Genomic DNA, 72,089 nt, shown 5'->3' on the forward strand with positions numbered 1-72,089 from the left:
TGCAGTGCACTAATTGAAGTGAGAATTTCTACGCAAGCTCATTAGCATCCAAAGTGCCCCCCCCCCAACTTTTTTGAAAAAATGAGACCGAATTGCCCTTTTTTGTGTGTGTGTAAATATAGCCGAGGACCAACTCCCTTGTTTTTGGGCTTCCATCTGAGAGCAGATCTGATGAAAATTACGGTTGAAAAATGGGTCCTACGTCATGAGAAAGTGGAGGGATGCCAATTGTAAAATGGCTGCATGCAGGCTTGGGAAGTATAACTTTTCGGGAGGTGAGTTTGTTTTGGTGTGAATGATTTAAAAATGTAATTGGCTAAATCACTAACAATTTTGAAGAAATAGACAGATGAAGGACAAGACAATAATTACATTTTTGTTTGAGAAACCCCATATGTCGGCTTGCGTGTTAAAAAAAAACAGCCCTGTTTAGGCTGAACTGTGTTGAGTTTATACGTTTTTAATTTAGAGCACTTTTCTAAAGAAAGTTTTCACCACGCCCCATCCTGTCATGAGAATTACAACAGGTGATCAATGATGATCATGTGACCGGTCACCCGTCCTTGACCTAGTTGAAGTAGCGCGCACTGCATGTGTGCTCAGTCATCACGCTATCGACCGTTGTGCAGCGATGTGGAACAAGAATTATCTCCACATGCCGTACCATTGAATCATAGGCATGGTAGAGTTCTTTGATGACGAACCACTGTACTGTCACTGTCATAAACTTACTGTGTTCATTGTAGTTGAGAGTTCGGAACGAAGGGAAGTCAAACTTTTACCAATACCATCCTTAAATAAAAAGTGATCGAAAAGGCAGTCTAGGAATGAAGCGACTTCGAGTCTTCGTGATGTTAATACTAGCGGTGATACTGTGGATGTTTGCCGGCGTTGTGAACTCACAAACCACTGGTGGAACCGCCACACCGATTACCACCACCACACCGTACCCCGGTAAGTTGTGCAGTTTGGTCGACCTTTTCACCGTCAGTAAATTTGGGCCACTCGGACCATGGAGGAATAAGAATTCCTCCATGCTCGGACAAGCCGTGCCTAGTGGGGAAGAGGGCCCTATACTCACCCAATTCAGGAACATTGACATCACTAATTTTTTTCCCGTTAGTGACCTATCACAAGTCATCAGAAAGAAGCGAAAACACGTCCTAAAAACGTCAAATTTAGCAGGGAAAATATTGAAGTATTTACTGAGCAAACACTTGGAATTGTTCAGACCAGTCTCTGCAGGGTGTCAAGTGATGTCAATGGCCTGGTCGGCCCATACACTTCGTGTGGTGCACATCATGCACAGGTGGTTCAAACCAGCAGGAGACAACAACAATTTGTAACTCCCTTCAGAGAATTTTCTTTAATGTTTTGCACCTGGGAGTGAAGGCAAGTGATTGTCCAGCTGTTTGAATAGATTGACCCTTCAATAATCTGGTGGCAAAGTATGGGGAGATGTGTAGAAATAGACCATTATTACCAGATGTTTCTTTTGACACAGTTGACTTAAATGCAGTTCTAAATGGGTGTTGGACTGGTTGTTCCATGTCCTAGTTTATTTTCTTACGTTGCATTTTGCAGCAGCAGTAGGCCCTATAGGTCACAGGTTTGGGACTCACATAAATTGAGAGTCTCAAATTTTCGAAGGACATGTTTAATAAATATCTATTAAATGTTCTAAGTGGCGTCGTAGAACTAGCTCCTTATACAAGTTATAGTTGACACATTCTAAGAAAAAAATCTTGCAACCTCATGCCACTTCCGCAATTGTGTATGGAGAGTCAAGAAAATTTTCTAAGTATTTCCTAACAAAATTGGGAACGTTTCTCAGTCGGTCCCAGATTCATGTCTTATCATCATTTTTGCAATGAATGACCTTCATTGAGATGATATATGAAAAAAAAAGTGGCGTCAGGTTGGAAAATTTTCCTCATTCTAGAATTTTGATTTCCTGAGGCAGATTTTGGAATCCCTATTAAAGGGAGGCCATGCAGTTTTAATGTACCCTGCGTTGAAGTATATTTTCGTAACACCTCAACCACAAATTTTCTTTCTTTTTCAGAGATACCTGATTAACTAAACCGAAATGAAATATGAAGGCCTAGGAGGCCTACTACTTTTTTTTTCAGTTCGAAATAACTACCCCTTCATGAAATGTTTACTCCAAACTCTACGCCCATCTGATCAAATAATCAAAAGGGACTGTGTACACACCCATACTGTACGTGTAAACAAGCATCCACTGGCTAGAACCATTGGTTTCTATGTGTATTCAGAATAAGGCAGATATTTTAGGCCTAAGTACATAGGCCTATATGACATGGTAAGATAGTCAAAATATATGCATATATGCACTCTCAGTAAATCAATAAACAAATCAAAAAATTAATGTGGCCTGACGTTGCGAACTTAGCAAGTTCTTCTTCAGAGGCTAAAAAAGAAATGACAGAGGTACATACATTAACATGGGGGTGCACACAAACATGCAGGGCTGAAGGGGGAAGGATCAAAGGTCACAGGGAGTGGGAACGGACAAAAGAGTGTGAGAGTGAAGGGGGATGATGGGGGGGGGGGAACAGTATGGAGGTGGAAAGGGATGAAAGATGGGGGAAGATGGGTAAACACAAACAAGGAAGACCAGATGGATTATCTGTAACAGAAGACAATGGAGGAAGAAAAGGATTAGGCCCTAATCATTTCCAAGTTGGATGTTGAGACCATGTGGTTGAATAGTTCGACGACGATTCATCCACACTTTCTCTCTGCTGAGGCGAACTGAGTCCTTGCGATGGCCAAGAGATTCAATGCCCTGCAAAATCATATCAGAAATGGAGTGGTTAGGCAGGTTGAAGTGATGACCAACAGGGGTGTCTAGTTTCTTGGTGTTGACCGTTGTTTAAATCAATAAACAGAATTATTGGGTGGGATGTTACATTATAGGCCCTAACAGGTAAATAAAGGAACACCTTTTATGCCTGTTATAAAGAGCCATATAGAATCGAAGTGTCAGGCCCCCTTTTATGCAGCTTTTTTTATTTGCCCATATTATAGGTCAATCCACTAAGGGTGCAACCCAGTAAATAGGCTAAAATTCTGTACGATGAGCTCATGAATAATATAATTTACATTCAAACAATGCTGAAAATTATTAGAGAGTTCGGAGTGCCATGGAATTGGGGAATTGAAAACATAATGGCACTGCACCCCGGCCTGGACTTGGGGCTTCCAATTCTGAGCATTTCAGATGCAGTTGGGTCCGAAAGTGGCGCTATTTAGCCATGTTGTGGAGGGATCCTTTTCCAAAATGGCTACTTTTCCAGTTTAGGAAATATCCATCAGTTTAGAGTGGCCTTCTTTTGGGTGGGAATTTCTCCAGAAAGTCATGGTCAACCCACCAAAAAGTGAAAGGGAAATGAAAGATGACATGTTAAGTTGATCGTCATTTTTCTGTGCAGCGTCAACACCTGTGACAACTTTCTGAGTATTTTAAAAAGAATTTCGAAGTACATGTATGGGGATTTATCACTGGTGTCTACTGGAATTCATTTTGGTTGAACCTCTATAAAGTCAGTTTAACTCTAACCGCCCTGAATCCTTCAAAATCCTCTTTGCCAAAGTGGAGGAATTTGGAGGATTGGGGTTACATGGCAAAAGTGCGTTAATTCCGTAGGATGCACTTTGTCAAGGTCTTGGGCCAGACCTTGTGTTGTTTTTGCATGGCCATGTATAAATATAGGCCTGGAATATGCTTGAAAATCCTTCATACTGCTCCAGGATGTCACGTCACGGTCCAATTAAGGCTCAACATGTTGACAGTCACTGCCACAGGATGTTGCAGGATTCAGGCAGTGGTAACCCCTCCATTGACCATCAAGAAATAATAGAGGAATTTGCAGGATTGAGACTATGCTATTTTTTCATGGGGCCAATTGGAGGATTTTGCAGGATTGAGGCTACATCCTAGCAAAAAGGCCTAAGGAGTTTTATTGTACGGTAGTTTTCTGCAGTTTCATCCACGCATGCTCAGTTGTTTCAGCGATACAATGTAGCCGTTAAGAAAATTGTGGGCTTGTAAAAACAGGACTACTGCAACAATAGACCGATCGGTTAAGCCTCGCCCCTTTGATGTTTGGACCAATCACAACCAAAGGTCTTGACAAAAGTCTGACATGTGAGCAGGCACTTTACAACGTTTTGAGGCCGGAACTTACATGTGTTGTTGCCCATTCATACATGTGCACAATGGGTGGGACTCAAGGGATCCGTCTACAGCACATTTCTGAGAACTTTTTGAAATCCATGAAACTTTCTTTCACTAAAATTTAATAAAGAAAAACATCTTTTAAACAACTAAAACAGGATGCTGATAAGGCATTTCTGAGGTACTTGCTGAACCAAACAACAATCAAATAAATAATTTATTTGTATTCAATTTCTATTAAACCTGCAAACTAACCTAAAGAAAATGTATAATTAAATCAAAAATGTTGCCCCCCCCCCAAAAAAAAATTTGAAATACTGTAGGATCCGGTCGCTAGTGTGCATAATGGTACTGTTACGTACCTTTTATGCACTGGTGAACTCAATTTTCGTGAGGACAAAAGAGTACTTTGTTTACGCAGCAACTGTATTCTGGTTACAAAAAAAGTAGCTTGCTAAATTTCAAAGACTGGGTGAATTTTATCGTGGGTCAGGGTCAATCATACACTCTACATGTAGGCTACATTGTGGATGAAATGAAAGTGAATTTGTGAAAGTGTTAGATGTAGGCCTATGTACCGTACTTAACATGGCTTCTTTTTAAGACCATTTGTATTGGGAGAAAGTTATCCGCCTAAATTCTAATTGATAACACAATAATGGGAAAGTACAAGTTTACAAAAACCAAAACTTTAATGTTGAATTCATGTGTACATATTTAGGCCTGCATGATATATAAAAAAATGAACAAATTGGTATTGTTTGAACTTTAATTAAACACTGTAGGCCTAATTAGCTGTAACTTTCCTTGTGATCTGAAGGTTCCTCCACTGTTGTGTGTATATAATCTCACGGTATCGGTACCCGCACATGTAGTGATTTTTCTTCCGTACATATGGCTTTATATGAAATGGACAAGAGTTTCATATAGGCCTATAAGACAAGTTTCGTGAAATCAGCCTGGGCTCTTTAAAGCGAAAACTGTAGGCCCTACAAAATGTACAAATGTATAGTATAGAAGATCTGTATTTTTTTCAATACCTGTGCAAATTTTTCCCTCATCCCTGAATGGACATATAGTTTCGAAACAAATTCTTACATGTATGTACATGTACCGTTATCTTCAAGTAAACTTGAACCCTCGATCCTGATTGGTCGATCCATGGCAACAAGCCGTGCTCCGTATAACCATGTAGCACGGCCGCGGTCCATACCGCACTTCCCGGCATTGCGCTACTCCAAGATGCGCACGCCATTACACGCACGTGTAATAGGATAACCGCTGAAAATCTTTTGAGTGCGTCAAGTTTGCTTGAAGATAAATTCGTTATCATGCTCGGGCTCGTGGAACACGGAAAATGTTGTGCGTCTGTGTCCCACATAGGGACAAACACAGACGCACTACATTATTCTGTATTCAACTCGCGCTCGCGGGATAACTAATAGTATGGTACATTCGAGGTTTTTTATTTGTGAAACAACGAGGTCTACTTTTATGCATCCCTATAGAACAAAAGCAAAGTGGCTTCATCAGTGCAACAGTTCTCACATAGGGATTTTTTTAGCATTTATGTTATCATTACCGTTTTACATTTATCTTTCTTCGCCAGAAATCATAATTGATGGTTGTCCACCAGTGATTGAGCCTGCGTATACCAGATATACCTGGCAACCAGTTGATGTTTATTGGAATGCGCCCTCTGCAGGACAGCTCACGCCAGTCACCGACACACCCCAAGGGAACCGTTTTAGTTTAGGAGTTACAGAAGTCACTTACATCTTCACCGATCCTGGTGGAAATTCAGCTGAGTGTGTGTTCAATGTGACTGTGCTTCTTCGTGAGTACTGTATGAATTGCTTCTCCCAATCAACAACCACGTTAAAGCCAGAGTCCATCATTTGCAGCTATCCCAAAAAGTAACCGGCGTAATTATTGTTGAAAAAAACTGGTTGAAAGATAGTAAGGGGACTAAACTCCCTGTGAAATTATCCTTTCTGGCAAGCTCTAATTTTGAAGAAATCAATGAAAGAAGGCATTTTCAACGGTGCTTCTTAAGAAGCACCGTAGGAAAATTTAAATCAGCTGTTCGTTTTGTTATTCGGCGCAGCGCGCACAAGCATTGGAACGACGCACAGGCGCGCGCGGTTGCTATAATTCGTTGGATCAGTGCGCAACATCGCGTAAAGCTGCAATTCAAAACAATTCGAAACATGATTTAGCAACTTTTGATTTGAAATTGAGATCCTAGAATGCTGTGTTTCTCGGAATATGAAGCTGAAGCTGAGCTGAAACTTCATCAGGTTAGTTGTTCAGTATCCTTCATTAGATTTTGAACACTTTTTGTTGCTTCAAACGAACAAAATGCACTAATTACAAATGATGGACTATAGCTTTAAAGAGAATGTACGATATTTGCTTTTGCTGCAATTTTCAGAAATAATTCGATTTGGATGATTAGTTTATTATAGCAAATATTGTAAAACTGACTTGCTTCACGTTTTGAGTTCAGAGATACTGGAAAATTTAAGAAAATCAACTATGTTTTAAAACTTTTTGTAGTCTGGTTTCCTGACCCCATGTAAGATGAAACGGAGCAATTTATAGACTTTGGGGAATTGTAAGGTCAGAGAATCAGTCTAGTTGGCTTGCACCCCTTCACAGGTGTGTAATCAATGGCAAAGAAATTGCGGAATAACTCAATATGAAAATTTAGGGGCACTTTAAAAAAAAAAGGTCAGTGTTCTCCAACGCTGGTCGGTCAACCAGCGTTGGAAAAATATAAGTTTTCTTGAAAATGTTAGCACACCAGGAGCCACGATTTACAGGATGCTTTGGACTGTCAGTCCCTAGCAATCCAGTAAGATATTTTGTGATAATTTCATCATTTCGTTTTTTTGATGTTTGCAAATGTTGTATCGTCCCTTTAAAGGCAATGTACATGTACATAGCATCACCAAGATATGAGACAAGAAATTATTTTATTCCCCGGTGTTTCCACATGCTATTATATCCTAGGTGGAATAGTATAGATATTTGTTGTATTCTTGAATGCATGTACCGGTATATAGCTACAGGTAGCTGAGATGAAGCTGTAATTGCCAAAAACATTTTTTTTGTTTTTTGGTCTAACGTTCTTTTATAGCAGTAATTTTAGCCCCCCCCCCCCCAAAAGTACTTGGTCTCTGGTCAGCGCACGCGTCGATTTTAATCATGTGCGTCAACCTTTTTTTTCCCTTCAAATTAACACGGAAGCTACAACAGTGCCCTCTATTGCCGCACCTCCTAAAATTTTTGTACCACAGAGCACCAAGGAATTGGGAAATTGCACCAAGGCAAAGGATTAAGGGCACCAAGGCAAATTATGGAGGACACCAATGTATAAGAGGACACAAAAAGCAAAATAGTACCCACCTTGTCTGTACAATTCAAGCTTGAAAAAAAAAAAGGCAAATAAAAAAATAAATAACCGCGTCGCCGCATCAATTCCAGAACTTCGGGCTGACCAGCTAGAGACTGATTTTTATTTTCTTTTGGCCTTATCACTATATTTCTTCACAAAATATGCTTTTAATGAGATTGTTTTTCCCTCAAAACTTTGGTATGTTTTGCTTTCACAGAAGTGTGTCTGCAGAGTTTTTCTTTTACTCTCAAAAACTGAACATTATGAACTAATGAGTCATAATCACACAAACTTTTTAACTTGCTTTTCATGTCCATACAGAGTGTCCGTCATCCACCGATCATCCTTGTGAGAATGGTGTGTGTGTGCCCACCTCAACTATGTGTGATGGTTTTAATGACTGCGGAGATGGTCGGTTTGGATCAGATGAACAGAATGGAGAATGTGAACTTAGTGAGTGTCTCTTTCATGTCTTTCGTACTTGAGAAAGGGCAAGTTGTCTAAATTAACCCTAACCGAACTCAAGCCGTCAAAGTTCAACAGCAGGTTTTGTTTTAATCTGTTGGGATAGGTACAGTACCCCTAAACTGCTGGTCTTTTACTCTGGGGTTGGCATATACCTGCAGAAACTAAGTCTTACAGTGTGTGTGTACAATTTCCCATGTGCAGTGGCGTAGCCACCGGGGGGGCGTGGGGGGGCGACCGCCCCCCCACGACACCTTGTCGCCCCCCCAGTCGCCCCCCCCCCCCCCCCCCCCCCCCACTGAGATTTTGAGTTTCTAAAAAAATTATCATTGATCTACACGACGCCATGAGCCCTATTATGTACTACAATGTATCTTTTGCTTAGAAAATATTGGTTAAAGTGGTCAGAAATTGCCTCAGATAGCACCACAGAGCATTTAGAATCCAAAATTTTTTGGGGCCCTTAAGCGGACCCCGAACCCTATGCCTATAGCTCAGAATTCTGCTAGCTGATTCAATGACTCCAACCTCGAAAACAATGTTCACAAAATTTTCTTATGCCTTTAGCTGAGAAAACCTCAAAAATTATGTTTGAATTATTATCTTTTGTGCTAAGAAATTATTGGTTAAAGTGGTAAGAAATTGCCTCAGATCACACCACAGAGCATCGAAAATCCAATTTTTTCGGGGCCCTTAAGCGGGCCCCGAACCCCACGCCAATAGCTCAGAATACCGATAGCTGATTCAATGTCTCCAACCTCAAAAACGATGTTCAAATAATTATCATTTGCCAAGAAAATATTAGTTAAAGCATGGAGGAAAGTCGTAAGAAATTGCTTCAAATCACACCACAGAACATCTAGAATCCAATTTTTTCGGGGCCCTTAAGCGGGCCCCGAACCCCACGCCGTAAGGGCTTCGCGCTTGCATCAGTTATGATCAAGGTATGTTCCCCCCCCCCCCACTTTTGAGAAGCGATTGACGCCCCTGCTTGACACCCCCCCATGAAATGTTCCAGCCCCCCCAGCGCCCCCCCACTGAAAAATTCCTGGCTACGCCACTGCCCATGTGGGTGTTGGAATTTGCCAGAATGGGTTTGGTTTCTAGTAAATTAGGCTGGGGAGTTAGGGTTAAGCTACGTATAATGTAGGAAAGGCTTGGGCAATTTTACAACAGAATTAATTGCAATCAATTAGGAACACCTCCATATGATCGTACACAAAAAAATATGCAAAAAAAAAAAGTCCCTAGCTACCTACCCTATTTTCAAATGGCATGTATTCAGAAGCAGAAATATATTTTTGGGGGGCCATAGGCCACAGAAGAACTGAACTGTTGACATGTTTGAAGTCAAAACCTCCTTCTTTTTTTTGGTCTTCAAAGATATTACGAACTTCTCTTACACCTAGATCAAGCATGTAGATCTGCAGAACAGTTGCTTTATGGAGCCTGCGTTCAGCAATCACAGTGGATAAATGCAAGAGAAGCTGTCAGGCAAGTTGTGAAGGGGCAAGAAAATACTGTCTTCAAATTCACGGCTCCGTCCAGCGCAACAGAATTAACACGTCTTCACACGGTGAGTATTTGTGCTCCTCATCACTGATAGTTTATGGGAGGTTGGGGGATATAGGGTTGAGCCAATATGCCATCACAGGTTTCTCATTGGTCATCAGAAAACCCTCATCTGTATGCCTGCATACTGATTGGCAAAACCCAATACATGTCATACGGTACAAATTATGTTAGATTTAGCCTTTACTTCAGGCATGTCACATGGTAAGATCCATTTAAATATCTTACATGTTACCTTAACCCTTTCGCTACGGAATTTAATTTACCTTTTTTGTCCCAACTGGACGTAATTAATCGCTGGAAATTCCGCCGAGCGTCGATGTGGGCGCCGCCATCTTTAAATGTATCTCCGTAAACAAACTGCTCACAATAACCTGCAGCGCACCCCGGCCAGACGGAGAGCAACTTGCAGCGGCTCAAACTAGGGTCAGAGGTTATACGATATAAATTATGTAGATATGGCCCACGTCATGGGGGATACCCTGTTTATTCACAGCGACGCAACCGAACAATTTGTGTGTGCCGCTGTTAGCGGCTCGCTGTAGCGAAAGAGTTAAAGAGCCCTTTGGGCTTCGATTTGAGACAAATAAAAGAAATGAAATGAAATGAGGAATAGGTAACCAGTCTGGATTATATGTGACAGCCAGTCAGTGAGATAAGTAACCAGTCTAATTTATCGGTGTCATTCAGTGAGTTAAAAGGGTACATGTACTAGGTCCTGAAATTCCCTGAAAATTTCATGTTTTGGATTCTTTACTTAAATCCAATTTCAAACACCAGTGAAAAGAAACCAACATAATAATGTCTTACCGTTCCCGGGAAAAGATGAAAAAAAAGTTGGTTGTTTACATCGGACACAGCGGAGTACAAATACTTTTATCCTGTCGTTCTCAGTCAATGTACGAGATACACGTTGTGTGTCAATACAGCACCATGCTTGTGAACAGCAGGGCCCAATCACCAATGTGGAAAATGTGGTTTCTTACCCGTCTGCAAAAGAAGAACACTTTACGGATGAAATCACAACTAGCACCCAAACAGCTCGACTTTTTGGAGTCGCAAAAATTGACCCCGAAAGACGTTCTCGCATGCATAATACAGGAATAACACAAAAAATTCCAAGTTTTGAAAGGATAGTTGTGTGGATGTTTCTATCGTACTTTTAAATGGTCTTTCTGATTAACATTTCATTCAAGGCGCGTTTTGTAGCCCAATTGGGCGTTTTCCAGGACGCAGTGTCCCTTTAACCGACCCAACCTGACTCGAAAATCGCAAAAACCAAAACCGACCCGACCTGACAGAAATGATGGACAAACCTACCCGACTCGACCCGAAGTTGGTTTCAGTTTCGGATTGGATTTCAGTAATTCCAACATTTTGACGGTAATTTTGTTTTTAGGTCCGCATCAATGTGACCGACATTATTGATCTAGAACGGAAGGAAATACCGTCACCCACCGTCTTTCTCAATATTTCATCCTCGTCCTATTCTACAACAGCGAGAGCCCAGGTATGTACAAGGAATTGTATCCTAGCAAATGTGATTAGTACCGTAGGATGCAACTGAAAGAAACTTCCAACCCAAGGAAAATACTTTCCCATCTGTTTTTACTAAAGGGCTGTATTAACACAATTTTGTTGCTGTTTTGTACCCATACAGTGTAGGTTCATGTAATATACAGCATATTAAAACATTTAAAAAACAAAACTACATGTACTCAAAATCATGGAAGACCTTATTGGCTGTATTTATGAATTAGGGTCTCAAGTGTCCTGTAAAATCCTGGCATGTATTTTGGGAAAGAATGTTGCATCCGGACGCCAATTCGGTGATTTTGTAAAAAGTCTGTGGAGTGTCAAGAAAATTTTGCAAGTATTTCCTAACCAAATTGGAAATGTTTCTCAGTCCCAGATTCATGTTTTATCATCATTTTTGCAATGGATGACCTTCATTGAGATGATACGAAGAAAAAAAGCAGCGTCAGGTTGCAACATTCTTTCTGTGTTTTGTGTGAATGCTAATTAATTAGGGTGAGAGCGAAGAGTTGATTGAAAACATTTGTAATATTTTGTTCCATAATGTTACATCAGGTTTCAGGACAACTTGGCACCGGTCTCTTGGAGATTGAGATACGCCTGGCGTTGCCTGTCCAACCCAACGAAGAGATCCTAGTCTCCATGGAATTTGACGACAATATTTTGGCGGGCAGACCCCCCTTCCCTGCAGAGAGCACTAACATAACCAGTGTTTCGGTCAGGTATGCCACCTTCAAGCCTGGATGTGACAACAGCGACTGTCTGGATGCGTTTGTCGCTTGGAAGGCTGTTGTCCAGTCAGCTACCAGCGGACCGGGACCGAGGGTGTGTGTCATTCCTGAAAGTGCTGCGTTCATACAGAGCATCTACGATTCTTGCTTGGGTATGTTGGTGTCCAAAAACGTTACCTTATGTTTAGAGGCAAGTTTTGTCAGTCATCTTTACATGCTTTGACACAGGATGTTTACTGTTCCCCCCATTGTGCATGACTAGAATTTTAAGGTGGAACAATTACATATAATTATACGAACGTCCTTTTTTGTCGTGCTCAAAAACACTATTCAAGTTTAAGCTGATGTTGATTACAACATTTTTACTGTGCTTTAGATGTTGTATTGCCCAAAACCACCATGCCATATTTCTTCAAACAGAGAAGGCATTGCATTATCGAAGTCAAGATGCTTTGTCAGAATGGGAATAACAGAGCATATACAGGGTGGAATTGGAGTCCGGGAGATGTCAATTCAATATTGAGTTTGGTATGTCACCGTATTTTTAGTGTCATGCGCGGGCTTGCATGACAAATTTCACAAGCTTACTCGGGTGGGACTCGAACCCACCACCTGCTTTCTAATGCATAACTAGACTAGTGCATAAGTTAGCACCCGAAAGAAAAACCCAGAAACTGTTCATTTGTACTGGTTTGTTCTTACAGACCTGCCAGAGTTTGAATTTGTCAGTCCGAGTGTGTCAGCACCAGTAGAATCTCAGGTGATTCTTAAGTGCATCGGGCGGGGTGTTGTTCCACCGCTGGTTGAGTGGTATGAAGATGGCAATGCGGTGGCATCTGGATATGGTGCTGCAGCTTTTGAAGTGTCTGTTGGAGAAACGCGAAGGTTAGTCTATGACAGTTTTTTTCTGTTAGATGGTTAGATAGTTACATGTAAATGTTTGTGTAGCCAAAAGAACATTGGGGTTACAAATTGTGAGAGAATTTCTCAAGATTTAAGACTGCTTTGATCTAGGGTGTATCCCACTCGTTTCAACATAGCTAGACCCTGCCAACCCCAAGTGAAACCAAAATGTGATTGGAAAACTGTTGTAAAAGTGGTGGCACCTTATGTATGCTGAAAGTGTCACACGACTAGATTGCAGTAGTAAAGTATAGCCCTTTAACCGTGCATGATGAAAAAACTTAGTAAAAATCGCAAGAATAATGATATGCTAATGAGAATACAAGTCACCAAAATCAGTCTTGTCCACATGTTGTTGTTTTTTAAATTGGAATTTTTGTAGTTCACAAACGTTTGAAACCTTGCCAACAAAATGTTTTGACCTGGTAACTTCGATTGAGGCTGTCGGATTATTAACGTCAGTTTTGCTGTAGGCTTACATGTACATGTAAGTTCATTATGGCATAACATTACATAACAATCAAACGTCACGGTTGTTACCCTTTCCAATGTTAAAATGGGCTTAATTGTTTGTGCAGTCTTTTCAAATGGTTGTGCTCAGTCAAGCGGATGGAAGGTATACCTCACTGGACAAACATAGCTCGGAGACCAAATATGCAATTGCAACAATTTTTTTTTTCACTTACGCTTAATGGCTAGTACTTTAATGGCTGCTGATAAAAAGTTTAAAATAATTGTTTACCCTAACCGCCCTGAATCTTTCAAAATCCTCTTTTCCCAAATTGGAGGATTGAGGTTACAAGGCAAAAGTGTGTTACTGATTTTGTAGGATACACTTTGTCAAGGTTTTGGGCCGGACCTTGTGTTGTTTTTGCTCAGCCATGCACAAATATGGGCCAGGATTATGCTTGAAATCCTCCGTACTGCTCCAGGATGTCACTGGCCAAGCCTCAACATATTGACAGTCACTGCCGCAGGATTTTGCAGGATTCAGGCAGTGGTCACCCCTGCACGGACCGTGTTCAAGAAGTAATGGAGGAATTTGCAGGATTGAGGCTATACGCTATTTTTCCATGATGCCAATTGGACGATTTTGCAGGATTGAGGCTACATCCTAGCAAAAAGGCCTAGGAAATTAGGCTTAAAAATAGGTGAAAATTGCTGTCAAAAGTGAATTTCCTTTACTTTGAACCACCCTGTAGAAATCTCACAATGTTAATGGGTGAATTCCCTAACAGTAACTCCCCTCCATGACTCCCCTTTGCCATTTCAGTTTCCAGTGTGTCCTTGACAACAGTATCTGGTATGGAGAGACTGTGACCGTGTCGGTATGGAGTAAGTACTGTATTAAACTCCTGCCGTTATTTATGTATTTTATTTTTTTGCTGGACGTGGCTGGGGATTTTGTTACAGTTTGTGATCAGTCTTTTGGGACTGAGAAACATTTCCAGTTTTGTTAAAAAATGCTTTAAGAATGCACGGGGGGGGGGGGGGGGGGGGGGGGGGGGGGGGGGGGGGGGGGGGGTGGTAACGTTCACACACCCCTGGATCGCCCACTGCATACTATACCAGTAGGCATTCACTCTGGGACTAGCGAAAATAATATCATGTGTAATTTAAAATCAATAAAGTAAACAATTTGACATATCTTTCAGGTGAGGAATGCCAGAGCCTCGATCAGGATGTCCAAGACGTATTCCAGCTTAGCAATCCCTGTTTCAACGATCAGATGCTGACGTTGCTTAACGATGGCCAGTCCCGAGAAGTTAGCTTTAGTTATTTTACAACGGAGCCTATAGTGGCATACAGACTCTTTGTACCTGTACTGGCCTTTGTGGGTTACGTTGAACCTGATTACGGCAGTGATGCGCCAAACTCCGGCCAGACACCTGTTTTGCTGCCAGTTCGGCTGACCATGACACTACTTAATCTCTCGCGAAAGCGTAGAGACGTTAACAGTGACGAGATATATACCAGAGAGTACAGGAACCTTTATGTACCGGTGTTAGCATCTGAGAAAGTAAGGTTTGTCTTGGACCCGCCGGTTTCCATCAGTGCCTCCAGAACACTTTTCGTCAGCGTGACGGTTTTAGAGGGCCAGGGTGGGTTTGTTGAGAGACCACCTGTTGGACCAGCTCAATTGGCTGCGTTGAGTTGCACACAGAGCAACGACTCTACCTGCGACAACTTACTGGATGACTGGTCTCAGAAACAGCAGAATCTCGAAGCAGCGGGATGCAGAACTGAGCGGAGTCTAGAGTTGATGGCGTATCAGATTTGCCAAGGGGCATCCGCAGCTGGTGAGTACAGCATGTATGGCCATAGACTTGAGGACAAGTCGTTAGACAGTTTTGTCTCTCGGAAAACTGGCACTAATGTTTACAATTGTCCTAGCCTCGACATGTCTAACGACTTGACCAATGTGTATTTGGATGGTTATTCATTTATGCGCCCAGCAAAACTGATATGCATTACGTTTTTATAGGGAGGGCCAATCGACAGCCAACCTGTGTTGTTGGGGGAAGCATCCATTATTTCAGTGGGATATATTTCACTTGCTAGATCAATACACACTTTTTTCTTTATTTAGGTTTGCAACGACTTTCAATAAAATGTTACACTCAATTGTAGATTAGAAAATCAAATGTCAAAATCTTGTTTTTCAAATAAGAGCATGATATGCATGGATGCCAAACGACCCAGGAATTAGCTTTTGATCCTACAAGCTACATGTATCAAGCTCCAGGCTATACATTACACGCATTCACGTGTACAGACACGTGAACCGTACCGAGCGCGACACGTATCACATAACTGCCAGGTGTGAATATTTGTATCCTACTGATTCAATCAGAGTGCTCCGTCCAATTTTGATAGCGATTCTCATACGTTGTGCATAAAGCTGAGAACAAATCACGTTGCTAATTGGAATTGAAGCACATGCATCTTGAAGTCCAGGATGTGGCGGCGCGTGCGTGGTGGGTGAATTACACATCCAAGTCCTGACTTGATTTTCACAGCATGGCCGAGAGCGAGTCACATGTTACTTTCCAATTTTGCTATCATTCTGTGCACGGCCAAAAGTACTATACCCGTAGCAACCAAAGTACTATACCATATATACCATTAGCAACCAAAGTACTATTTCCACGGCGCGGTACTTGTGTGCAAATGGATGCTGGTGTGCGCGTAGCGCGTATTGTTCCAACGAGAGCGCGCCGCAGACTTGGGTTCAAACATTTCGTGAAGGGGTAGTATGGAAGAGAGAAATACATTTTCCACCAATTTTGTATTGCAGTTGAAGTTTATTTCAACTGTGTTCAGATTTAAATAATTTAAAATGTTAAAATCAAGCAGAATCTGTGGGTGAATTGTCATAAAACAAATATTGAATGCTTTATCTCGTGGTGAAGTAAAACTAGCCTCCCTCGGTGATCCATAGAGCATTCTATTTTCCCTGGGCTTCGCCTCGGGAAAATAGAATGTCCATGGATCACCTCGGGAGGCTAGTTTCACTACACCACTCGAAGTATTCAATATTTGTATACTATGATATTAAAGTAAATAAATTAATCCATTGCATATATCTCACTCACAAGCCTTCAGTTACACATACATTTATATTAGTTTTACAATGTGCAAATAGCACACGATACTACATACTTCATGCCCTTCCCTTTAAAACAAGTATAATAATTTAGCCCTCTTGGAAACCCCCCCCCCAAAAAAAAATCTTACTAACACAATCAAGTAGGATACATTGTACATGTATGCCATAATAATTCGGCAACTTAGCATTTGTAATGTTTGCAAAGGTAGTGCATTAGTACATGTAGTTTTTTGTTTCTTTGTTTCATTTTCTGCTTGCTACAGAGCCAGTGGTAATTACTCATCCAAAGTCTGTAGACGTCACATTGTTGCGAGTCATCGACAGTCCACCAGTAGGAACGGCCGTTATGACCTGTTACATAGAGAACGCCGTGGAATACGAATGGTACAAGGTTGCCCCCGTTCCGGCTCGGAAACTCGTCAAGAGTGGGAGCACGCTTTCCTTCACGATTGGACAGTCTAATCCTGGTGACCAAGGCTCATACGTGTGTGTCGGGAAAGGCGGTGCCCCGTACAACAGCACGGTAGAAACTCGGCCTGCTACTCTCACTGTTGATGGTATGTACATGTATGTACATGTATGTGTAGTAAACATCGACAACCACAAAAATCAGAATAGCATCAGATTGTTAGGCCAAACAAATTAATAGTTCTGCTTCCGGTAACCCTACCTACCCTATTTTGACAGCCCCTGCCCTAATTTTGTTTGGGAAAAATGAGGGGGAAAAAATCAGAAAACCATCCATTACTACTTTTTACCGTTAACAACATGAAGACATCTCCATATGGTCGTACACAAAAAAATACCCCCAAAAAAACCCTCTACCTACCTATTCTATTTTGAAATACCATGTAATCGGAGCAGAACTCTATCGATCAAGATTTCAAGTCGCATGTTTTCACAGTGTTAGAATGTGTCAAACCCTTACATCAAGACTGCAGCTAACAGAAATGTTTCTGTACAACACTGTTCAATAAAATCTTTGTACTAAACTTCAAGAGATCAGTAAATGTCTGAGAGCTACTTTAGCTAAAATGTCTTTGTCACTGTACGCTTATGTGACTGAGCAGTGATGTACGACATACAATATCCTGAAGAGTTCTGTCTCAAGCCAGGTTCTCATAGTGCAAAAGCGAATGCTAAATGTTGAAATCATGGCAAGTATTCGGGCTGCGAATTTGCAAGAGCTACAATTCAACTTGAGTGAATTTCTAACGCCTGGTTCGTACATGTATAGTGCGAAAGCAAATGAAAAATTTCGATGACGCAACAAGAATTCGGGACACGATTTTGCAAGAGTGGAAAACCTTACATTTCACCTTGAGTGAATATCGCTGCCAATATTTTGGTGACGTCAGCAGGCTTCACATGAAGTATGGACTGGCCTTTACTGTTCAGGCCAATAATGAACATTTCTGTTTCATTCCAAAGGTTTTTCAGTGTTCAAAGTGACTGCCAGGTTCGTGGGTTTGACGTACACAGGAAATCTGAGTGATTCAAACAGCCAGGAATACATGAGCCTTAGTGGGGATGTCCGAAATCGGGTAAGAACAAAAACCCAATACAAATGTCAAATTTGTCAATTATATAACACTTGGACCCACATTCACGGCGCTGCTTAGCAGTTAGCAGAAAAGTTGTGCTGAGCATAGAAGAAAAATTTGTTAACCTTAAGCACTACACTGTATTTCAAGGCATGGATGTGCTAACGGTCGCACATGCACAGAGATTTCTATTGTTACGTCACTAAGTTAAGCTAATTTTCCAAGCAGTTATTAGCATGCCTTTTGCTGTGCTTATGCTTACGGTCTCCATGAAATAGACGGAGGCTCTGGTAGCAGAAAATCACTTGCTTAGCAGCGCCGTGAAATTTACTTAAAGCCCGAGTCCATCATTTGCAGCTATCCAAAAAAGTAACTGGCGTAATTATTGTTGAAAAACATACTGGTTGAAAGATAGTAAGGGGACTAAACTCCCTGTGAAATTATCCTTTCTGGCAAGCTCTCATTTGAAGAAATCAACGAAAGAAGGCATTTCCAACGGTGCGTCTTAAGAAGCACCGTAGGAAAATTTAAATTAGTAGTTCGTTTTGTTATTCGGCGCAGCGCGCACAAGCATTGGAACGACGCACAGGCGCGCGCGGTTGCTATAATTCGTCGGATCAGTGCGCGACATCGCGTAAAGCTGCAATTCAAAACAATTCGAAACATGATTTAGCAACTTTTGATTTGAAATTGAGATCCTAGAATGCTGTTTTTCTCGGAATATAAAGCTGAAGCTGAGCTGAAACTTCATCAAGTAAGTTGTTCAGTATCCTTCATTAGATTTTGAACACTTTTGTTGCTTCAAACGAACAAAATGCACTAATTACAAATGATGGACTATAGCTTTAACCTACTCCATGTGCTCTGACCAAAGCCTGAATGAACGCATGACGTGCATACGCATTGAGGCATTGGATATAGGTGCATATTATGCACATGTTATTTCCCAGCCTTCAATGGGCTCCGTGCGCCAACAAAAGAGGGCGCTTTTGAGAGCTCCGTGGACGGGACGCGCGATCAGGCTATTGCGTAAGCAAATCAACAGAGGGCGCCCATTATACACTTATGTCCGTGGTGCTGAGCACAAATATGCGTAAGACGGTTGCGGGCACCAACTCAGGCAAATTGAAGACATCATGAACGTGCATGCATGCAGTGCAAACGTCCCTCATGTGCGTGTGTTTATGCTGTTGTATGGAGCTATAAACATGATAAATGCTGGACAGAGCAAATTTCTCACTGGCGACCGATTGTTTGCGTAGATTAAGAGGTAGTTTGGGTAAAAATACAACTTACTCGCTTCGTTTTTATTTAATTTGTTTCCAAACAAAACCCACCCATCATTTTTATGTCCATTTGCCAAATTCTACCCGTCATGTTTTATTGTCCATTTCGCAAAGTGCTCGTCCAAAATCACAAACTGCCCGTCCAAAAGACTGGAGGACGGGTCGCAGAATTTAGAGACGAGACGCTGAATTTAGGTGCATTGATATTTGCTCAAACATGGCGCTGTTTATGAATAGTGATATTTCTCTGTGTCTCTTCAGTTCGCCATACTGACCGATTCTGTCCCAGCAAGTGGGTATGGCTTCGACATTGTCGGCTTCAGTCCTGGTAGCGTCATCGCTGATGTCATCGTATACGTCGGTCAGCCTTTCAGCCCTGGCATGCTGGACAGTGAACTAGCAGAGGAAATTGCAACAGCTCTCAATACTCCTCTGCCAGAGTCACTAGAAGTTGAAGTCGTTGAAGTCGTGAGCTTAGGTAGGAAGGGGAAAAAAAAGAAAAAGTGATAGGATGATTTTTCACTTTCATCTTTATTCTGCTTCAAATTCTAAACCTTTTAGAATCTTGCTCTGTCTGCGTGCCAAAAGTCAGTCTCGCTGTTATATAATTGGACACATTTTGAGAATACAATAAAACAAAAATGTGAAGTTTACATACTGTTTTTGTTTTTGTACAGTTTCATATCTAAGCAAGTTTGTCTCTTTTAAATGGATATATCACATTTTGGATATATATGGTAACTTCTTAAAGCTATAGTCCATCATTTGTAATTAGTGCATTTTGTTCGTTTGAAGCAACAAAAGTGTTCAAAATCCAATGAAGGATACTGAGCAACTAACCTGATGAAGTTTCAGCTAAGCTTCAGCTGTACATTCCGAGAAAAACAGCATTCTAAGATCTCAATTTCAAATCAAAAGTTACTGAATCATGTTTTGAATTGTTTTGAATTGCAGCTATACGCGACGTCGCGCACTGATCCGACGAATTACAACAACCGCGCGCGCGTGTGCGTCGTTCCAATACTTGTGCGCGCTGCGCTGAATAACAAAACGAACTACTAATTTAAATTTTCCTACGGTGCTTCTTAAGAATCACCGTTGGAAATGCCTTCTTTCGTTAATTACTTCAAAATGACAGCTTCCCAGAAAGAATCATTTCACAGGGAGTTTAGTTCCCTTACTATCTTTCAACCAAGTTTGTTTTTCAACAATAATTACGCCAGTTACTTTTCGGATGGCTGCAAATGATGGCCTATAGCTTTAACAGCTACATGTATGTACGTACAAGAGAGGAGGAATGTAGAACGGAGTGCTGTATATAAGCAGTGATAGTAATAATGAAATCTATATATATAAGAGAGAAGTTTACTCGCCCCCGAGACGATGTTTGCTCCTGAAAGGATCCGAGACCGCGGGCTCCTGCGGCGCCAAAATCGCTCCACGTCCGTGGAAAAATGCGGAGGGTGTCTTCCGCCGGGTCGGACGCATCGGGTCGTCCTAATTTTCCCGTACGGACCGGCGATCCGTTTCGTCGATTTTTCGTGACTGAATTTTGCACAGGAATTTGCCGTCGTGTGCGCTTTCACGTTGACTGCCTGGCCGCCCCCCGTGCTGGCTTTTCTGCGTGTCTAGACTGTGCGAGGTCAGCGAGGTCAACATAGGAGTTTCGTTTACGTGTTCTACTCGGCCCTTCTGCAAAAGCGTTCACCAAACGTTAGTATGTGGTGACCTTGGTAAAATATTTTTTCTCCATGGTGCGTGGCCACCAAGTGTCCCTATTCTTTCATATGCTTCGCTTGCCGCCCCTGCGCCGAGTGCAACGAATACTCAGAAGGACTACACATTAAGTATGCCTTGCCGCGGTCTGACCAATCGAAAGTCTACACTGCGTAGTATTTCCGGGCTATGCAAAACTGTCGATGGCAACGCGTACTGCAGCCTGCTCCACACCCTGGAAACGAGGTTGGGTCTACGGTGCTCGCTATTTGAAGCGCAAGCATGTGACGTGATAGAGTGCTGTTGCTTCCATAATGTGTTTACAGCTCCATGCTTCCACCACCAAGGCTTAGCGTTGTGAGTTCGCTGCCCGCAGTGTCGTGTTATAATTTCGGGGGCCTGTTTTGGGTCAACGAAGGATCGCCGCGGTCTCGGATCCTTTCAGAAGCAAACATTTCTAGGAGTAGGAGGCCGAGTAAAACTTGCTCTTATATATAGATGGTTGAACCAACTTGAATAAAAGTTGAATCGCAGACGGTCTCGCAAATTGTAAGAAGTTCAAGTTTACGTTTGTTGAAGAGTCCAATGCTGTAACTTAATTATGACCTTCCTCCATGATTCAGACCGTTTGTAATTTTTTGGTAACACTCAACATTTTTATTTTAAATGACACCTTCACGTTTTATTGCATTATCATTTATTGTCAAACTGTACAACCAGCCTTCGACTGTGTACTACAGAAACCTTCTCACTACGTTTTCCAAATGCGACTGCCTCACAAAAAGCCAATTTAACAGACCAACGGCAACATTTACGACAGTTGCCATGGTACATAATTATCATGTGCGTAAATCGACGGGGGACAGGGGACCCCCCCCCCCCCCCACACACACACACATTTTGAGGGGGGACATTGTTTGGTCTCCCCCCCCCCCCCCCACACACACACTTTTTCTTCCCCGAGTAAAAATACTGTAGCCTACAATAATGATTCTATTGCTCAGAATACATGTAGCTGATTCAATTACTCAAAACTCAAAACTTTCACAGATGATCTTTTGCTCAAATTGGTTTTAGTGATCAGAAACTGCCTCAGATCACACCACAGAAATTGCTATTCTTTAACTGCATGTCTCCCCAACTATATCCCCCATTTACATTTAACTCCCCACATTTTCATCCCCAACACTACGCCCTACCCGATCTATGATCGGGTAAACCAGCTTGTCCCTTAATGAACTCAAAATTCCTAACATTGTGGACTCGCAAGTAAATTATCCAAGCAACGTGACAAATGTACACAGAAAATCCACCCTTGCCAAAATGTGTACGAGATCCTTAAATGCTAGTTCGATGCTTCTGAAAATGTTGCCAAGATGGTGTTAAACTGTTTATTTTATTTTAGGTTCAACTTCTTTTTTTTTACTGCAGTCACCTGTTTTGGTGAGGAAGTTGACGGTCTGAGGTTCCCCCAGGCTAAAGTTGGACAGACTGTCCACTCAGTGGAACGTTGCCCAGAGATAACAGCCAAGGGTAAGGTTTTAAAGTTAAAAAAGTATCTTAATTTTCAAATTATAGGTTTTGCCCTTCACCGACGTTTAAACACAGTACACTCAGTGTGTTACCTCCCCAGTGAAAGTTGGAAAAAAAATCACTCGGGTGGGACTCGAACCCACGACCTCCTGCTTTCTAGTACAGATGTCTTACCACTCGACCACCAAGCTAAGGGATCGTTTGGCTGGTTCGAATCTGATGTACATAGCAGCAGGTACCGCATAAACTATTCTTTTGCGTCGGGGTGATATAAATCAAATTATAGATTTTGCCCTTCACCGACGTTTAAACACTGTGTACTCAGTGTGATTTTTTCCAACTTTCACTCGGGAGGTAACACACTGAGTATACAGTGTTGAAATGTCGGTGAAGGGCAAAACCTATATTTTGATTTAAATCACCCCGAGGCAAAATTTCATCTTATACGTAATATCTTATTCTTGGCACAATTTTAAGAAAACTTTACAGTCGTGTTCATCCTGTGTCAAATCACAAACCATAACATGTTGAGTCACAAGCCCAACCCAAGTCAAACCAAGAATGAAATTTGAAAAAAAGGAATGTCTTTTGTTACTGGTCGTTGAAATAGCCTGTCACTTTTGATTTAATACTTGTGATGACGGGATAATAACTCTATTCTAACTTCCCGCTCAAGAGATACCAATTGCAAACCCGACCCGAAACGGACTCAACCCGACTCGAAACCGACTTCAGGTCGGGTCGGTTTTTCCATCATTTCAGTCGGGTCGGGTCATTTTTACGTTTGCGTTTTTCGGGTTGGGTCAGGTCGGGTCGGTTAAGCCATTTAGAAAAAACCCGAAATTAACCAAAATAAACTGAAAAAAAAAACCAAAACAGTTTCAAAATTCACACGGTGAAATATTTATTGCCGAGTCAAGGTGCCCGGTACGCCCAAATGTGGTTTTCGGTCTATGAACATGCATGGTCTATAACATGTAGGCCAGCCAGTAGGTCACGTTGTGAGTACTGTACGGTATGAGTCAGTTACTGAGCTGCAGCAGAGAAGAGGCCAAATTGATGGTCACTGATGAAAATTTATAATTTTCTCGGTTAAAAAAAAAACGCCTAAGTTTGCATTCTAGCAATAATGCCCGTAGTTATGGTTAGAGTAATGTATTTAATGCAGTTTGCATAGTCATGATGTTTACAATGACATGATATTTATGTGCAATTCTGGTGGTTTTTTTTGTGTGTAGCCGGTATGCCACGGGGTACCAGGGATTGTGCCGGTAACATACTGTCTGAAGCAATATGGCTAGGCCCTGTTCTACTGGATTGCTTGGATGGTGAAAATGCCAATGCTCTACTTGAGGAATTGTCCCAAGTAAGTACCAACATTTTGATTGTGTTTAAAGGGAATATACATCATTTGCTTTTGCTGTAATTTTCAGAAATGGATGGAATTGGGGGGTTGGAAATATATAGCAAATATAGTTACACTGACTTTTTGAGGTATTGGGTTCAAAAATGCTATAAAAACCAAGAAAAACAATCATTTTCCTGTAGTCTGGTTCCCTGACTCCATTTAAGAAGAAACAGAGCAGTTTACATACATTGGGGAATTGTAAGGTCAGGGAACCAGTCTAGCTGGCTTGTACCCTTTCATAGGTGTGTAATCGATTGCAAACAAGTGCGATGGTCAACTGGGGCCAGTATTTGAAAAAAGCCATCGGCCGATCAGCGTTGGAAATTGATACAAAAATACCACTTTTCTTGAATATGACAGTATACCAGGTGCCATGATTTTACAGGATGCTTTACACTGTCATTCACTAACAGTCCAGCAAGGTATTTCAAAATGATTTGGAAGTTTTATTCTTTGATGTTTGCAAATGTTGTATTTTCCCTTTAACTTGATCGGAGTGTGATACAAGCGTAGTGGGACTTTGCCCAGTTTGAACCCTGGCAGGGCCAACATGTGGTCTGGGTTTTTGCAGTCCCTACCTGATTTTGTCAGTGCGCTACACTAACCTTAACAAAATGTTGTATTTACTTCCATGTCTACTACCCAGGGAGCTTAAAAGAATTAGAAGATTTTTGTATGCCTTTGAATGATAAGTCAAATGATAATGAACTTGGTTGGAGCTTCAGTGGTAAGGGATAAAATAATCCCTTAAAACTGGGGGGGGGGGAGGATTTGAAGAAAAGTTAAACAAAACATTTGTTTTGGTCCAAACTTGATGTTGAGTAAAAGAAGCTTTAAAATAAATACAATGTAATACTAATTGGTTTATCTCTGCATGTGTAGATAGGTAGTTTATGCGATACGGACAGTGCTAGGCTAAGTCTTGGATTCTGCCTCAACCAAAATATAATGTAGATTTCACAAGTTCTGGTTCTGGTGTGTAGTCTCATATAACCAGGGGTGTGAGTGGAGTCCAAAAAAAATAGCTGAAAATAGCTGAACCTGTAAATAACCGAACCTGCAAGCGCAAAGCGCGAAGCCCTTACGGCGTGGGGTCCGGGGCCCGCCCAAGGGCCCCGAAAATATTTTGAAATGTAGATGCTCTGTGGTGCATTTTAAAGCCTCCTCGCATGCCTGCATGGGCCAACTATTGGTCGAAAATGTTTTGCAATTTATGCATGTTTTTAAGTTAACTTTTCCTTCATGTTGGCTTGAAGCTGCCTAAATGGCCATGAAAACTGGGAAATTCGACCACGTTTTCCATATTTTAACTCCTTACTGCAGATGATACACATCGTCATCGCGTGTCCCGGCTTCTGATCGAGTCGCCTAATTTCTGCTGATTAACCATGTGTTCCATCCAAATCCATTTCCACGGATTCGTAACCTGAGGATCGGCTTGTCAATGTCCATATCAAACTCCGAACCTCTTTGGATAATAACACATTTGTGTTGCACTGACATCTTGCGGAATTAATAATGTCAAAATACGTTCGAAACATTTGAAACGACACACGAACGTACGTATCAGCATGCAGCGGAATACGCAGCAGGATGCGTGCATGCAATGAAATGCACACATGAACTTTGCCCTGCATGATGCCCTCTACCGTCGCGGCACGGCGACAATTTACTAGTCTTATTTCAAGGCTTTATATTTGCAACAAGACGATGTTTACAGCGAGTTATTGTGGAGATCATCGCGTGTCACTACATGCATAGACACAGGAACGGCCGCAAAGAGTCCCAACGCGCTTCATGGCGCATGTGTGAATATTCATATTTATCTGCAGCCAATCACAGCGCAATGACTGTTGGTTCCCCGGATGCTGTTTACACGTTGTGTACACACGCGGCTTCGAGCTGAAAAATGCACGCACATGGCATCGTATAGTACACACGTACATGTACAGTACGTACGTATGTACAATGTACATGTACATTGAATACTTGCTTGCACGCACCCCAGAGCTATGTGTATGTTGTAGAGAGCGGATGGCGTGCGTTCGGTGGCGGCGGAAAATAAAATAAACGGAAATAAAATCAATGCTTACGCGCGGGGGAAAAAAGCGGGGGGAAATCTGGACCATCGGAAGAAAAAAAGCGGAAAACAAAATGTGGCACGCTGAACAAAAAAGCGGAAATCCGCTAAATAGCGGAGATTTCACACCCCTGTATAACATTGGTTCACGTTCAATTGCTCATGCAGGTTAACGTAACGAGTGAGAATGTTCCAGAGATTGCTGATCAGACAGTCGTACTGACGTCTAATCACTCACAGATCGATGCCTCAGGAATCATGGCTACTGCCGATATCCTGGAGAAGATTGTAAATGTTGGCACCCCATCTACTGAGGTAAGAAGCCATTTTTTGCCCAATTTGTTTTTAGAAAAAATATTGACTTAAAACGTGAAAGGCTTTGATGTTCAAAACAGAAGCGGCTGCGTTGAAAGATCTAACTGTTGTTTGAGTATCGTTTGGGAGGACTAAAAAATTAAGTTGATGGAAATTTAATGCATTACAATGACTTCAAGGTATATAGCTAGGATCATTTGCATTTATCCCCAAAGTAGCCGACCAAATTATTATCAAAATTCTTACTTGGATTAATATCATACTTGTACTGAACACCATGTGAAAATATTCCATTTGGCTTGCTGTCATTTCGAAGAAATTAAAAAAAGTAGGTGATTTTCAACAATCAGTCAATTGTCTGAATTTTGGAAATAAAGAAGTGCCATTGAATAAACTGTTTCATGATCACAAAATTGTATGTTTTTTTTTACTGTTTTCTCAAAAAGTGTAATATCCACTGAGCTGAAACTTCCCCAGGTTAGGTTTTGAACATTCTTTGGATTTTGAGTGGTGTTATTGCCAACGAACAAAATGCATGAACAGCAAATCACCCGTGTGCCTTTTAACCAAAATCTGTTTCGGATTCTCTCCTTTTGGTTTAGCCGAATGCTACAATGCTATTCTGAATGTGTATTAGTTTTTAAGTCAGTATTTCGATTTGTATTTGAATTTAGGTCGCTCTTGATGTTGTGAGGGTCGTCAACAACATTCTTCAAGTCGATGACGAGACGTACGAGGATCTTGGCGAGGACCCTTCCCCCTCTCGCATCATTCTGGCCCTAGAGGGCTACATCACGGAGCTCCAGACCAGCAACGCCACAGGCAATCTGACCGCAGTGCACAGCGATATCGCTGTCGTGGCGATCGTCGTACCCCAGGACTCCCTCCAGATCGGTCTAGGGTTTGCTGCCGTGCCCCAGGGCTCCGGTCAGGAGGGGGATTCCCCCTTGACTGAGGATGATGTCATGGTGTACTTTGAGCCAGAGAGAATCCCTATCCCAGACGTCAAAGCCTCCATCACGCTGCCCCCAGAGATTCTGGACTTTGTCTCCCCAGGTATGCCCGACACAGTATTGTTGTACTTGTGCTTGTACTCAATTTTTGTTCTCATACTCATTCTCGTGATAGTATGAGTACGAGTATGACAATGCATGACACAAATGAAGAAGTCTCATGCAGTAGACTCTTGTTAAAGGGAATATACATCATTTGCTTTTGCTGTAATTTTCAGAAATGGATGGAATTGGGGGGTTGGAAATATATAGCAAATATAGTTACACTGACTTTTTTGAGGTTTTGGGTTCGAAAATGCTATAAAAACCAAGAAAAACCATCATTTTCCTGTAGTCTGGTTCCCTGACTCCATATAAGAAGAAACAGAGCAGTTTACATACATTGGTGAATTGTAAGGTCAGGGAACCAGTTCTAGCTGGCTTTTACCCGTTCATAGGTGTGTAATGGATTGCAAACAAGTGCGATGGTCAATTGGAGCCAGTATTTGAAAAAAAACCCAGTTTTTTCCAACGCTGGTCGGCCGACCAGCGTTGGAAATTGATACTAAAATACCGCTTTTCTTGAAAATGACAGTATACCAGGTGCCATGATTTTACAGGATGCTTTACACTGTCATTCACTAACAGTCCAGCAAGGTATTCCAAATTGATTTGATCGTTTTATTTTTGGATGTTTGCAAATGTTGTATTTTCCCTTTAACTCAAATTTGGATATAACTTGACTCTCCGTTTATCTCGGAGTAACACTCCATTCCCATCAAGAGAATAGGATATTATGATCATGAGTACCCCTTCAAAATGCCCCCAGCGGTACCTCCGTTTATCTTTTGTTCGGCCACTCCATAGAAAACGCTGCCAAAACAGTCACAAAGGAGCGTAAACAGATCCAAATCTTTTTCAAGAGTCATTGTTACTACCCAACACAATTGTTCTTTTCACTTGGGGATGCAGCGTGCACGCTGCATTGTGATCGGAATCCGTAACCGCGACAAATCCTAGCTTTTGTGTTGGCCGGATCGCTACCACTGGCCCATTCATAATAGCAGCTAGTGCGCCCTCTATCGATTAAGAGTGTGTCCACGAGAGGACCATGCAGACCGTGACAAGGTGGGGGTCGGCGGATTTGGTTAAAATTTGGGGGGTAGGTGGGTCATAGGTAGCCTTGAGGTTGTACAAAATATTTGGCCAATCTGACCTTCGTAGCAAAAAAAAGAGCCAAAAATGTGTTTTTATTAGTGAAAAATGGTGATTTTTATGATTTTGGGGTACAAAAGTTTAAACGCTTGCTGCTCAACAGGGGAAAGCAGCAGAGAAATGAAATTTGCATGGTCTTGAGGTTGTATCCTGACCTAAACCAGGAACTCAAAATTTAGGAAAAAAATTGCTCTTAGGAGGCAACGGCACTAAGGGTACCCCCAAAGTTGAGTCATAGAAATAGCGATCTTTAAGTCGCCGTAGCGTCATTAGTGCAGGTCTTTGAACAATGACACTCAGGTGAAAGAGAGTTCTTATCATGGTCTTTAAGTATCAAGAATAAAAAAATTGTCAGCAGTTTTTAGTATGAAATGGCAGGAGCCTGTATTACCCCAATTTTCGGTAGTAAAGGGACGGGGGAGGGGCATACAGTGCCCCCTCCCTTTTCTGTATTTTCAAAAGTCGACAACCAATTTTCATGAAATTTGCCACCAAGTATTATTTTTCCAATTTGTAAATAATGACGTCAAAAATGTTTTTAAAAATCTTTCATAGAGGGCGTTTTTTTGGGCACCTTTTTGGTCAAAAAAATGTATTTTTCACATAATTTTTGACTTTTTTGCTTGAATGTTATGAAAATTGGCAAACGTGTATATTTTTTCATGATCAATAAAATTAAAACCTATTTTAATACTGGAGACGCCATTGGGGGCGCTATAATCCCTTAATTAATCCCATTTTTAGGGGGGGGTCATCTTAAATCAATATGGCCGCCACCTTTCAGAGTCCAGGATGGAATGTATACCCTGCCCGATTTGTGGCAGAGGGAGTCCCCACATATGTTCCTATACTCGACACACACTTGTCTTTTTGTTAACAGAAGTATCCCCCAATAATCATCTAAAAAAATCCTGAGATTACCAGAACACAATGAAGACACAATGGGGGTGGGGTGGGGGGGTACACCCTGCCACATATCGTGCACCAAATGTGGGAATGATGGGGCTTGGATGACAATTCTGTTATTTTTTGGCTTGTTAATGTAACCCGGAAAATTAATAAACTTGGAAAATAATAAATTGAATGAGAACAACGCTAAATGTTGGGGTACTCGCTGTCAAAAATGAGATAGACCTAGATGGGGTAGGAACAAATAGAGAGGAATTTGAATAAATAGAAACAATGACAAACACATTTTTAGAATGACAACAAAAAAAGGATGATTTATTTTACCAACCAAAATTTGAAGAAAACCATTCAAAAAAACCAATAATCAAAAAGGATCCAAATTAACTTTTTCCCAAACCTTAAACCTGTTATCCACACAACCAAATAAGTAAAATGGTAGTACTACAGTCGACTTTTGTTATAAAGAGCACTTTTATAAAGACGTCCTACTTCTGCTTATAAAGAGCAAATTCTGAGGTCTCAAATCTCTAGTTCTCTTTGTGTTTCTTTGTTTCGCTGTCCTTTTAAAGCAACATTTCTGTTTAAAGAGGTAGTTTGGGCGGTCTCACCGACCTTGCTGTAACGAGAGTCAACTGTACAAAACTAAATTGAACTTTAAACTTAAATGGAAGTTGAAAGAAGAAAACTGAACTAACACAGTATCAAAATAGAATGACACATGGAACAACCTAACGATCAAACTCGAAAAAACAATTGAATATAAATCAAGAAAATCGTTTTCCTTCTTAAATTAACATTAAAAAACAAGAACAGTCACTGTCTTCCAATAACAAGCCATGATAACCCTTTGTTTAAACACAAAATACTTAAAGGCAGAGAACATGGAACCACTAATGCAAAAATGTTGGTAAAAAAGGATGCAATAAAAAAAATGAAAACGGGTACTACTATCAAAATCTTGACTACTTTGTGATGATTCAGCAGTTGTTTCACCGATTGTAATCTTCAATTCTTCATGAGCCCATCTTCTTGACCTGGTGCTAAACAATGAAGAACTAAACCAAAGGCTTCCTTTGCCTTCCTTCTATAATAACGGATGGTGCTATCAGATGCTTCTTCTAATGACAGACGAAGCTGCCCATCAACAGCAGACATTCCACCCTGAGTAAGGAAAGTGTTCAGGGATTGCAGCTCCACATTCTTTGGTCGGGGGGTTGGAGCCCAAGAAGAGTCAAGTGCACATCCTTTGTAATATCTCCATCAGTTGATGATGACTCAGATGTATGCTAGAAATAATCATGAGGAAAATAAAAACAGTGAGATGCGTGCTACATATAGCAGGGTTGAAATACAAATGTATGTACTCAAAGAAGAGTACTTACAATTCATCTGTGATAAATGAGATGCAATATGTCAAGGTCCATTCTTAGTTCACTCCCATTACCTCATGAACTGAAGTGCATTCTGTGTCGGTGGGTTGGAGAGATGGTACACCAGCCGGCGATGTGAAATCACTAATTGTACACTGCTGCTCTTCTTGTTCCTTAGAGAGCACATCGCTAGGTGGTAATTGTTCCGCTGTCTGGTGCGTAACTGCTTGTTTGTGCTTAGATATACAACCTCTACAGATACCTGAAAGTCATATGAACAGTGAGAATTACCAAGTGTAAAGGCCGCAGCAGGCTTAATATTTTTAAACTTAAAAGATATAAAGCGGGGCGTATGTAGCCAACAATATTGAGCAATAGATCCCTTGAACAAAACCAATGTCATAAATTCCCCCCCCCCCCAAAAAAAAAAAAAAATCTTCTTTTATTATTTTAGATTGACTGTATTTATTTACAATTATTACTTTTTCATTTTCTGATGTGGCTTGCGCTGGAGGATTTGTATAAAAGGGAAAACAAATCTGAAATTGATCTTGTAAATGGTCAAAACAAGAATGTAAGTGCAAAATAAATATTTGTTTTATGCCCCAAACTGCGCATGTTCAGTGCAGCTCCAACTTTCTTTATATAAAAAAAATCAAAATATCCACCATGTGTGTCCACTGCCGAAAACCATGTGTGTGGTCCAGAGCTGTGACAACCAGTATTAATTTTTCACACAATAATACATGTCACTGGTCCCAAGTCAACTGCATGATAAGGGATTTAATTGATATAACCTTCCCAGAAACAAAATCAGTTGATCAGAAATGGACCATGACCATGATTGATTCATTTCAGAAATGTGTGTTTGTTTTATTTCTGTCTTCTTACCTGTTCCAACTGTGATCAGGATACCCCATCGATCAAACATCTCACGGCTAGTTGCTTTATTCCCAACACGGAATGGTTTGCCTTTCACTTTATGGAGTAGATGACAACATTTCCTTGATGATGTCCAACTCAACCCTAACTTGTATCTATGCGCTGGACATATTGTCTTATCAGTGTATGCATCGACGTCGAACAAACCACATCGCAGGAGGATCAGTTTCCATGCACTCGACATTCACATCATATGCAGCGACTTTCCACTTCTGCAAATGGCTCCGTATGTTTTTTGTGCATCGATTAAGTTGCACTGTATTTAGTTCGCGCGGATAAGACGGATTTACACCACATTTGATGGCTTTGCAATACTCAAAATTACTAAAATCACATTGCTGCCGCACAGACAGCATGTCCATGACAGCCATTTTGACGGTGATGTTATGCGAGGGCGCCCTCTTTCGATACCGTGCGCTAACTGGGTGGGCGGCAACAGGACGTTCCCCTCCTACCGGATCAGTGCGCACCACCAAAGGTAGCCCACTCACCCACCCAACCAATAGGTGAAGTCTGCAAAATGTAGATTTTGTTACGCTCTTACAACAATTCCAGCAAAATGTCAATTCAGGGGAACCAAATGCACTCGGAACTGTCTAGGGGGCTATGTAGGTTTGGTCTTGAAAAATAGGAATTTTTCAACTTTGTTGACCGTGAGCAAACAAAAACCGGAAGAGCTGACAGTTTTTTTATTTTTTATTATTGTAGTCGGATATCTGAACTATATTTCATCCAAGTTTGTTGACTCTCAGCCCTGCATTAATTAAGTTATGGTTTACCACGTAAATGACTTCATTTCGTAATAGAGCTGATACGTGTTTGTCTTACGCCTATATCTCCGCAGTGAATGATTGCATATTAAAGATTTATATTTCATCGTTTAGAGGAGATTAAATCCTTTCTTTTGATATGTAGGTCGACAGTAAACGATTTAGTTTAAGGGAATACACGAGGCTATAACTTTATACCAGAAACAACACAAATTTACTCCCCGGAAGTCACCTTTTTTTGCTCAAAATTGTCGGTGCCCCGTACTCGGCCACCGTGTGATTATTTATCGAGCTACTCCACCGAGTGGTATCGTCTCAGGTGGGGATCAAATGGCCAAGATTTGAACTTAATTCGCCGACCCCCCACCTTGTCGATTTTTCAAGATTTTGCATGGTCTTCTCATAAACGCACACTTAAATACATGTCGGACCAGCCATGCGACCGCGCACATTCGGAAAATTCCGAGCATGGTTTTCCGATAGACAAACGACACAAAAGAAAGGTTTGCTACAGGCAGTTACATAAGTGGTTTATTGTTAGGTTTATCTATAAAGCAGACACTTTTATCAGAGTAAATTGATGATTTTTGACTAAAAAAATAAATAAAGACATGTTACATTAGAATGAAAAAAAATGGAAAGTGTGACAAAGAACGTGTCCATTTTATAGCCTGGCATAGCGAGTTACGGTGAAAGCCATTCATGTCATGTTTGTGTAGATGACATGACTGTAGCAAAATCAGGAATCTTGCTTAACCCTCGGAGTCGAGTGACCAAAAAAATCACACCGTGAAACCACATGGAGAATGTTATCACCACTCTGTTTCTAGGTCAAGAACCCCCTCATGCACAAGATATAGGCAGGTCACATGGCCTTTGTGTGGGCCAGGATTGTTTACGACCTCTCTGAGCTCTGGGCGGCACGAGGGGTTGACACAGAGAGATCGGCGGCACAAAGGGGTTGGCCTTTAAGATATCCAATTACTGCACAAAGGCATTAGGCGCCTCTTGGGGCTGCTGTCTTTCAACACTCCTTACTCTGCAGTGGTTAGGGTTTGGCCAATGGGAGTCTACAGGCTTGGGGTATATAGTAGGGGTGAGGATTACATGGAAGCTTGGCCTTATTGGCCCATTGAAAAAAAAAGGTTATGACCATATTTGGAAAATGTGGAGAATTTTATCACCACGTGGCCACACCGAGGGAACTCCGGATACCTGAAATTGGGTATCCATTCCCTTGAGATTTGAATTAAAGAGAGTTTGCTGTAATTAAAAATTCTTCCAAGGGTGTGAGGTCTCAGCTTTAAAGCTGATTTCAGCTCTTTTTTTTGTATTTCAGCTCTTTTTTTCAGTTTCTTTCCCCTTACTTGCTGTGTACAAAAGTATAGGAGATTTCCAAAGTTCATCTTTTTGGCACCTTTTTTCCAGGTGTTTTCAGCTCTTTTTATGAGTGGTCACTCACACCCCTGTTCTTCACACAGAAGCATTCTTGTAAACCCATTTCTACCCGTGCCTTTTGTCAAGAATGAGCACGGCCTGTGTGCAACAGACTGAATTAAACAATCATACTTTTTTTTTTTAATTTCTGTAGGTGATACTGTCCCCATCAGTTTTTTCTTCTACCGGAGCAGTAAGCTCTATCGTTCACCCAAACTGCGTGCCGCGGCCAGGCCCGTGGACAATTTTAGCCGTGCTGTAGGTAGTTACATCATTGCTGCTACCGTGGAGGGAGTCAGGGTGCAGGACCTGCCCATGGAGGCACCAGTCTCCAGCGCATTCCTTCCTGTTAATGTAAGAAATGAAACTATTATGCCTGTTTAACAATTGATCTCTGTGTTCTTAAAGTAGGGTTTAATCTGTAATAAAGTGAAACAGTCTTCTAGACTTGGTCATATTATTTAACTTGTTGAATGAAATCAGGGCACGCTATGATGAATTTACAATCTGCGAGTGATAAAAACAGTATCATCGTAGATTTGTTAATCAGGTGATGCAGATTTGTAAAAAACATGAACAACAAACCCAATGTGAAAATTCTTCTAAATATCACATCTTATTGAAACACACCAAGACAATGAAACTGATCAGCAAACGGTAAATAATTTCAAATATGTCCCCTTAATATATCCCCCAATATCTCCCTCATATTGCCTCATTTACATGTATTCCTCGTATATTCCCTAATCCCATTTTCAGGTGGGTGGCCCTGAAGACACAGTTAATGGATCGCAGTGCGTCTTCTGGGATTTCAGCTTAAACGACAACTTTGGTGATTGGTCGACGGAAGGTTGCAGCAAGGTCACCGTGAATAACACGCGGACCGTGTGTCACTGTGATCACCTGACTAGCTTCGCCGTGATCGTGGTAAGCAAAAGAAAAATGCACTAAGCGATGTGTTTTAGTAAATGGGGCGTGATTGATTATTGTTATGATCTAAAAAATCTGTCTTTCAATATTGGAATTTGCATCGGGTGATGTAAATCAATATTATGTTTTGTCCTTCACCGACGTAAAAACACTGTATACACTGTGTGTTACTTCCCGAGTGAAAGGTGGAAAAAAAATCACTTGGGTGGGACTCGAACCCACGACCTCCTGCTTTCTAGTGCAGACGTCTTACCACTCGACCATTGAGCTTGCGGGATCGTTTGGCTGGTTCAAATCTGATGTTTGCTGGTTCGAATCTGAATTGAATCTGTCTTTGCAAAAAACGTTCGGTTGAAGGTGTTTATACTGCAGTCGTTGGTTGAGGATGCCCGTATCTATGATAACCAAGACGTTTTTGTTTCTTCTCAGGATATCTATGGCAACCAAGATAACATTGTTCTGAGCATCATCAGTAAGATCGGCTGTGCAGTCTCGCTAGTGGCTCTGGTTATTACCATCATCACGTATGTCGCTCTCAAGTAAGTCAATTGGCTCATGTGAGATTCAAGCAATTTCTCCTCAAAAGGCTTCCTAAAATCTGCATCACTGTATAGACAGTCTTTTATTTGCCCCAGACACGTTTCCTGGGAAAATTTTCATTAGCAACTGCTTGACTCAGAAATACAAATAACTTCCTTTTTGGGAAGATTGCGGGGAAGTAGTTCAAAATTTTGCAACTTATACCCAAAAACTTGTCCGGAGATTGTCGCGATACAAATTGAGACAGGCCCATAGCCTTGCATTCTCATTATCCAATAATGACGTCCTCTCATCATAACCCACTTTTCTCTGAAAGTGTTTGTCTGGATTTTTTTTTCTAATGTTCTCATGAGTAAGAGAATCTGTAGTTGTCTGGAAATTGTTTTGACGATCATCTTTGCAGCACTTCAAAATGGGTTCAGCTCATACATTTTTCAATCTGGCCACAAAAACCCAAAGCTCATTGTAATAGTAATTATTACCATTGATGTTTAAGCAAACGGGCTTTGCGCCACATTCCTTGATAGAGTCAGTATTGCAGTCGAGTCCATTATAAGTCTTCACAAATCCATCACAAATCCATCACGAGTCCGTCACGAGTCCGTCACGAGTCCGTCACAAGTCAAGTCACCAGCCCATCAAATGAACTGTGTCAAGAACAGTCCTCTGTCATCGTTTGTCCACTATTACACAATGTACTTGTTTTTATACTGGAGTTGAGAAAAGACTTGTGAAGCAATTACTTTTGACCAGACTTGTGAGGGACTTGCGATGGACTCTCAGACCACAACACCGGACGGAAGATGTGAGGTTTTCAGTAGCTGCATCATGCGTTCAAATCTCTCGTGACTTTGTGTGGTTCTCAAGAGAACTCCAGAATACCGACAGAGCATACTGTTTGAAATGTCAGGTTACCAAACTGGTTCTTTTCATAACCTCATAAAATCACAAAAGAGATTTTGACTACACGGTGTTACCGCAAAGCTAACTTTCATTGCTGTCCACCCTACAAACCTTCAAGCCTTATTAACACTGGACAGGGTAAAATCTGAATAATGGCGGTGTTCTTCTCTCAAACAGGAAACTTCGCAGCAAGCGTCCACAGCAGATCCTGCTCCATTTCTGCTTTGCCCTGGCTGGTCTGTACCTAGCCTTCTTGGCCGGCATCGAGGCCACCGCATCGGGAGTTGGTTGCATCATCGTGGCCGTCCTAATCCACTACTTCACCTTGGCATCTGTCTCCTGGATGGCAGTGGAAGCCACCAACATGTATCTGCTCTTTGTCAGGGTGCTCAACGCCAATGTATCCAACTTCCTGCTCATCGCCTCCATCCTAGCCTGGGGTAAGGCTCGCAATCGTTGAACTTTGAACTTTAAAATTCTGAATAATAATAAAGCTCAACAAACAAATTTACTGTAGCGGGGTTTCAACCTCCGGATTGCCGTTCTGGTGCTCTAACAACTGAACTATCCAGCCCAATCGTTTTGCCATTCCTCAGTCTGACAATGTCTTTATGGAGTGGCTTTGAACTTTAACTTGAGGTGGATATATTGAACGTTGCCTAAAAAATTTGCTCACCTCAGATTTACAGCCCGAAATGGTTAATACGTCCTAATATTATCTCTTGCAATTAATGTTTTCACAGGATTATTAAAGATATAGTCCATCATTTGTAATTTTTGTGCATTTTGTTCGTTTGAAGCAACAAAAGTGTTCAAAATCTAATGGAGGATACTGAACAGCTAACCTGATGAAGTTTCAGCTCAGCTTCAGCTGTATATTCCGAGAAAAACAGCATTCTAGGATCTCAATTTCAAATCCAAAGTTGCTGAATCATGTTTTGAATTGTTTTGAATTGCAGCTATACGCGATGTCGCGCACTGATCTGATGAATTATAGCAACCGCGCTTGTGTCGTGCAAGTGCTTGCATGCGCTTCGCCGAATAACAAAACGAACTACTAATTTACATTTTCCTACGGTGCCTCTTAAGACGCATCGTTGGAAATGCCTTCTTTCGTTGATTACTTCAACATGACAGCTTGGCAGAAAGAATAATTTCACAGGGAGTTTAGTCCCCTTACTATCTTTCAACCAAGTATGTTTTTCAACAATAATTGCGCCAGTTACTTTTCGGATGGCTGCAAATGATGGACTATAGCTTTAGTCTGTACTTACTACCTTTTCGCATACAGGTCTCCCGCTTGTGGTTGTGATCATTATTCTGGCTGTTGACCACACCAACTACATGACCGCTGACTAGTAAGTTCCACAGTTGGTTTTGTTTCATGAAAAAAACATTTACCCAAAATTGTAGATACAGTACTCAGTTGATTTTTTTTATTTGTAACTTATCCAAAAGTAAAAAGGGGAAAACGAGGTTAAATCAGAGTACGACAACATTGAATCATGTATGTAAATACTAATTATTTTTTTGTGATGAACCACTAAAGTAATGGCAGGATATACAACACTTTCATTTTGGCTTCTCAGTTTACTTATTTCATGACTTTAGTTTTACCCTTGAGTGCAATGAACAGATAAACCAGTTCAAAATGGCACCAACTATAGACACCTAACTAAATAAATCAGCTCAAACATTTAGTTCTGTCCGATTTAGTCCATTTATTTCTTACCCAAATAGTTAATACATGTACTTTGGAAAGTGTTACGGCTTTTGGTACAGCTTTTGTGGCTGTATATACATGTACAATAGGTGTCAATCGGTGGGGTACCGCGGGGGATAAATGTTCAACCCAATTGTTAAAGTGGGGATATCATATCGTTTGTCTTGCCCCCCCCCCCCTTTTTTTCATCCCAAATAAAAGTTGAAGCCTATATTTTTTCTTCTATAGCTCAGAATAGCTGATTCAATGACTACAAACTGAAAATGATGTTTAAATGATGATTTTGTTCTAAAAATAGTGGTTAACGTCTTAAAAAATTAGCTCAGATCGCACCACAGCGCATCTAGAACATGTAGAATCCAAGATTTTTTAGGGGCGCTTAAGCAGGTACGTTCCCCCACTTTTGAGAAGCGATTGACGTCTACGGTCTTGGCATATTCGCTTCTATTTTCACATCTTTAAAACCTTTGCTGGTGATGTGATAATGTATTGATGTTAGCACAGAATTTCCTGTGGAATTGTTTTTGTAATCCTGTTTCATGTGACTTGTTTCTGTAGTTGTTTCCTGCGTCCAGATAACGCCCTCTACTTCGGCCAAATCCTTCCGATTGGCCTGGTACTCATCTACAACTTTGTCGTCTTCACGCTGGTCATGCGCCAGCTGACCTGCGCCCGCAAGAGCATCAAGAGCTCCACGGATCGCACCCAACGCCAGGAAGTGACGCGCCGTCTGCAGAACGCCTTAGCCATCTCGGTCCTGCTAGGCTTGACCTGGGTCTTTGGTCTGCTCTCCCTGGTCCAGACGGCCAACTTTGCCTTCCAGGTCCTGTTCTGCATCTTCAATTCCCTGCAGGGCCTGATGATCTTTCTCCTGTTCTGCGTGCGCCAGCAGGAAATACGCCAGGCGTGGTGGAAGTTCTTGACCTGCCAGTGCCGCAAGGACCGGGCCGCTGATTACTCCAAGGGGACGGGGAGTAAGAGTAGACAGCGTGATTCTCACGGCCAAGGCACCATACCACTCACTCACCAGAGTACCAACAGCACCAACACCAGCTAGATGACTGACAACGAAACGGGGCCTGATTGGCCATTGTGGGACCAGTGAGGGCGCTGTATTAAACAAAATAAATTCTGGGAACAAACAGGGGTGCGTTTTGGCGGTCATAACCAAGAATTGGTTCAGTTGTTTCTTGTCAGTGAATTTCTGCGGGAATTTTAAATGGACGAGAATTACTCACGGTACTGCAATACTCAAACCCCCAAAACCATTAGCCAAAGAGAAACAACCGAACCAATTCTTGGTTATGACCGCCAAAACGCACCCCTGTATGGATAAAATTGTTTATTCACGACTTCACTCTTAACATTGCAAACCATTTTAGAAATGGACGTTTTGATACAGCAGCATGAAAACTGATGTCACTTCACACTTAAAAAATTGCCATTAAATTTGAAAGAAACCACAGTGTTTAGTCTGGTAAAGCTTTGTGGGCACATGTGGTCTAGCGGTGGAGCACAAGATTCATGATCGTGAGGTTGTGGGTTCCAGCCCCGCCGTGGCCATGCGTGTTGTGCCCTTGAGTAAGGCGCTTTACCTCAATTACTCCTCTCAACCCAGGTGTTAAATGGGTACCGGCATTATTCAATGCTGGGAAGGTAACAGACTCGCTGTGGAGGAGGTGTGGCGATCCTCCCACAGCAGCATACGAGTCTGGCCCAATCGCTAATGAAAGAGAGATGGGCACTCCGTTCCTGTGAATACAGGTTCGTCCCCTTTTACCTTAACCTTTTAAAGCTTGGTATTTCCTCTGTTTTCTTTGGTTGCTTCCCAGCTGCATATGCAAACTGTCAGCACAGATTTTTCTTTTTTAGGGTAGTAAGAATTCTACTTCTTTGCTTGTGAGCAGACATGAAATAGTTGAGGTACTGATGTCCACAAATATGAAGTTGGTCGCTTGGTTGCTGTACCCTTCACAAAAACTGGAATTTGTATCGTTGTGGAGTCATTTCTTTGTTCTCGTGTACTAAACAAATTGAGTTTGAAAATATAGTTTCAAAATGCTCCTAGTTTAACCAGAATCAATTTCCTTGGCTGAAATTTGGACTTAATATCCCTTACACAAAATACTTTTGTGCTGGATCAACACACCTTGGAAATTCTAGTTTTTGATAAAAAATCTATATATCTATCCGGGATAACTTTTTGGGGACGTATTCACCTATAGAAAGGGTACTGTGTACCAGATCGTCTATACACCTGCAATACACTCTCAAACTCCATTTTCACAAACAAAACCTTTTTGGGAATTCATTTCAATTTAGTAAATCTGCTTACACTATTTCTAGCATTGAAAGGCCCCCTTCCCAAAAAAAAATCCCAAATATTGTAGCCACTGTTTCAAACAAGTGATGTATGTTTTAGAAGAAGGAATAAGAGTCAAGATTTAGGCTACATCCAAATGACCCGGCTGTGGCTGGAAGTAACACATACTTGCTATGAGAAGTGGCTTAGCGGCATCCGTAGCCAAATAATTTAGATGGGGCTAGAATCAAACGGTCTTTTTGTACAGTTTTTATGTTTTCGCATGTTGAATTGAATATAGCTCGATTTAGTATGCTCATTATTGAAGAGAATTACACATATGTATCACTGTATAATGTTTATTCAACTACTCGATATGTTTTGTAGCATGCAGTGTCTTTCACAAAGAAATATTCATAGCTCACTTATTTTTTACTATAGTACGTAACGCACATATATTTTGTATACACTTATGTTTATATTTACATATTGTTAGCCACTTGGTGAATTTGTTGTATTTGTCTTTTAAAATTGTCAAATTGTATTTTCCTAGATATGATATGTTTATGTTGAAGTTGTTGTATTTTCGTATTCCTTCAGTGTATTTTATTTTGATTAATTGTAGGCCATCATAATGAACTTGGCAATAGGTAAGCACACATTCTGAAAGAGGTGGTGGAATGCTCGAAGACATTTCCGTCATTTTTCGGGTATATGTATGAAATAAAAATATGTGATGAAATAAAAATTACTATTGTGTCTGTCATGAAATGAGTACAAAAGGTACTTTTGAGAGCTGTTTTTCAGGTCCTGTCTCGACCCGAACGTGCAGTTTGTGTAAAAGTCGTCGTTAGGGGCAGCAAACAAAACATAGTAAATCGTGACGTAATAAACAGGACTCCCGATGCAGCGTAGTATAAACGAGTCCTGTTTATTATTATGTCACGATTTACTATGTTTTCTTTGCTGCCCCCAACAAAGACTTTTACACAACAGAACCTGAAAAACAGCTCTCAAATTAATACCTTTTGTACTCATTTCATGACAGACACAATAGTCGTTTTTATTTCATCACACCTTAGGCTACATATACCCGAAAAATGACGGAAATGTCTTCGAGCATTCCACAACCTCTTGAATGCATACCTCAAATTTGTATTGTGGCCTCAGATTATTCCATAAAACAAGTGTTGATGTTGTTTGGTAGTGTTTTAAATGCCCACAGACCTTATTTTTGTAGTGTTTCCGAACTCGGAAAATCGGGGTGCTAGTAGATATTTAATCTTGTATTATGTGCCTTCTTTAAGCAAACTTGAATCCTCAATCCTGATTGGCCGATCCATGGCAACAGCAGCGTGATATCAGGTATACGGTCCATAGGATATGATGAGTGCCAATTCAGCATCGGACGCACATGTAAAAGTACGTCGGAAAAAAATTGTGTACAGCGTGTGCTTTCCATCTGTACTGTGTGGGTCAAGTTTGCTTGAAGTTAATGAATTCATATTTTCCAAGCACGCTCAGGGAACACTGAAGCTGTATTGAGTCTGTGTTTTATAAATCCCAATCAGCCTTTTTAAGTACAAAACCTAATCCCTTTTTCTGTCCGTGCGTGCACTTGTTTGTGTATACATTTGTTTTTTAAATCTTGTATATAATGCATTGTACATGATCGTGCAGGTTTTGTTGCGAATATACTAGTTCATGTAAGTGATAAAAACGAAGAATGCGCTTTCTTAGACTCGGCCTATAAGTGGCATAAAATGACGTGAGCATTAAGTCGTCGTTTTTTTCTCAGAAATGTCTCCAAACCAAAGTCAGAGGAAGATTGCTTTAAATGTGTCTTTCATATGTCAAGATTGTTACTAATGTGGCATTCCATCTGACTTTATTTTATGTATTAGTTTGTTTCTTCGTTAATAGTAGTACATTTGATTATTTTCCAGTCTTTGATATTATTCTTTTCAGTACCGTTAGAAAACCATCTTACTTGCAGGAGGGACATATTTTGATTTACTCAGTTAAAATTTATATTAGGAAAGATAGATTAGGGGGAAATTAAAAGCTAGGTAATTAGACAAACCAGAAATTTGTTTTTTAAACTGTGAGTTCGGTTGTACTTTAAACAAAAATACCAAAAATTGCTGGAATATAATTATTAGAGAATTTTTTTTATCTATTTTTTTTTTTTACTTTTGTAACAATCATGACAGTAGTAAATGATATAGTACTTAATGAATACACTAATATAATAACAAAGTTGCCTTCTTGCACTCGTATTAAGATTTCATCAAGCCAAAAAATGACACTAGGAACAAAAGGCCTGGTTACTGTAGTTGCTTGAATAGCTGTATGGTGTTCCAAAAGTCGTACGTTTGCAATTGAAATCAATTGTATATCTTCAAAAACTGAAATTTAATAAATACGGTTGAAGAACTGGAAAATAGTCTTCCATTATAAATCAGTTTGACATACAGTTGATACAATTTTATAAATGTGAAACGTGTCTTCCTTTTTGTGGCTGGCAGTCAATTCAGTAATAAAAAATACTTCAAGCATTACGTGTACCGGCCCTATGCAAACATGCATTTTGTGCCAAGTTGTCCTTTCAGTCAAAATCAATCCAGTGATTGTTTTTAACGGTTCAGAATTCCCACCCTACATAAAGCATGATTGACTGGCTGTGACTGTTTATGTTCAACTTGATAGAGCTTTGCTTTGACAGTGATTGTATAAAGCCAGCTGTGCCCACAACTTGCCTGCTTTGTCTGTTCATGATCTGTTGACTGTTGTTGATCTGTTTTGCTAAACAATGCAAGGTTAACCCCTTACAATTTGAAATTTTTCATTAACATCTAATTTTGCCCAGTTTTGCTAAAAATGCAAGGTTATATAACCACTAATTTTTCATAAACATCTCATTTTGCCCAATTTTGCTAAAAATGCATTTTTAAGCCCTTAAAAATTGCAGTTTTCCAGAAACATCTCATTTTGCCCTATTTTGCTAAACAATGCAAGGTTAACCCCTTACAATTTGAAATGTTTCATTTTGCCCAATTTTACTAAAAATTCAAGGTTAACCCCTTACAATTTTAGATTTTTCATAAAAATCTGGATTCGCCCAAGTTTGCTAAAAGTGCTAGGTTAACCCCTTATAATCTGCAATTTTCTAGAAACATCTGATGTTGCCCAATTTTGCTAAAAACATGCAAGGTTAACATCTTACAATTTTAAAGTTTTCATAAAAATCTGATTTTGCCCAAGTTTGCTAACAATGCTAGGTTAACCCCTTATAATCTGCAATTTTCCAGAAACATCTGATTTTGCCCAATTTTGCTTAAAAATAAATGCAAGGTTAACCCCTTACAATTTGAAATTTTTCATTTTGCCCAATTTTACTAAAAATTCAAGGTTAACCCCTTACAATTTTAGATTTTTCATAAAAATCTGATTTTGCCCAATTTTGCTAAAAACATGCAAGGTTTACCCCTTACAATTGGAAATTTTTCATACTCCCATCTAATTTTGCCCAATTTTAATCAAAAAGCTTAACCCCTTACAATATTAGATTTTTTATAAAAATCTGATGTTGCCCAATTTTGCTAAAAATGCAAGGTTAACCCCTTACAATTTGAAATCTTTCATAAACATCTCATTTTGCCTAATTTTACTAAAAATACAAGGTTAACCCCTTACAATTTGAGATTTTTCATAAAAATCAGAATTTGCCCAATTTTGCTTAAAATGCAAGGTTAACCCCTTACAATTGAAGATTTTTCCTAAAAATCTGATTTTGCCCAATTGTGCTCAAAATGCAAGGTTAACCCCTTACAATTTGAAATCTTTCATAAACGTCTCATTTTGCCTAATTTTACTAAAAATACAAGGTTAACCCCTTAAAATTGAAGATTTTTCATAAAAATCTGTGCTTAAAATGCAAGGTTAACCCCTTACAATTTGAAATCTTTCATAAACATCTCATTTTGCCTAATTTTTATAAAAATACAAGGTTAACCCCTTACAATTTGAGATTTTTCATAAAAATCTGATTTTGCCCAATTTTGCTTAAAATGCAAGGTTAACCCCTTATAATTGAAGATTTTTCATAAAAATCTGATTTTGCCCAATTTTGCTCAAAATGCAAGGTTAACCCCTTACAATTTGAAATCTTTCATAAACATCTCATTTTGCCTAATTTTACTAAAAATACAAGGGAACCCCTTACAATTTGAGATTTTTCACAAAAATCAGATTTTGCCCAATTTTGCTTAAAATGCAAGGTTAACCCCTTACAATTGGACATTTTTCATAAAAATCTGATTTTGCCCAATTGTGCTCAAAATGCAAGGTTAACCCCTTACAATTTGAAATCTTTCATAAACATCTCATCTTGCCTAATTTTACTAAAAATACAAGGTTAACCCCTTACAATTTGAGATTTTTCATAAAAATCTGATTTTGCCCAAGTTTGCTTAAAATGCAAGGTTAACACCTTACAATTGAAGATTTTTCATAAAAATCTGATTTTGCCCAATTGTGCTCAAAATGCAAGGTTAACCCCTTACAATTTGAGATCTTTCAGAAAAATCTGATTTTGCCCAATTTTGCTTAAAATGCAAGGTTAACCCCTTATAATTGAAGATTTTTCATAAAAATCTGATTTTGCCCAATTGTGCTCAAAATGCAAGGTTAACCCCTTACAATTTGAAATCTTTCATAAACATCTCATTTTGCCTAATTTTACTAAAATTTTTCATTTTGCCCAATTTTACTAAAAATTCAAGGTTAACCCCTTACAATTTTAGATTTTTCATAAAAATCTGATTTTGCCCAATTGTGCTAAAAATGCAAGGTTAACCCCTTACAATTTGAAATCTTTCATAAACATCTCATTTTGCCTAATAATACTAAAAATACAAGGTTAACCCCTTACAATTTGAGATTTTTCATAAAAATCTGATTTTGCCTAATTTTGCTTAAAATGCAAGGTTAACCCTTTATAATTGAAGATTTTTCATAAAAATCTGATTTTGCCCAATTGTGCTCAAAATGCAAGGTAAACCCCTTACAATTTGAAATCTTTCGTAAACATCTAATTTTGACTAATTTTACTAAAAATACAAGGTTAACCCCTTACAATTTGAGATTTTTCATAAAAATCTGATTTTGCCCAATTTTGCTTAAAATGCAAGGTTAACCCCTTACAATTTGAGATCTTTCATAAAAATCTGATTTTGCCCAATTGTGCTCAAAATGCAAGGTTAACCCCTTACAATTTGAGATCTTTCATAAAAATCTGATTTTGCCCAATTTTGCTTAAAATGCAAGGTTAACCCCTTATAATTGAAGATTTTTCATAAAAATCTGATTTTGCCCAATTGTGCTCAAAATGCAAGGTTAACCCCTTACAATTTGAAATCTTTTATAAACATCTCATTTTGCCTAATTTTACTAAAAATACAAGGTTAACCCCTTACAATTTGAGATCTTTCATAAAAATCTGATTTTGCCCAATTTTGCTTAAAATGCAAGGTTAACCCCTTATAACTGAAGATTTTTCATGAAAATCTAATTTTGCCCAATTGTGCTCAAAATGCAAGGTTAACCCCTTACAATTTGAAATCTTTCATAAACATCTCATTTTGCCTAATTTTACTAAAATTTTTCATTTTGCCCAATTTTACTAAAAATTCAAGGTTAACCCCTTACAATTTTAGATTTTTCATAAAAATCTGATTTTGCCCAATTGTGCTAAAAATGCAAGGTTAACCCCCTTACAATTTGAAATCTTTCATAAACATCTCATCTTGCCTAATTTTACTAAAAATACAAGGTTAACCCCTTACAATTTGAGATTTTTCATAAAAATCTGATTTTGCCTAATTTTGCTTAAAAGGCAAGGTTAACCCTTTATAATTGAAGATTTTTCATAAAAATCTGATTTTGCCCAATTTTGCTCAAAATGCAAGGTTAACCCTTTACAATTTGAAATCTTTCATAAACATCTCATTTTGCCTAATTTTACTAAAAATACAAGGGAACCCCTTACAATTTGAGATTTTTTCATAAAAATCTGATTTTGCCCAATTGTGCTAAAAATGCAAGGTTAACCCCTTACAATTTGAGATCGTTCATAAAAATCTCATTTTGCCTAATTTTACTAAAAATACAAGGTTAACCCCTTACAATTGGAGATTTTTCATAAAAATCTGATTTTGCCCAATTTTGCTTAAATGCAAGGTTAACCCCTTACAATTGGAAATTTTTCATAAAAATCTGATTTTGCCCAATTGTGCTAAAAATGCAAGGTTAACCCCTTACAATTTGAAATCTTTCATAAACATCTCATTTTGCCTAATTTTACTAAAAATAATAGGTTAACCCCTTACAATTTGAGATTTTTCATAAAAATCGGATTTTGCCCAATTTTGCTTAACATGCAAGGTTAACCCCTTACAATTTGAAATCTTTCATAAACATCTCATTTTGCCTAATTTTACTAAAAATACAAGGTTAACCCCTTACAATTGAAGATTTTTCATAAAAATCTGATTTTGCCCAATTTTGCTTAAAATGCAAGGTTAACCCCTTACAATTGAAGATTTTTCCTAAAAATCTGATTTTGCCCAATTGTGCTCAAAATGCAAGGTTAACCCCTTACAATTTGAAATCTTTCATAAACATCTCATTTTGCCTAATTTTACTAAAAATACAAGGTTAACCCCTTACAATTTGAGATTTTTCATAAAAATCAGATTTTGCCCAATTTTGCTTAAAATGCAAGGTTAACCCCTTACAATTGGACATTTTTCATAAAGATCTGATTTTGCCCAATTGTGCTCAAAATGCAAGGTTAACCCCTTACAATTTGAAATCTTTCATAAACATCTCATCTTGCCTAATTTTACTAAAAATACAAGGTTAACCCCTTACAATTTGAGATTTTTCATAAAAATCTGATTTTGCCCAAGTTTGCTTAAAATGCAAGGTTAACCCCTTACAATTGAAGATTTTTCATAAAAATCTGATTTTGCCCAATTGTGCTCAAAATGCAAGGTTAACCCCTTACAATTTGAGATCGTTCATAAAAATCTGATTTTGCCCAATTTTGCTTAAAATGCAAGGTTAACCCCTTATAATTGAAAATTTTTCATAAAAATCTGATTTTGCCCAATTGTGCTCAAAATGCAAGGTTAACCCCTTACAATTTGAGATCTTTCATAAAAATCTGATTTTGCCCAATTTTGCTTAAAATGCAAGGTTAACCCCTTATAATTGAAGATTTTTCATAAAAATCTGATTTTGCCCAATTGTGCTCAAAATGCAAGGTTAACCCCTTACAATTTGAAATCTTTCATAAACATCTCATCTTGCCTAATTTTACTAAAAATACAAGGTTAACCCCTTACAATTTGAGATCTTTCATAAACATCTCATTTTGCCTAATTTTACTAAAAATACAAGGTTAACCCCTTACAATTTGAGATTTTTCATAAAAATCTGATTTTGCCCAATTGTGCTAAAAATGCAAGGTTAACCCCTTACAATTTGAGATCTTTCATAAAAATCTGATTTTGCCTAATTTTGCTTAAAATGCAAGGTTAACCCCTTATAATTGAAGATTTTTCATAAAAATCTGATTTTGCCCAATTGTGCTCAAATGCAAGGTTAACCCCTTACAATTTGAAATCTTTCATAAAAATCTCATTTTGCCTAATTTTACTAAAAATACAAGGTTAACCTCTTACAATTGGAGATTTTTCATAAAAATCTGATTTTGCCCAATTTTGCTTAAATGCAAGGTTAACCCCTTACAATTGGAAATTTTTCATAAAAATCAGATTTTGCCCAATTGGGCTCAAAATGCAAGGTTAACCCCTTACAATTTGAAATCTTTCATAAACATCTCATTTTGCCCAATTTTACTAAAAATACAAGGTTAACCCCTTACAATTTGAGAGTTTTCATAAAAATCTGATTTTGCCCAATTGTGCTAAAAATGCAAGGTTAACCCCTTACAATTTGAAATCTTTCATAAACATCTCATTTTGCCTAATTTTACTAAAAATACAAGGTTAAAGGGAATATACATCATTTGCTTTTGCTGTAATTTTCAGAAATGGATGGAATTGGGGGGTTTGAAATATCAAGCAAATATAGTTACACTAACTTTTTGGAGGTTTTGGGTTCGAAAATGCTATAAAAACCAAGGAAAACGATCATTTTCCTGTAGTCTGGTTCCCTGACTCCATATAAGAAGAAACAGAGCAGTTTACATACATTTGGGAATTGTAAGGTCAGGGAACCAGTCTAGCTGGCTCGTACCCGTTCATAGGTTTGTAATCGATTGCAATCAAGTGCAATGGTCAATTGGGACCAGTATTTGAAAAAAAAGCCAGTTGTTTCCAACGCTGATCGGCCGATCAGCGTTGGAAATTGATACAAAAATACCACTTTTCTTGAAAATGACAGTATACCAGGTGCCATAATTTTACAGGATGCTTTAGACTGTCATTTACCAACATCCTATTAAGGTATTTCGCAAAAACTTGGTAGTTTTATTTTTCGATGTTTGCAAATGTTGTATATTCCCTTTAACCCCTTACAATTTGAGATTTTTCATAAAAATCTGATTTTGCCCAATTGTGCTAAAAATGCAAGGTTAACCCCTTACAATTTGAAATCTTTCATAAACATCTCATTTTGCCTAATTTTACTAAAGGTTAACCCCTTACAATTTGAGATTTTTTATAAAAATCTGATTTTGCCCAATTTTGCTTAACATGCAAGGTTAACCCCTTACAATTTGAAATCTTTCATAAACATCTCATTTTGCCTAATTTAACTAAAAATACAAGGTTAACCCCTTACAATTGAAGATTTTTCATAAAAATCTGATTTTGCCCAATTTTGCTTAAAATGCAAGGTTAACCCCTTACAATTGAAGATTTTTCATAAAAATCTGATTTTGCCCAATTGTGCTAAAAATGCAAGGTTAAACACTTAGGCCTATTTTCTTTGAATCGTATTAAATGTATTCTTCCTTGGCTCTATCACGTCAATCTTCAAACGGGTTGTGTCACATTTTATGGTCAATAATCGGATGAAATTTCAATCCAATGCATTATGTTGTTTCTGAGTTATCGTCTCCACAATGTGTGTCAAAAAGACTAAAGTTCGGAATGAAGTTTTCGTGATTTAACCGCTTACGCCTATTTTCTTTAAATCATATTAAATGTACTCTTCCACGGTTCACGTCAATTTTCAAACGAGTTGTGACAAATGTTATGGTCAATAATCGTTTGCAATTTCAATCCAATGCGATATGTTGTTCTTGAGTTATCGTCTCCACAAAAAGTGTTGTATTTTTGTTTAATGGATAGATTGTGGCCGCGTGCTGACCAGTGGTTGTGTAGGGCGCCCTCTTAACAAAAAAACATAGAGGGTAGCAAAATCTGGCACATACACTGTTGGCCGTAATTTGGTTATCACGGTTCCAGTCGATTTCCACTTTTTTTCTGTCATTACATCACGACTTATTACCGAACAAAGTTTCGTTTCAGAGAACAAATTGTTTAATCGCATTGCAATACAATGCGTTTACCTTGAGTTCCCGTTTTCACAAAAACTGTGTTAACATCTCGAACGGCCAGACGTCGGATCGAGCGCAGTGAGCAGTGTTTGTGAAGCGCGCCCTCTTTTGTAAAAAAATTGTTGCATGACGATAAAATAAGGAGAGGCCTTCATACTGCAATTTCCTTGTATTATATTTGATTCATTTTTTGGCGGTTCCTGTAAATTTTCTAGATTTTCGTGTCAAATATCATGGCAAAATATTAGAGGAAATTTCATTGCAATACAATATGTTTATCTTGAGTTCCCGTTTTCACAATAACTGTGTTTACATCTCGAATGGCCAGTTCTTTATACTGCAATTTCCTTAAATTATATTAGATTCATTCTTTGGCGGTTCCTGTAAATTTTCTAGATTTTCGTGTCAAATATCGTGGCAAAATATTAGAGGAAATTTCATTGGAATACAATGTGTTTATTTTGAGTTCCCATTTTCACAATAACTGTCCAATTTGCTCAATTTTACTCAAAAAGCAAGGTTAACCCCTTCTGCAAGGATTTTTTTTCAGAAACATCTGATTCTGCCCAATTCTGCTAAAATATGCAAGGTTAACCCTTTACAATTTCATAAAAAGCTGAATTTGCCCAATGTTGCTAAAAATGCAAGGTTAACCCCTTAGAATTTTAGATTTTTCATAAAAAAATCTGATTTTTCCAATTTCAATACTAACACATTGTCGTAAAAGTTGGTATCTGAAAATGTCTATGCTAAACCCCCTACACCGGGGGTTTGTGTAGAAAATATCGAGACGTTTTTTTTATTACTCCCCATCACGTTCAATTCACTTCGGCAGCGACCGCAAGCCCAATTTGAAAGAAAAAGTTAAGACCGGATCAAGATACCAACTTTTACGACATCGTTCTGGTCATGTAAAACATACTTTATGAAGTCTCAACCCTTTTATATTGTAAGATTTTTTAATGTTTTGCATTGCTTACTTTTTTCATACATTCGTTTCTTCTTCTGTTGACTGAAGTTCAAGTGAATGGAGCTGAATATGAAATATTTGCCTGGCCTTTATATTATCTCCTTTTATTGTGATTTGAAAATAAAGTCTGCACTGGTGTGAACGTCATTTCTGCAAAATAAATTGATTGGAGAATAATAAATTCCAAACAAATGTTCGTTTCTTATATGGATCAGTACCGAAAGAATTTACTCAAACGCAAGTACACTTTGTGATATGATAATACAGCACTCTTTATTCTTAATAATTGAATATATAGATTATAAAAAAATAAAGTTCAGCAGATATTTTAGAAAGCAATTATGAGCACCAAAAAGATGAAGTTCAACTTTGAATGATGAAGAACACAGTACATCAACTTCAGTATAAGTAATACTAATACAAACCGTGCATGCAATCCTGCTGATTAAAAAACACAAAACTCGAAACATGACGGCACAAACTGACTTGTATTTTCATGACGTACGTAATGAAGTTTTTAAGTCGAACACTTATACTGATACGGAAAAACAGTAATATTTTTGAAAACACTTTTTAATGAACTCTTCAAGAATCTTACAATGGAGCTTGCTTTTTCGTTCAACTACAGGAAAAATGAGGTGGACCCCCCCCCCCCCTTCCCGAATCTCAGATATGTAATGACCAATTTTTATGAAATTCAGTATGCTAGTAGACTTTCATGGCTAGTACCGGTATACATGGTTCATGCAATATTTGAGCTCAATTTGATAAAGCATTATGTAATTATGAACATTCCTATTACACACTTTCCTTTTTATGAAAAGTGCATAATTTTCTTATTTTATGGTAAAATTGTACCCCAGCATCAAAAATTTGACAATTAATTTGCATGATGCTTGGTCGATTTTCTATGAATTTTTGTACAAATATTCGCAAAACAGTCTACAATCAATTAAGGCTCAGTACAAAAATGATATCAATAACCACGTACAGACCTCCCCCCCCCCCCCCAATCAAGCCCTTTTAAAGTCACGGCAACTATTATAAATACAAAGATAATGAGTATAATTACTGATGCACGTTAATTTCAAGCTTTGCAATTTATATTTATAAAAAGACGTCCCCTTTCTGATATTCTTTTCATTTTTCACTCACATTCATTTTCTTTTCACCTCAGAGAAGTTTATTCGACAGATGTCCAAACCCTTTAGACGAAGTTCTAAACCCAGGATATTTACCCTGCATACACATTACACACACCCTGTGATCTTAAAACAACACCACGTTACAACCACTATCCCCATTGCAAAGTAATATTTTGATCATAATTATTTCCACACTATAGGAACATAAGCAACAGGGTCCATTTCCTGGCAATGCCGTAGATCAGCACATGAATTTCAGCTAACACAGCCTCAATCCATTTCCGACGGCAGAAAGCATGCTTACCCAATTTGATAAATGTGCTTAAAATCAACAGTGACATATCACCAAGTGTGCGCAATAATGCACGCTTAAGGTTGGTACAGTTTTCTACTTAGTTAGCACATCTTTTCTGCTTATGCTGATAAGCATGAAATCGGCAACATGCAGTAATCATTCCGCTGGTACACATTGTCATCTACATGTAAAGTCGAGTCTCGTTATAACAAACTCGTTCTGACCTAGCCAAATTGTTTGTTATATCAGAATTTTGTATTAAGAGGAACATCAGTCCCATTCATTGTGCACATAAATGCACAGTCGGGAAGGCTTTTTGTTTGTTAAAACCAGAATTTTGTTTTAACAGTTTGTACTAATGAGATTCGATTGAATATCAACTTTCCATGACTCCTTGTGTAAACCAACAAATGCCATGACATTTCCATGACTTTCCAAGATATACATGTGTGTCCACACACATATTCTGTGCACATGTATACATTCTGTGCACATGTATACATTCTGTGCACATGTATACATTCTGTGCACATGTATACATTCTGTGCACATGTATACATTCTGTGTACATATATCTATCAAATCAGAAATCAAAGAAATAGGGCAAGGGATCACCAGTGCCCTTGGATAGGACAACATTATTTCAACAAAATAATCATAAAAATCTCAAGATAAAAAAATGATCCAGAAGAAGCTAATCTCATCAAGATATATATGGGCTCTGTTCACCTACAAAAGAGGGCGCTTTGTGACCCACATTTGAGAGCCCCATGGACGGGATACACCGCGCGTGCGTACTGATTCGCATGCGTATGACGCGAAGTACGCACAACTAATTTTATTCTAACGTGCACAAAGCCATAGCACCTTTGTATGAAGCCCGGGTAGGGACAGGGTGGAATTTTTTTGGTAATTTGCTAATTTGTTCGCACGAATTACTAATTCGTTCGCACGAATTGCTAATTCATGCGCACAAATTGCTAATTTGTGCGCACGAATTGCTAACTCGTTCGCACGAATTGCTATTTCGCTCCCACGAATTGCTAATTCGTTCCCACGAATTACCAACTCGTTCCCACAAATTAGTAACGCGTTCCCGGATGCACGAGTTTGCAATTTGTTCCCACGAATTAGGAAATCGTGCGAACGAAATAGCAATTCGTGGGAACGAATTAACAATTTGTGCGAACGAAATAGCAATTCGTGCGAACGAAATAGCAATTCGTGCGAACGAAATAGCAATTCGTGCGAACGAAATAGCAATTCGTGCGAACGAAATAGCAATTCGTGCGAACGAAATAGCAATTCGTGCGAACGAATTAGTAATTCGTGCGAACGAATTAGTAATTCGTGGGAACAAATTAGCAAATTACAAAAAAAAAAATTCCACCCTGTCCCTTCCTGGGCTTCATATCTTTGCATAAGCGTCAGGCGTGGTCAGCAATGTGTTTGAATGCCTCGCCCCCGACTCTCCATTTCTTGCCTGTGAGGGGGTACATGTACAACATAACAAAGGCGCAGGTTTCGTGACTACCTCATTAACTTGACCACGGATGAATGAGTAGCTCCGCGAAGTTCGCGAACTGCTTTGCTCTTAGCGTCATTAGTCATTATTGAAGCCTGCCCTAAGAAAGCACATAAGTGTGACATCGTTACGTTTCGGGTCTATTGTTGTTTTGACCTCATAACTTGGGTTAACTTAATCATAATCACAAACTGCATCATAATTCCGCATTAAACTATTCAGTAAAAAGAATCATCGTCGGCCATAAAAAAAACATTCAATTTCAGAATCTATTATTATATATTTAAAAGTATAAATTCAATTTATATACATCTGTGTATTACACACTTTACAAGGTCTTCTAAGCATTATCATGATTATAGAATTTATTTGTAAAAAACTTACTATTATCTATTAAATGTTTTAAGGGCCCATGCAATGTTAGTTTTGAAAGGCGATCCTTGAAAATGCACCTTTGTGTCCCATTTAACGTTACTTTCAATTTTTGTTTAGCCATTTTCAAGAGTATTTTTTATGCCTTTTTGGTTTTAATTCTAATGCAAATTTCCATATTCATAAGCAAAAGCGTGATGTCATTTGAAAGATGGAATGCTCCATTCAACGAGGCGAAGCCGAGTTTAATGGAGCATTCCATCTTTCAACGAATGAAATTTTTTTCTCCATTGTATGAATGGAAAACTTTCATTATTTGTTTTACATAAACATCCAAGTAGATCTTTGTCATTTGATTGGAGGATAAAACTATTTAAGAACAAACAAAATTGTATTATGGCATCCTGCATTTTTTCCAGTTTGTTCAAAGTAAAAAAAAAAAGGTTTAAAAGTCAAAACATTACCAATATGAATGTTAATACTGTAAGTTCTTAAAACAATGCAAATAAATCTGCAAGGCAAGTTCAGTTCGTACATGTAACTGCATCCGCTTCACAGGCAAGTTTTGTACTGATGTATAAAACGCACGGATGTGGTCTAGTGTGAGGATCGTATAGCGCCGCTGCACGTCTATGCGCGGCGCTATATGATCTTTGGTCTAGCGTGCGCGTGCAATAGATCAAAGAAATTCAACGAAAATGCATGGTGAATGGAACCAAAAATGCACGGCTCACGGCCGTGCAATGGTTTGATTAATGAATGCCATGTGACCTTCAATCCTCCAATCAAATGTCAAGGATTTACTTGGGTGTTATATAATACGCTTTGACTTACGCCCTCTTGTGGTATGATCCTCAATTGTCACTCGGGAAATAACGCTCATTCACGACTGTAAACAACTGCAAACTAAACTAAATTTGGTAAATTTGGGGCAGTATTTGAAGAAGAAAAAAAAGCCGTTTTTTTTTCTTGCAATAGTTTGGTCCTAACCACGGTGAGGAAAAGATGGAGATACCTCTTTTCTCGAAAATGACGGCATACTTAGGCGCAATGATTTCTTAGAGAGCTTGATCCTATTATTTACATAATAACAATGAAGTAGGAAATTAATTAATATCTTTTTGAATGTTTTGCAAATGGTGTCCAGTGAACCCTAAAAACACATTTTCATTTTTTTTTACATGTATGCAAGTGAAACTTAACTACATGTCTGTGAAACTTAAGTACATGCACATGCATATCATGAAACTGCTATTAGGATAAAAGTTAGGATAAAATTGATTAAAGTTAATTTCTTTTTGTTCATGCTTACATTTCTTTATATTTTAATGTCTGCTGTAGCTGCAGTTAACGGTAAAAATACTCATTGTTTAGGATTGGAAACCGACGCAACAATTTTTCTCAAAATCGAGAAAATGAAATACTACTTCAACAGAGTTTCTCTTTCTGAATGAAATTTTCTCAAAATCGAGAAAATGAAATACTACTTCAACAGAGTTTCTCTTTCTGAATGAAATTTTTGTCATTTTGGACAAAAACTACATTCTATTTCTTTTCCCTTATAGTTATACCGACAAGTGCCTACGTGCACTTTAAATTCAGGCATCCTCAACAGAACCTGAGATGAACATGTATACATCAGAGATGCCACCAATATATCAATAAAAACCTGAAAAAAAATACCGTACTAAGCCTGAAAAACTACGGTACTAAAAACCCTGAAACTACCCTTACTCCCTTTCAAAAATCTGTTTTCTGGATGTTTCAGACCAAATCCAGCACTTTTAATTTGTCACATTTTTTTGAAAAAAAAACCACCCTGAATTCAGGTTAAAACCTGAAAAGTGGCATCTCTGATACATGTAACCCTGTACCCGATTTGAGTTACTATTTGTCTTTTCTTTAATATTATAAATCCAGTCGTTCCTGTCACTATTTATTTCCTGTTACCGGCTTGGACTTTGTAGGGTCGGGTTGTCAAGGTTGCACAAGGCAAGTTTCACTGGTAACTTTGAGGCAACCATCGTTACAATTTACATGTAAACGCACCACTGAAAAGAGCTAAGCACAGTTTTCAAATAGCTCAACGTAAATTGTTCCGAAACTTACACAACGCAAGTGTGCCAGTCTTTTTGAAGATTGCCTGGAACAAGTTGCCTGCCAATTGCCTGATGTGACATGGCCCACTGAAGTCCAGATACCAGACATTTTACGGCCTGGTTTTTGTATATATTTGTTTTTACACTGTTTCCCCTGACATGTTAGCAATTGAGACCAACTCAGACGGGTCGAAATCGTCGATGTTGTCCAGCTTGTGAACTCGGGGTTTGGGGTCGATGTACCGGTCGTCAAACTGACTGTCATAGTCTGCAGAACAACACAGATCGCCAACGCTACCCTCAGTCCACTCGTAACCGTTCACTTTATGCTGCCCGTCCTTGACTACTTTGTCTGCATAGATTGGGTAGAAAATGTCATTTGCCGAGCACACAAACACAAATTTCTTTTAAAAATAGGCAAAACCAGAAATAATTTGTGGAAAAGTGATAAAAAGGTGTTGTTTTTCTCTTGAGTCAGAAGCCTAAAATAGGGTTCGTCACAAATGAAAAACCGAAGAATTAAAAAGGGATGTCCTGAAAGAAATGCATTTGGTTTTATTAACCCTAACCATCCCTAATCCTCCAAAATCCTTTTTGCAAATTGGAGGAATTTGCAGGATTGAGGTTACATGGCAAAAGTGCAATACTGATTTCGGAGTACGCACTGTGTCAAGGTCTTGGGCCGGACCTTGTGTTGTTTATGCTCAGCCGTGCATAAATTTAGTCCTTAATTTTACTTGAAATCCTCCACACTGCTCCAAGATGTCACTGCCCCTGCCTCGAACATATTGACAGTCATAGCCGGAGGATTGAGGCAGTGGTCACCCCTCCACGGATCATATTCAAGAAATAATGGAGGAATTTGCAGGATTGAGGCTATATGCTATTTTTTCATGAGGCCAATTGTAGAATTGGGGAATTGTAAGGAGAATTTGTAGACTATGGGGAATTGTAAGGTCAGAGAATCAGTTTGGCAGGCTTGTACCCCTTCACAGTTGTCTAATCAATTGCAAAGAAAACGCGGAATAACAAATTATGAAAAATAAGGATCAGTTTTTCAAAAAAAAGCCAGTTTTCTCCAGCGCTGGTCTGCCAACCAGCGTTGGAAAAATACATTTTTTCTTGAAAATGTCAGCACACCACAACTCATGATGTTACAGGATGCTTTAGACTGTCATTCCCCAACAATCCAGTAAGGTATTTTGTGATAATTTCATCATTTCGTTTTTGTGATGTTTGCAAATGTTGTATCTTCCCTTTAATGAGATCTGCACGTGACTGCACTCACCCTCTTCATGGAGCATGTTGTTGGGCAGATTAGACCTGTCGTCAAAATGCGGCGTGACACCACCAGTGAAATCCCCCGTGGAGGCACTCAATCCGGTACCGCGTCGTTTCTTCCGCACCCCCCACACCACCAGTCCAACTAGGAGCAAGATGGCAAACAACACGCTCAAGAAAACTCCGATGGTTGTTGGAATGTCTTTGATGATGGGTCCCGAGTTCGATCTTTCCTCTGCAGAAGTGGAGACAACATACACATTTTTATTTACACTGTGACTGTCCCTTGAAACATGTCCAAGCTTTAACTTCCACGTTTCAATACAATTTAGAGGTTGTACAGAATAACACCATCTACTGTGTAAGGAGCAAATCCCCTTGTGACCAACTTGAGATATGTTCAATAAGGTGCATTCAAAGTTTTGAAAAGTCTAGAACAAAATACAATTCTCTTGTGGACCTGTCGTCAAAATGCGGCGTGGACCAGTGGTTACGTACATGTAGAACGCCATGGTCCAGTGGTTACGGTGTTTGACTCATGAACGAAGGTGCGTGGGTTTGAACCCGGCCAGGCAAGACACTTGGCTTTAATTGCATCTCAAGTACATTTTTTGGAGCACTCGATCGTACTCGTACTCGTACTTGAATGTCAAATGACGGTACTCGTACTCGGGCAGCAAAAGTACTCGTACTGGACATGTCGTAATTGAACTCGATCATCAAAGTACTCATACTCGAATAGTAGTACTCGGGGAAAAAATGGCATGGCTTGACTTGAGTTTGAAATTGTTGATTGGCTTGTGGAGAAATCAAAGTTTACTGATTTTCCTCTGTGCACGTCCGGACAAACATGTTTAACAGCTAGCCGGGCGTAGGTCTGTATATCGGTCTGACTGGGCCTGGGCCAATTACGCACGATGAAGCATTTGCCGTATGGCCGTATTCGGAAATAAAAGTACTCGTACTCGGAAGTAGAGGTACTCGTACTCGGAAGTACAAGTACTCGTACTCGGAGACCTGTACTTGTACTCGGAGGTACAAGTACTCGTACTCAGCAACCTACATGTAAGTACTCGGCAGTACTCGGTTCTCAGCAAAAAGTACTCGACTACAACACTGCCATTTTCTTTCAATATTGGCCCTGAACAAGGCTAAAAAGGGCTACGAGAGCAACTAAAAGAGTAGGTACTCAGGAAAACTTAAGGTAGGTATTGACATTCCTCTTGAAACAAGACAGATCGTAGGTTGGAGGGAAACAAGCACCAGGCAAGGAATTCCAAAGAGATGCAGCACGTGGCAAAAAGCTATTGGAATATCCTTTTGTTCTGCTGGGCAGGTACTCTTACAGTGTGTGGATAAGAACAGGCAGAAAGTTGCGTTTCTCTCACAAACCATACAAAACAAAAGAGGCAAGATTTCATATTTCATGTAGCACAGCTCTACTATAATCTGCTCTTCCCTGAAGAATTGGTGACAAAACAAAATTGAACAGTTTCCCCTACTTTCCCAGCAATGTCTGTAGATCAGCAAATTTTAACCGTGTTGCTAGGCAACACAGCAGCATCTTGAGGGCATGAACTCTATTTCAGTCTGAATAAATTTAATTGCACCTTTTGGAGTTGTCATGGACATTGGTGTGGTAACCACGGGGCTGAGGGCAGTGATGTTGACATCATTTGACGAAACTTGCCAGGTATCTCCGGGGAAAATCTTGACCTGTAAAGGAAACAAAGGAATAAAAGGGATTTAAATTTGTGATGTGTTGAGTCGAAAACAAGGTCAAAAGCTTGAAATGAAGGCCAAAAATATAAACAACAACAACAAAAACAGGTAGCGAGAGAGTTTTTTTTCCTGACAATCTGTGATTGTAAATATTTGGCAGGTTTTCTGTTCAACTTTCAAACAGTAAATGTGATTTTTCTTTTGGATGATATGTGGAAGTATTTTCTTTGAAAGAAGTGCATCTCTCTTAGCAATCACAATTGTGAATAGCACTGAAAAACATTCATTCTGGACAAAGTCCATTTTCAAATGTTTAAAGGAAAGATGATAAAATAAAAAAAACCTGTTTTTGACCAGCTGCCTAGAAGACTATGTTTCAGACAGGAAATATAAAAAACCGGCATGGACAGGGAGCGTTCAACTTACGGGAACGTTGCCAACATCGGGACGGACTGTGTACCAGCAACAATTGGCCAACGCAAACAAAGCCACAAAGACAAATGGTCTTTCTGACTTGATCAATGTTTTCCAAGATGGCCAACTACATAGTGAGCTGTCAGAGCAGAAATTTACTGTTTTCTACATCTAATTTCTCTGATGACTTGACATGGCTGTCAAATCTCGCTTCAAATAGCAATACATTTTCAACGAATTGAAACGCCGCTATCCACACAGTACAAGTAGACGACAGTTTTCCAACATGGCATTTTCGTTTCTCTGTGGGTTGGCACATATATCGCAGTGGTTAGTTAAAGCAGGGTTCGACCTTAACATTTTTGTTCACTAGCCAGCCGGGCTACTGAAACAGACTCTTAACTAGCCTGCGGCCTTTTCACTAGCCTGCATGTGTTGTTCTTTTGTTATGCGCATTTACAGGCATGCGACTGGGAAGTCACAAAAAAAGAGGAAATTCAAATCTTTCCCAGACTTTGTACAGTGTTTTTCTATTTTCAATGACACACATTGGAAGTAAAAGAAGAGGAAATCAGCTGATCCGAGGAAAAGTTGCATGCCTGGCATTTATGTAAAACTTGTCTAGAGCCAGAAAGTTGACCCCTGGTGGCGAACTTCAGGGCCCCTCGAAAAGGAAAGTTAAAGTGTACAAGTCCGAGTTTTTGAAATAGTTTTGGTACATTGATTTCTTGAGAAAATCTCTGTACGAAATTTTATGGAAACTTGAAAAATCGCATGACGTAAAAGAGTAATATCGTGCCAAAAATTGACCTCTCACTTCCGAAAACTTTCGTATTGATTCGTGGAACTCGATCACTCGTTCAAGCATGAAAATTTATGATCTTACAGATGTAACAATTTTTGACTCGCCAGCCGGGCTACTTAAGGAATAGTTTGACTAGCCCGCCGCTGTTTTGACTAGCTAATTTCAAACCCTGGTTAAAGATTAACATTAGTTTGAGTGAAACACACCCTGGCTCTGGCCAATTAGGCATTGAGATGAATGTACATGTATACATGTAAAGAAATCATGCCACTTAATCACTTACCTTCACTTTATAACGGCCGGGCTCGACATCTCGAAACTCATGCATCATCAGTCCAGACTGTGTGACAAAAACATCAAAATCAAAATCAGGTTTTGTCATTTCGTATGACTTTTGTCCTGCGTGATTGTGAGACAAAAATTCACAATTAAACTACTCAGGTGGGACTCAAACCCACGACCTCCTGGAGTGTCATGGCCCAGCAGTTAAGAGAACCGGACTCGTTGCTGGTGTTTCAGAGGCAACAGTGACGTGGGTTCCAGCCCGCCAGTGGACACTTGTGCTCTTAAGCAAGGCACTTAACCATTATTGCTTCATCCTTCGGATTGGATGTAAAGCCGTAGGTCCCGTGTGTTGTACAATGCACGTAAAAGAACCCAGTAAGTAAACACTTATCGCTAAGAGAAGGGGTTTGCCCCGGTGTTTCTGGCCTCCTGTATAAACTCCCACGTGGAGTATTTAGGAGAAGAACCAACCAAGAAACGAGAACCTCCTGCTAACTAGTGCAGATGTCTTTACAACTCGACCATGAGCTGGCCGAGCTTGCGGGCTGGTTTGAATCCGATACGTGTAGCATTGGGTAACGCAACCTTCTTTCGTATGATTTGCTAACCACTATACAATTTAGCGCAGCTGATGTAGCCATGTAACAGTCTCCGGGGTTGTAGCCGAGTCCTTCACAATTCTGCTGCGAGTGAGGATGATTAGCCTCCCAAATTATTATTATTATTATTATCCATCATAAAATTGTGAGATGCTGTACATTAAAGGAATCTGTCAATGGTAGAACAGATCTTATTAGAACATTGGCATGTCAGACCTCCTAGCAAAGTGTTGCTGATGGCAGGGTGCCATGTTTACATTTACCCGGTACCCTAGCGGACTCCCAGGGAATTTTGCCAGGACTCTTCCTGAATCCTCACAACGAGATGGCACTTGGGCAATGACAACCATTTTAAAACCTCACATTTGAAAGTTTCCTCGTACTAAAAAATGCTTGGAAAATCTTTTCAGCACCTTTTATATCATTAGGGTGTGAGTCGTATGCTACTTTAAAGGTTACCATATGTACAAGATTTACTTTTGCTGTAATTCTCAGAAATAAATGGAGTTGGAGGAATAGTACGTTAAAGCAAATATTGTTAGACTGACTTAACATTTTGGGTTCGTGGATGCTGGAAAAACCAAGAAAACCAATCATGTTCTTGTAGTCTGGTTCCCTGACCCCACTTAAGATGAAACAAAGCAATTTATAGATGTTGGGGAATTATAAGGTCAGAGAATCAGTCTAGCTGGCTTGTACCCCTTCACAGGTGTGTAATCATTGCAAAGAAAATGCAGAAGAACTAAATATGAAAAATAAGTAGCAGTTTTTGAAGGAAAAAAAGTTTTCTCCAACGCTGGTTGGTCGACCAGCATTAGAAATTGAAACAAAAATAGCACTTTACTTGAAAAGGAGCCATGATTGTATTGCATGCTTTAGACTGTCATTCCTTAACAGTCCAGTAAAGAATTTCGTGTAAATTTGACCATTTTGTTTTTTGATGTTTACAAATGTTGTATCTTCCCTTTAATAATAATTAAGAAAAAAACAATCATAAAAATCTCCAGAGGGACATACGTTGGTAACTCAAAGTAGGCCATGAAAAAAAACACGAAAATATGAAAAAATAACAAGGATGGAGTTACTCACATGGCCACTTGAGTTGACAAAATGGGAAAAGTTGTCTGGAACAATTCCCAACTCATATGAGTAAAGGTTAACCCGATATATCAACCATAAATTGCCAGGGTAGATGTGAAAAAACACTCTGATGATCCACACTTGGTCCTCAAAGGCTACACTTGCAGTTGGATGAGCAGGATGCCAATCTTCAGGTGATGCTGTTTAAGCATGAAGAAAAGGACGGTAAATGCACATGTAGTATGAGTAGAATGCCATGATCCAACGGTTACAATGTCATGTTCTTGTGTCAGTGCAAAAACGTCTTAACAGCCAAATTTGTCAAAATTCAGTTTTTCGTGTATTTTTTATTCAGATTTACCCGCAGATTATTACAGGAGAGATCCATTGAAAAATCTCAAAATTCATGTTTTTGTACCGATGTGACACCATTTATGTTTATTATTTGCATTTTCTTGAGACAAAATTATCAGAATTAGAAAAAAATGACAAATTGATCTTTATTTTGTGATAAAAAATTAGGTGGAAAATACGAGAAACAAACAATGTAGTCAATGGAAAATACGAGAAATATTGAACTAGAGAATATCCGCACACTGAATTAGATGCTACTGGGAATTATTAACATTCTACATGTAGTTGTTAGTAGGGATAGAGTAAAAATATTTCATGACTTTACCTGATTTAAGCCCTACGTGCTACGTGGGGCCTTATTGTGTGCCCATGCAAATGAACTGTATCTCGACGAGTTATGACGTTTTGACAAAAGTATAAATATCGCGTCCCCTCCAGCAAATTGTTGATCTCTCTCATTTAACGTGTTTAAAAGGTCTTTTATCTAAGATCACATGGGATAACAAGGAGTTCAACATATTGAGCACGTTTCTGAATAAATTATATTTCTGAGGTTTCTCTCTCTTTTCATTTAATGAAATGCAAAGATTTAGCGAGCCACAGCAAACCTGTTTTTCTCAAAATGAGTTACAATGTTTTTGAACTGACACGACGATGAGGGACTGTGCACAGATTGAAACTATGAAAAAGGCGCATCTATATATATGCTCTTGCAAATATGCTTTTCACGACTCTTTGAAATGACTTGAACAAGTGTCTTAAAAGTGAGATTTTCAAGTTGGCTCTGATAAAGTCAAAACTTGTTTAAGAGCAACCTTTTAGAAATAAAATTGAATTCTAAGCTATTTGATTGTGTTGTAACCCAGGGCCAAAGGGAGAACAGATGGTGAAATAAAATGAGAAATAAATAAACAAGTAAATAAAAGAAAACTTACGAAGTGGTTTACAATTTTCCCCTGAGCAATTGAGACAGCCCCCAACTTCAGGAACCTCATTGCAACCTGGAGGATAGAAAAGGAGGCAGCCAAACGAATTACAGAGAAATTGTCCAGTTTGGGACATTTTGTCGGTCCCAGAGAGCCGTGCCAGCTTAGAGTCATCTTTGCACATATCGCACTGACTGACTGACAGATAAACTCACTGTCACTCGTGAGTCGGGCAGTGCTATCATATAGGATTACCATGTAACACCAATGAATAGGCTAAATCTGGTTAACTGTGTAAACCACATGCATGAAAAGACTACCGCTAAATTGTCATCCTGAATCAATTTGGGCGATTCACAATACAGTGCGCCACCAAGAGTTTGCCACGGAGAATACATTTTTTTCAAGTTTATGGTCGAAAAAAAAAAACGAGGCCCATTGGAATGAGTGTCAGTAGACAACTTGAGCTAATTTGTTATAGATTGGGGTATAGCGTTCGGCCGCCTTAAACAAAAAACAACAACAATAGCATGAATGGGCCATATTGATAAACAGAAAGAAAAGGTTAAACAAATACTCAGATACAGATACTGTTACATGTATACTTACAGGTTTACAGTGCAGATGGAAATAAAACAAACAAACAAACAAACAATACTCGAATCATACGCTGACAAAACTACTGACCGGACAAACTAATAATTTCAAATATCCCGCGCTGCCAATTTGTCGACCATCTCCCACAATGCACTGGGAAAATGAACTCTCCGTGGCAAACTCTTGGTGGCGCACTGCATTGTGAATCGCCCGGATGGAATAGAATGTTGTGCTTGCCTTGGCTTACTTTCCTCATACATGTATACCCGGTAGAAGGGGACCAATATCCAAATATTAATGGTCAATAGTCAGCACATATAAAATCAGCAAAATACGAGTGCCAATCACTTGTTCAATGTTCACAATACATGTACGTCTCAGATTTTTGTGATGAAATCAGCAAATATATGTGTACTTACTCTTTGCATGGTGCGATCGTGTGATGGACTTGCCGGAGTCTAACGATGTCACTGTGACGTCATACGTCCCATCTACGTCTATATCTTTCCAACAATCTATTGAGAAGGTGACCTGCAAAGGCAAAAACCTCACATCAGCTACCGGTACAGTTGTAATACAATCCCAACATTCAATGAAGACAAGCCAACTTATTTGCCGCCCACAGAACGACCCTCTGACAACAGAGAACAGTCGGCGACTGACTGTTTAGGATGAAGCTCCACTAGTGCTTGAGCTACGACTGTCCAGAACATATCAGTTGCCGATTTTTCGCGACCTGAGTGTACATGTACATGTAACTGCAATGAAATTATGATGATCGGCATCAGTCGGCGCTATAAAAAAAAAAGGCGCAAGAGCGTTCCCGACAGGCGGGAATCAATCAAAGTCGACCTGCGTGAACTTCGTGAAGTTAAGACGTCGTGATCTAATACACCGTGCCCTCTGGACACATGCACACAATAGGGAACAAAAGATTGTATACATGTACGTCTCCACAGGGCAATTTCTATAGATGAATAGTCTCCACAAGGTTTTCACGAAATAGATATATGGCTTTTTCTCAAAAACTAGGAATTTCCAAGTTATGTTGATCTGTCACAAATGGTAGAGTTTTAGAAAAGGGACAGTAAGTCTGAATTTCAGCCAAGGAAATTAATTCTGGTAAAATTAAGAGCATTTTGAAACTGTACTTTCAAACTCGAAAACTTGAGTACACGAGAACAAAGACATGTCTCCACAAGAATACAAATTTCAGTATATTTGTGCGCATCAAGATCATCTTATTTCATTGTGTAGCCAATCAGTGTGCGGCAAAAATGGCTGAATGAACAGATGTGGCTATGGAAGGACATTTGATTGTTATCAACACGCTTTATAATTAACCGCTACCGCTTTTGTTTAAGAAGTCACATGACTGTCTGCCGTGGAATTGTCGTCGTGTCATGGGTGACATGAGCATGGTTGCGATTTTTATGCTGCCAGTTCCACGAGATCGAATTACACGATTTCTCAGTTTTGTGACTTGAGCATTACTTTTCTGCTTGATGCCGTCGGTTCCATCGTGGCGCAAGCAACTCACAGGTCGACCTGAGGGTGGCTTTAAACTCGGAAATTCAGGCAAACAGTGTGAGTTGTCAATTTCGCTGACGTCCATTATCACGCAAGTTTCTGTAACGGAGAGTTGAAGTAATAACATTTCGCAAGACTGTGTACGCCTAAAACCCGTGTTGCATTATGTACATGAACATTACAACTCTGTCCCGCAAGTCTAAAATAGGTCTAAAATGACCACGGGTTGACTGTTGATTTTTTGATTTTTGAAAAACTGACAATTTTTACAAACTCATGGATACGTAATTTGATGAAAAATCAAGCATCTCACCTCTGATGGATTGATAGGAGCCTCGCTCAAAGGTGTAAAGTTGACTTGTTTGCAATACTGAGCACCGACAACGTAACTTGTCTTGATAACGTGTACATAGAAACCCCTCAATCCGGTAACGTTTTCTGCAAGAAAAAACAAGAATTCAAGTGATACCCACAGTAATACCCACGAGTCACTTGTTTGAATTAAAAAGGCTACATGCACACATGAGCTGCTATTTTCAAGTGGATGTGTGCGCATTATACATGTAAGTATTCATTATTCTTGTACGTGTAATGGTACCATTAACATGATTAAGGAGACACGTTATCATAATTTCTTCGCACGATGGGAGACATCAGTCATTATACATGTAGGGATACATTTTCATGTCTCCCTAATGTCACGGCCCCCCTTTAGAGGCAAAATTGTAGTCGCACTTAGGTTATATTTGTCGCTTGTGGTACCAAAATTCGTGAAAAAAGGACAAGGGAACATTGGGTTAGGGAACATTTAAGTTTGAAAAATGTTATGCACAAGTCCATGGGAATGTTTCCCAAATGTCCAATCCAAGGTACATGTACGTATTATTAGTAGTATTATACTATATTATTATTATTATTTACTTGGTAGTTTTCCATAAAATCAACAACCACTGGGAAGTATACATGTACTGGATACATCTGGAACTCTATTCTTTAGAGCAATACAGTCACTTCAAGCACAGGTACTGTACATGTACATGGATACATAATGAACATTGTCCATTGTCCAACAGAATCTTGTGTTTTGTTATTTTTGAGATACATGTAAGGTACATGTACTGTTGGTTATGTGTGACTTGAGAGTTACAAGTTCTCAGTGTCCAATCCGAATCATAATAGTCGAGTCTGAATCCAAGTCTTTTGTCTACAGAACTCAAATCAAGTCCAAATCACAAAATTGTGACTCATTATGAACTCGAGTCTAAATTGTGGGGAAAAGTCATGCACCGGTAACTCAGATGCCCAGCATCTCATTCACAAAATGCCTTTAAACTTTCCTTCCCAGATCTACCGTACTGCGAGGTGTAAGAGGATTTTGCACATACCAGGAAGATGCCATGTTATGTTCATGCCTAGCGTCGTCGTTCCACGAAACGGGTGGACAAAATCTGTGATCATGAGGCCTGTTGGCGCTGACGGTGGTGCACTGCGTTCAGGGATGTGTCCACAGCCTTAACGAAAAAAAAGTGAAACAAATATGATCACTTACCGGTAGAGAAGTAACATCTAACTGCAACCTTCCTAAGATGTTAATCCTAAAAAAAACCAGTTATTTTTTTATCATGCCTGACAGTTACATGTACATGATGTAAGAATCCAAATGCACTTACACACCAACCAGATTTTATTTAGTGTCTACAAGCATGACAAGCAAAACGATGATAAGCAGAGTAAAATTGAAGACAAAATTTTGTAATAATCATCATTTATAGCGTGTCCCAAAATACCCGCAACATGTTTTTGCGAGGCTCTAGCGTCTCCGCGGAAACCCATGCCGCCGTTATTTATATATCATTTTAAAGCTTGGAATCTTAACTTTATCCCTGGTAAGTATTGGTTTGATTTTCAAAATGGTTTTGAAATTACTCGTAATCAAATAATGGCATACCAAAAACATACTCAACCGATTTCAAGGAAAATCAATCATGCAAATTTTTTATACCGGCACATGTAATGTGGAAATGCTTCATCATGTTCATGATGTGACGATATCGTTGCCTTTTACAATCTGTGTTTCCTTTTTCTTTTCGAACCACGTACACATGTAGACTACACCTACAAATGTAAAATAAATTCACAATATTGTTCTTTGTTTCAAGTTCAATGTGTTTTAATATAAATCAATTGTTTTTTGTTTTTTTGTTATTTCAACAGCTTGTTGACTCAAGTTTGCATCTGATGTATCGCACCATAGATTTTCCTTGAAATCGGTTGAGTTTGTTTTTGACATGCCTTTATTTGAGCATGAATAATTTTAAAACTCTTTTAAATATCATGATTAATGATGTTAAAGATTAATTATGTTAAAGGGAAAATACAACATTTGCCAACATCGAAAAATAAAACTACCAAGTTTTTACGAAATACCTTACTAGGGTGTTGGTAAATGACAGTCAAAAGCATCCTGTAAAGTTATGGCACCTGGTGTGGAGTCATTTTCAAGAAAATGGTATTTTTGTATACGTTTCCAGCAGTGGTCGGCCGACCACTGTTGGAAAAACCTAACTATTTTGCAACTACTACTCCAAATTTACCATTTTGTATTCAGTTCAAATTTTGTTTGCTACATGTATTGGTTACATGTTCATGAACGGGTGCAGGCCAGCTAGACTTGTTCCCTTACCTTACAATTTTCCGGCATCTGGAAATTGATCCATTTTTATCTTTAGTGGAGTCAGGGAACCGGACTACTGGAACATTTTTGTTTTTCTTGGTTTTTCCAGCATTTTCGAACAAAAAACTTCAAACATGTCAGTGTAACAAAATTTGATCTACATGTATTATACTCCCCCTTCAAATACTTCATTTCTGAAAATTACAGTAAAAGCCAATGATGTACATTTCCTTTAAATTATGGCTGTACATGTTTGTGCCGACGCTACAGTAGAGCCTCACCAAAAAAAGTTGTGGGTATTTTGGGACGCTCTGTACATAACATGTTTATTTCATATATTGTACATGTAGGCATGAACAACCTTCCCTGCGCACAGTCAAAGTCAAAAGTGAACATTTTTTGCCAGCCAATGTTCGAAAATTGTACAATTTCCTCTTTTATACAAATGGACCTGCAGTTATGGCTAACAAAAAATTTTATCTCATGAATAAACATGTGCAACAATATTGATGTACATGTGCATGTACTGTATTTCATTTCAGATGTAAATAAATAAATATATAGGTGCACTTTAATACCTACCTCCTACAGCTACAGATTCACATCGATCTGCCCCTGGAAAGTTCTGAAAATAAAAACAATGACAACATCGACATTGGTCAGTGATTACAATGTACACAATAATAGAAAACTACAAAACTCCAAGTTATTTGTTGCTTTCATACATACATGTACATGTACATGTATGTACATGTATGAACTTGCTAATCACTTATTGTCAGCCCTTTTTCTGTTACCACAAAAGTTTTGTTGTACTAGTTTTTTGTAAGCTTTGTAGGCCTACATTTTGAGCTTGTAAATTGGCAGCATTACAATACATGCTACATGTACACGTACCGGTACCCCGGTAGTACAGATGGTATTTTGTGATCACTTTCCAGAACCACAGTGGAAGGGTCCCCCTCTTGCGAGTACTGGTTTCCAGGGTGACCGTTTAAGCCGAATTTTGGCTAAATTTGACAGAATTTTTCGGAAAAAAAGAAAATTTGACAGAAACTTTAGCAGAATGAATTTTTTAGATTTTTAGCAGAATGCTGTAAAATTGGTGGTTTGACAGAAAAATATGGCAGATTTGAAAAATATAGCTGTTTAGTTTTGAAAATTCAGTTTGAGGTTCCCGATAGCGCCGTGTGAAGCAAGACGTGCATTTTTGGGGGGGGGATTAATTTTTTTAAAGAAAAATTTTATGATTTTTGTTTCGTTTAAAGGATATTTTATAACATGAGTAAAAAAGTGCTTTCAATTAATTTTTTTAATAAAAGGTGATTTGGCCGATTTTTGTTTAAATCTAACAGACCTTTGAAGTGCATAGCAGAATTTTGCTATTAACTTACTGTCGCCCTGCTAGTTTCTCATGACTGTACTGTTTAACCATCCCCTAACAGTAAATTGTTTTAATTGAACAACTATTTTTCTAACATTACACATACCGGTATATAAGAACTGTATCTTTTTTTAGGGTCGTTCTGTAAAGTATTGCACTATCATTTGTCCCTTTGTTTCAGCTGAATAAACATGTACATGTACATTTTCTGACTCTCTAAATATGCAGTTGTTCTTTAAGAGTTATTATAGCAAACCACATATACCTACCCCCCTAAAAAAAAATTGTTTGAAGTCATTCTTGATGATACTGGAAGGTATTTCAAATGTCAGACGTACCAGGGTAACAGGGACAGGAAAAAAGTCACATTTTGCACCTCAAATTTATACAATGTAGAACGACCTCTGAGCTTTCAAACGAGACATCAAACTTCTTTTTTTTTCAAAGGTCAATATTAATAAACTTGACAGATCATATAGGCCTAAACAAACAAAAAAAGGAATCAAATTTAAATTTGTTGTTTTGCTACTAATTCCAAACAAAACTGTATAATGTGTACAAATTTAAATTTAACAATATTTTTGTGAAAAGCAAATGAGTAAGAGTTTACGGACATGTCATGCATACAATGTACATGTACATGTATGTTCAACGTGTACGTAGACTACAAAAAAAAGGAATAAAATTTAAATTTGTTGTTTTGCTCCTAATTCCAAACAAAACTTTATAGGCCTAATGTGTACAAATTTAAATTTATCAATATTTTTGTAAAAGCAAATGAGTAAGAGTTTACGGACATGTCATGCATACACATACATGTACATGTACATGTATGTTCAACGTGTACGTAGACTACAAAAAAAAAGAATCAAATTTAAATTTGTTGTTTTGCTCCTAATTCCAAACAAAACTGTATAATGTGTACAAATTTAAATTTAACAATATTTTTGTGAAAAGCAAATGAGTAAGAGTTTACGGACATGTCATGCATACAATGTACATGTATGTATGTTCAACGTGTACGTAGACTACAAAAAAAAGGAATAAAATTTAAATTTGTTGTTTTGCTCCTAATTCCAAACAAAATAGTATAATGTGTACAAATTTACATTTAACAATATTTTTGTGGAAAGCAAATGAGTAAGACTAAGAGTTTACGAACATGTCATGCATACATGTACATGTATGTTCAACGTGTACGTAGACTACAAAAAAAAAGAATCAAATTTAAATTTGTTGTTTTGCTCCTAATTCCAAACAAAACTGTATAATGTGTACAAATTTAAATTTATCAATATTTTTGTGAAAAGCAAATGAGTAAGAGTTTACGGACATGTTCAACGTGTACATGTATGTAGACCATCTTTTGTCTACATGTACCTGTTTAACAGGAACAGAGTCATCGTTTTCAACAGGATGAAATCCATTACTTGGAAAACTTTCGGAATCACATGAACATGTACATGCAGTACTGACACAATGTATCAATCATAATGCCATGTACCGGTACGCACTGGTACCGTACTTCTCAGAATTGTTGGCGCTGAAGGTCACCTCCCAATCGGTGTAAAAAATGGGGGAATTCCCCTTCTGTGTATAGGGTGACCTTTAATCCACGATTACAGCCCAGCTGTGCAATGCATTATGGCTATGCATTACATCAGCCAATACACATGATGTGTCATGTGGGATGTATTGTAGTATAGGTTCTGTGTTAATGGTTAAGGCCTGTTATGATTACGTAAATGCCATGCTACTGCATTACCGTGCCAAACTCAATTAAATTGAAAAGGCAATAACTCGGATATATGTAGAGAAATCCGGGTTCGTGATCACTGTTCACTCATACACCCCCATGGAAAAAAAAAAAATTCACGCAAACTGCCCCATGACCAATTACCTTTGTCCTAGGTTCTGGAGCAGCCCAATTGGGCTACAAAACGCGCTTTGAACGAGATGATGTTAATCGGAAATTTAACATTTAAAAGTACCGTAGGATATTAACATCCACACAACTATCCTTTCAAAACTGGGCGTTTTTGTGTTATTCCTGTATTACAATGTATGTGGGCGAGAACGAATTTCGGGGTCCATTTTTGCGACC

At 39.0% G+C, this 72,089-nt stretch overlaps 3 protein-coding genes across 3 annotated transcripts in view; 1 reads left to right on the plus strand and 2 right to left on the minus strand.

Annotated features, from left to right (window-relative positions):
• The first annotated feature begins 684 nt into the window (after positions 1-684).
• On the plus strand, positions 685-39,655 carry LOC119731635. Its single transcript, XM_038204834.1, has 22 exons — positions 685-954; positions 5,814-6,041; positions 7,926-8,057; positions 9,479-9,645; positions 11,041-11,151; positions 11,733-12,060; positions 12,613-12,793; positions 14,085-14,146; positions 14,467-15,111; positions 16,685-16,978; positions 17,853-17,965; positions 19,513-19,729; positions 22,399-22,500; positions 23,739-23,866; positions 26,157-26,303; positions 26,978-27,359; positions 34,093-34,292; positions 34,698-34,865; positions 35,298-35,407; positions 36,489-36,751; positions 37,603-37,669; positions 38,593-39,655. Exons 1-22 carry the CDS (start codon positions 828-830, stop codon positions 39,089-39,091), a joined length of 4,671 nt encoding a protein of 1,556 aa, XP_038060762.1. The 5' UTR covers positions 685-827; the 3' UTR covers positions 39,092-39,655.
• Positions 30,300-32,222, minus strand: LOC119731636. The gene is made up of 3 exons (XM_038204835.1): positions 31,681-32,222; positions 30,864-31,051; positions 30,300-30,705 (listed from the first exon to the last, which is right to left on the minus strand). Exons 1-3 carry the CDS (start codon positions 31,913-31,915, stop codon positions 30,598-30,600), a joined length of 531 nt encoding a protein of 176 aa, XP_038060763.1. The 5' UTR covers positions 31,916-32,222; the 3' UTR covers positions 30,300-30,597.
• A 15,875-nt stretch (positions 39,656-55,530) lies between the features above and the next one.
• LOC119732147 overlaps positions 55,531-72,089 on the minus strand; it is a 21,836-nt gene continuing 5,277 nt past the window's right edge. The window contains exons 2-11 of the mRNA XM_038205553.1: positions 69,184-69,226; positions 67,313-67,438; positions 66,241-66,365; positions 64,817-64,928; positions 63,810-63,875; positions 62,530-62,720; positions 60,840-60,896; positions 59,226-59,331; positions 57,623-57,850; positions 55,531-56,686 (exon numbers count right to left, since the gene is read on the minus strand). Coding sequence (XP_038061481.1) covers positions 56,475-56,686; positions 57,623-57,850; positions 59,226-59,331; positions 60,840-60,896; positions 62,530-62,720; positions 63,810-63,875; positions 64,817-64,928; positions 66,241-66,365; positions 67,313-67,438; positions 69,184-69,226 — 1,266 coding nt within the window. The 3' untranslated portion in view covers positions 55,531-56,474. The remainder of the gene's footprint in view (positions 56,687-57,622; positions 57,851-59,225; positions 59,332-60,839; positions 60,897-62,529; positions 62,721-63,809; positions 63,876-64,816; positions 64,929-66,240; positions 66,366-67,312; positions 67,439-69,183; positions 69,227-72,089) is intronic.

Source organism: Patiria miniata, unplaced genomic scaffold (assembly GCF_015706575.1).
Source record: "Patiria miniata isolate m_02_andy unplaced genomic scaffold, ASM1570657v1 HiC_scaffold_24, whole genome shotgun sequence".
In the NCBI taxonomy this organism is placed as follows: Eukaryota; Metazoa; Echinodermata; class Asteroidea; order Valvatida; family Asterinidae; genus Patiria; species Patiria miniata.

What these genes read in the sequence shown, in the direction of transcription:
- LOC119731635 (XM_038204834.1), top strand. Translation starts at nt 828, where the DNA reads ATGAAGCGACTTCGAGTCTTCGTGATGTTAATACTAGCGGTGATACTG. An exon ending in TGTGACCGTGTCGGTATGGA is followed by an intron (nt 14,147 to 14,466) that starts GTAAGTACTGTA and finishes CATATCTTTCAG; the next exon opens with GTGAGGAATGCCAGAGCCTC. An exon ending in TGCTACTCTCACTGTTGATG is followed by an intron (nt 16,979 to 17,852) that starts GTATGTACATGT and finishes TTCATTCCAAAG; the next exon opens with GTTTTTCAGTGTTCAAAGTG.
- LOC119731636 (XM_038204835.1), bottom strand. Translation starts at nt 31,915, where the DNA reads ATGTCGAGTGCATGGAAACTGATCCTCCTGCGATGTGGTTTGTTCGAC. An exon ending in CCTGATCACAGTTGGAACAG is followed by an intron (nt 31,052 to 31,680) that starts GTAAGAAGACAG and finishes TATGACTTTCAG; the next exon opens with GTATCTGTAGAGGTTGTATA. An exon ending in AATGCACTTCAGTTCATGAG is followed by an intron (nt 30,706 to 30,863) that starts GTAATGGGAGTG and finishes GATTATTTCTAG; the next exon opens with CATACATCTGAGTCATCATC.